We start from the raw sequence: 64094 nt of genomic DNA on the forward strand, positions 1-64094 counted from the left end.
AAGATTTTTTAAAATAATCATGTGCAAGTATTGCACAATCCAGGTGTGCAAAGCTCTTAGAGACTTACCCAGAAGACTCAGGGGGTTGAACACTTACAGTTGAAGTCAGAAGTTTACATACACTTAGGTTGGAGTCATTAAAACTTGTTTTTCAACCACTCCACTAATTCCTTCAAACTCAGTGCCTCTTTGCTTGACATCATGGGGAAATCAAAAGAAATCAGCCAAGACCTCAGAAAAAAAAATTGTAGACCTCCACAAGTCTGGTTCATCCTTGGGAGCAATTTCCAAATACCTGAAGGTACCACATTCATCTGTACAAACAATAGTACACAAGTATAAATACCATGGGACCACGCAGCCGTCATACCGCTCAGGAAGGAGCGTTCTGTCTCCTAGAGAGGAACGCACTTTGGTGCGAAAAGTGCAAATAAGTCCCAGAATAACAGCAAAGGACCTTGTGAAGATGCTGGAGGAAACAGGTACAAAAGTATCTATATCCACAGTAAAACGAGTCCTATATCGACATAACCTGAAAGGCCGCTCTGCAAGGAAGAAGCCACTGCTCCAAAACCGCCATTAAAAAGCCAGACTACGGTTTGCAACTGCACATGGGGACAAAGTTTGTACTTTTTGGAGAAATGTCCTCTGGTCTGATGATACAAAAATAGAACTGTTTGGCCATAATGACCATCATTATGTTTGGAGGAAAAGGGGGAGGCTTGCAAGCCGAAGAACACCATCCCAACCGTGAAGCACGGGGGTGGCAGCATCATGTTGTGGGGGTGCTTTGCTGCAGCAGGGACTGGTGCACTTCACAAAATAGATGACATCATGAGGCAGTAAAATTATGTGGATATATTGAAGCAACATCTCAAGACATCAGTCAGGAAGTTAAAGCTTGGTCGCAAATGGGTTTTTCAAATGGACAATGACCCAAAGCCTACTTCCAAAGTTGTGGCAAAATGGCTTAAGGACAACAAAGGCAAGGTATTGGAGTGGCCATCACAAAGCCCTGACCTCAATCCTATAGAAAATTTGAGGGCCGAACTGAAAAAGCGTGTGCAAGCAAGGAGGCCTACAAACCCGACTCAGTTACACCAGCTCTGTCAGAAGGAATGGGACAAAATTCACCCAACTTATTGTGGGAAGCTTATGAAAGCTTCCCCGAAACGTTTGACCCAAGTTAAACAATTTAAAGGCAATGCTACCAAATACTAATTGAGTGTATGTAAACTTCTGACCCACTGGGAATGTGATGAAAGAAATAAAAGCAGAAATAAATAATTCTCTCTACTATTATTCTGACATTTTACATTCTTAAAATAAAGTGGTTATCCTAACTGACCTAAGACATGGAATTTTTACTAGGATTAAATGTCAGGAATTGGGAAAAATTTTGTTTAAATATATTTGGCTAAGGTTTATGTAAACTTCCGACTTCAACTATATGTAATCAATATATATTAGTGTTTTATTTTTTATGAATTCTTTACAAATGTTTCACTTTGACATTAGAGAATATTTTCTGTAGATCATTGATAAGAAAATTACACTTAAATCCATTTTAATCCTACCTTGTAACACAACAAAACGTGGACAAAGTCAAGGAGTGTGAATACTTTCTGAAGGCACCGTATAAGTGCCTGTTGGTACAATAAAGATGATTAAAAAATGAACTATCTCTCAAAACTAACAAAATATGGAAGTTTTCACAAAACCAGACAATAGTGCCAAAACCTCACAAAGGGTTAAGGAAATACACAGCCCTAATTACAGTTTCCACAGACATTCCTTTATACTGAATAAAAAGCATGGCATCTTGAGTAATTTTTGTATTTTCTAGCAAATTATTTTCCAAACTGATTAGGATCACTTTATTCATCATTTGTACACAGGGTTCAACCATTTACCTTTCACTTTGTTCTAACTCTTCCGAAAGAAACACATACATATACTGAATTGAATGCAACAAACATGTCTCTGTCACTAGCAAACACATTCATGGGTGGTAATTCCAACAATAACTATCAGACACTCTGGGATATATGCAGATATTTACCTACATTAGCATATATCCCAGTGTGCCTTTAGAGTGAATGTTGGAAATACCACCCATGACTGTGTTTGTTAGGGATAGAGATTAATTGATTGCGTTCACTTGCATGTGTAGTTTCTATCTTCAAAAAGATTTCCCACCTCTTTACATTGTTGTGTTACAAAGTGGGATTAACATGTATTGATTTTAATTTTTGGTAATGAGCTCCACCAAATAGTCTGTAATGTCAACGTGGAATAAAAATTCAAATGTTAGTAAAAAATATATGTGAAACTAAAAACACTAATATATCTTGATTATGTAACTATTCAACCCCCGAGTCAATACATGTTAGAGTCACCTTTAACAGCGATTACAGCTGTGAGTCTTTCTAGGTAAATTATTTGCACATCTGGATTGTACAATATTTGCACGTTATAATTGTACAATTCTTCAAGCTCTGTCAAGTTGGTTGTTGATCATTGCTACAGAGACATTTTCAAGTCTTGCCATAGATTTTCAAGCCGATCTAAGTCAAAACTGTAACTAGGCCACTCAAGAACATTCAATATTGTCTCAGTGAGCAACTCCAGTGTACAGTATATTTGGCCTGGTGTTGAAGGTTATTGTCTGTTGGAAAGCAGACAACCAGGTTTTCCTCTAGGATTGTGCCTATGCTTAGCACTATTCTGTTTCTTTCATTCATAAAAAGAAGCTCCCTAGTCCTTGCCAATGACAAGCATACCCATAACATGATGCAGCCACCACCATGCTTGAAAGTATGAAGCGTGATATGTGTTGGATTTGCCCCAAACATAATGCTTTACATTGAGGACATAAAGTTAAATTCTTTGCCACATGTTTTGCAGTTTTACTTTAGCTCCTCATTGCAAACTGGATGCATGATTGGAATATTTGTATTCTGTACAGGCTTCCTTATTTACACTCTGTCAATTAGGTTAGTATTGTGCAGTAACTACAATGTTGTTGATCCATCCTCAGTTTTCTCCTATCACAGCTACTAAACTCTGTACTTGTTTTGAAGTGACCATTGGCCTCATGGTGAAATCCCTGAGTGGTTTCCTTCCTCTTCAGCAATTGAGTTAGGCAGAAAGCCTGTATCTTTGTAGTGATTGTGTGTATTGATACACCATCCAAAGTGTAATTAATAAAGTTACCATGCTCAAAGGGATATGCAATGTGTGCTTTTTTTATTTACAGATAATTGTATGTGTGGGGTACAGAGATGAGGTAGTCATTCAAAACTCATTTTAAACACTATTATTGCACACAGAGTGAGCCCATGCAATTTATGTGACTTGTTAAGCATATTTTTAATCCTGAACTTATTTAAGCTTGCCATAACAAGGGGCTTGAATATTGACTCAAAACATTTTAGCTTTTCATTTATTATTAATTTGTATAAAAAAAAGAAAAACATTATTCCACATTGACATTATGGGGTATGCGTGTAGGCCAGTGACACAAAATCTACATTTAATCTACTTTAAATTCACGGTGTAACACAACAAAATGTGGAAAAAGTCAAGGGGTGTGAATAGTTTCTGAAGGCACTGTATGTTAATCAGCCCTCTGACACCATTTAAAATGTATTTCTCCAAGGCTAAAAGTAAGCAATACAAAAGCGTCTGCTAAATGGCATTTGTTATGGAATTATAAATCAATACAGAATAATTTAATAAACAATACTTTGTGGAATTAGAATTATGCATCCATATAAAAGGCATCCTTAAGGGATAGTTCACCCAAATTACAAAATTTCATAGACTTCATAAAGATGCACTATGCAGAAATCGCTCTGCCATTTCCTGGTTGCAAAAATTCTAATAGTTTGCTTAATTTCAGTTTATGTGACAAAACAAGCAAGTATAGTGTAGAGAATCATTGTACCATCTAAACCGCTGTTAAAAATATTTTCCGTAACCAAAAATATTGTATTTTCAGATGTTTGAAGCTGGTGTACAAAACTGAAAGTGAAAGACGCAAAAAGGACACTTAAGAACGTGAAGCATAGAAATAGCACACATCTTTATTTTACCCCAATTTCATGGTATCCAATTGGTAGTTACAGTCTTGTCTCATCACTGCAACTCCCATACAGACTTGGGAGAGGCATGGGTCCTCTGAAACACAACCCAACCAAGCTGCACTGCTTCTTGACACAATGCCCACTTAACCTGGAAGCCAGCCGCATCAAGGTGTCAGAGGAAACACCATACACCTAGCAACCATGTCAGCATGCGCTGCGCCCAGCCCACCACAGGAGTCCCTAGTGCGCGATGGTACAAGGACATCCCTGCCGGCCAAACACTTCCCTAACCCAGTCTATGCTGGGCCAATTGTGTGCCACCACATGGGTATCCCAGTCACAGCCAGCTGTGACAGAGCCTGGACTCAAACCCAGAATCTCTAGTGGCACAGCTAGCACTGCGATGCCTTAGACCACTGCGCCACTCGGGAGTACCCCACATAGAACATATCTACCGTTTCTTAGACTTGCTTTCAATGACAATGACAGATCAATAACACACATTTCCATGTGAATTTGGTCAGGTCTGCCAAAAAGTTACATATTGCAGCTTTAAGGGTAAGGTAATTTTGGTGAACTATCACTTTAATTGGAACAAAATAACCTAAATGGAAATATATTGCATGTCAACTTCTCATAAGACAACATACAAAACATGCTGCATACAAAGTAATGTATATAATTATAATTATATGATTTAAAACTAAGTTTGCATTAAATTTCAATTCGAAATGCATTAACTCAGTAACTTTCACAATTGCACAATTATAATACAATTCAAGGATGGAATTCCATTCCAAGGATGCTTTTCTTTTCTAATTCAAATTGAATTCTAACACAGACAGTCTAAATTCCAATTCAATTCAAATTAAATTCCAAGGATGTATTTCTTCTTCAATTCCAATTCAATTAATATTCAGACTCTCTAAATTCCAATTCAATTCCAAAGGTGGTTCATGATCAATTCCAATTCAGACAGTCTACATTCCAATTCAAATCCAACTCCATTTCAGGGATAATTTTCTTTTACAATTCCTATTCAATTCTAATTATGTTTTTTGAAGATCGCTACAACTCCAATTCAACTCTCCAACTCCTGCTTGAATTCCAGAATGGATTTTGGAATTTGAAATTAATATGGAATTGACCCCAACCCTGATATCTACATTGTAAAGACTATGTAGACAACTAAAATATGGACCCACATATTCCATCTTGAAAAACTGGCACTTCAAAATAGTGTAATAATATGACAGTTACTTGCATGAAAACAACTCAAGATGTCAAACAGACCAGACTGATTTAAATTTGAGAGAAATGCAATCTATGTCAAAGTCTTCCAACATTCAGTCAAAAGAAATTCTGCCTACATCCTTCACCATACACATGAAAGTTCAAATACACCTGACCTTCTGAAATAGGTTTTCCCCCTGGTCACTCCTTCCCTTTCTCATTGGAAAGTATTGAGAGAGATATTTCACAAGTGATTTTGCTTCTCTCTCTGTAATAGTGTCTGCAATCATTGGTTGTCATCTCAGCAGGAATTTCAGCTGCCAGGGACTTTCTGAACACCAATAGGGAGAAATAACTACTCGACTGGCCTTCCTGGCGGAATTAGAGGCTAACCAAGTCCTTCTAGCCTGGCCCCTGAGTCATACATCAGCCTATATTTAGTTAATAGTCAACCCTAGTTGGAAAGATAAAACACACAAGAACTGGCACGAGCCAGAATGGCTCATAGGAGCAGATCTCCTGTTTCTGCATGAGGCAGCTTGATGTACAAGTACACCCCCTGGACAAGATGCTAGTCTATCGCAGAGCCTTACCCCAATCTCTCTTCTTAATTCTGAGTGCCAAGCAGAGACGCATCGGCTCCCATTTTATGACTCTGGTATGACTCGGCTGGAGATTGAACTCCCATCCTTCCAATCTCAGAGCAGACACTCTAACCACACTCTACCGTGGAAACGGTGTAATGGTGTGGGGAATGTTTACCTGGCACACGTTAGGTCCCTTGATACAAATTGAGCAACGTTTGAACGCCACACCTTGTAGAATCCATGCCTCGAAGAATTCAGGCTGTTCTGTAGGAAAAGGGGGGTCCGACCCAATACTAGGTGGGTGTACCTAATAAACTGGCCACTCTTTGCAATTCTGTCCTCTTTTAATCTGATATTAATACTATGTATCACTCAGGAAAACTTGACAACACAGACATACTCGTGTACGTAATCTGACATGTCTATGGAAAGTACATGATTTTCACATTGATGGTATCTGACATTTAGATAAAGACAGAAAAATGATTTGCTTAAGCCTGATGTAGAGAATATAACGAACATGATTGACATTGACAAATGAGGAGATGATCCTATTGTTAGTAGAGGTACTCTTTCGGTACTTACTGTGTACGCAAGCAGCATTGGAAGACAACGGTTAGTTATATAGTTTCTTCAGTGGATCAAGTGGATCCCAACAATAACAGAAATGGAACTCACCTTTGATACCTGTGTAATCCTTTTTCACGTATCGATAGAATAATAACAGGTTATAGGACGTCAATTATGTCTAGTTTTCTCTCTAATAACACTCAACAAACACCACAACTCATGAAGGGTTGGGTGTGTGGAGTTGGACTGTATCTGACTCAACAACTGTTACTTGAGTTTCCTGGTCTATGCGGAAGTTCAGGTCTAGACCTGTCAGTGCATTCCATCCAGAGCAGAGCAGAGCTGAACACTTTTACAACACTGAGCTCTGGGCAGTGCCAAAGTTCGCATATCCACTTGCTTAACTGTAAAGTAATGGTGAGTATGTACATTACTGATAGGCGTGATTTAGCATTAAAAGTTAGAGAATAGTCTCTTTTATTTTTCGTGTAGTGCAGATCTCAATTTGAAAACAGCGCGTGTCAATGAGAAACTTGAGGTTCATTCATGTTGATACTGGGAAAGGAGTGTCTGGAGAGGGGAATAGAAAGAGAGAAGGTAGAAGCATTGCAGCGATTGTTGAGGTGTTTAGGTTCAGAGATAATTTTCTCCTTTGAAAGTGATTAACAGATGAGTGGGTGTATGCTATGACACGTCAACCTTAGGGTTTATAATGGGGAGTTGCCTTTGGCTCAATTTGACCAGAATGCTATATTACATGGTGCCAACGGAGCCAAATGATGTAGAAAACATTTAAAGTAACTGTGCAGTGCTTCCAGATTTATTTTAAATATGACCTATAATTAATTACAATATGAGTAAAATACTTTACCTATTTAAAAATCGTATTTAAATATGCTGAAAAAGCAGATTTTCCTTGTCGCAATGGTGTGGGCATACCCCAACAAATATTGATGCGAGTAGACCGTTGTTTGGCCAGTTTAGCCAATGTGGCAGGATGACATCGTTCTCTATGAGGAAATAGCAAGCATTTTTTAAACCTCTTAAGGATCTGCCCCTTTTTTGTAAATTTTTGCCTAAAATTACATACTCAAATCTAACTGCCTGTAGCTCAGGCCCTGAAGCAAGGATATGCATATTCATGGTACCATTTGAAAGGAAACACTTTGAAGTTTGTGGAAATGTGAAAGGAATGTAGGAGAATAAAACACAATAGATCTGGTAAAAGATAACACAAAGAAAAAAACAGCTGTTCTTTTGTATCTTTTTGTACCATCATCTTTGAAATGCAAGAGAAAGGCCATAATGTATGATTCCAGCCCAGGTGCAATTTAGATTTTGGCCACTAGATGGCAGCAGTGTATGTGCAAAGTTGTAGATTGACCCAATAAACCATTGTATTTCTGTTCAAAATTTTGTATCAGCCCAAATGTGCCTAATTTGTTTATTAATAACTTTTCATGTTCAAAATTGTGCACTCTCCTTAAACAATAGCAAGGTATTCTTTCCCTGTAATAGCTACTGTAAATTGGACAGTGCAGTTAGATTAACAAGAATGTAAGCTTTCTGACAATACCAGATATGTCTATGTCCTGGGAAGTTTTCTTGTTACTTACAACCTCATGCTAATCACATTAGTCTACGTTAGCTCAACCGTCCCATGGAAGGGACACCGATCCCGAAACAGAAATAGATCTATGTTTGAGATATAAGTTTGAGTTTTTTAAAGTGTTTTTTTTAATCCAATTGATGCTTTAGCCACAAATACAAGTATAAGATGAGTCAACATTATTTGGCCACGAGTTAACAGACTATTCACTTTTAAAAGTGAGATTGTCATTGGACAGGTTTATTCTGAAAATGTTAATAAAAATGTGAATGAAAAATATGTTACTGAAAGGGAGCACAACAACTCATAACTCTGAAAGATGACTAAACATACTAATATACCAATAACTATTTTGTTTTCTAAAGCTGTTTGAATATTGGTGTATATATACAGGGTATTGTGGTGTGAGTTCAGATTTGTTCAGGGTAAAGTCAGGGACAGGGACTGTATAGCTAGTAAAGCAGACACACAGTGTAAGGGCTGTCTCTCTCCTCATCCTCGGACGAGGAGAGGAGAGAAGGATCATCAGACCAAAATGCAGCATTCGGGAAGTAAGCCATCCTTTTATTATTAACGACGATGGCAACACGAAACAAAACACTTTCAAATATACAAAACAAGAAAACGACGTTGACGAAACCTGAACATAAACTTACATAACTAAACGTAAACTCACGGACAGGAAACAGACGACATCAAAATAAACGAACAGCCAAACAGTCCCGTATGGTACATACATTCAACGACACAGGAGACAATCACCCACAAACAAACAGTGAGAACACCCTACCTAAATATGACTCTTAATCAGAGGAGAACGCAAAACACCTGCCTCTAATTAAGAGCCATACCAGGCAACCACAACCAACATAGAAACAGATAACATAGACTGCCCACCCAAAACACATGCCCTGACCTAAACACATACAAAAACAACATAAAACAGGTCAGGACCGTTACACACAGACATTTATATTTATCCAAATATATAATTGATGAAAGTTATATTAAGATCCGAAATATCTTTGTCAAGTGAACCTGGCCAAGAAGACAGAACACATTAGTTACAAAATAAAATCTTGACACATCATGACTTATGTGCCCGATATTATACAATCAGTGATCATAAAAGAGCAAAACTTCCTTTGAGCAACTGTAGTTAAAACCAAGATGGTTAGGATTCATTTCTGGCCAGTCACATTAAAATGCTATAAAATGATGAAAAACCTCATAGTCCATTTTCAACGTGAACTGGATTTAGGTTATTTCCCTTAAGGAGCCTAACTAAAAGGGAACTGACACCCATCTCCACCTTGGCAACCAACAGTGGAAAGAACTTCACTAAAAGTGGAAAAATAGCAGCAAGCTTCCCATATTTCCTGTCCATTATTCAGCCATTATTAGCACTGGAGCTGTAATGTTTGAACCTATTTTCTCTTGGGGGCCTTTGGTTCCAATGGGAAACACAGACCACCCTCTCTCTCTGTGGCGAGAGGCTGTCAACATGTTGTGTGGTTGAACTCCATGGGGGGAAACAGAATAGCTCTGAATGAGTCTAGAGCCTTTCATCAGATGTGATGTATTAAATAAACACTTGGGGAAAGCATGTGCTCCACCCACTCTTATTTCCTATCCCAGGGGTTGAAAAACAGATGGGAGCCATAGGCTGCCTTTGCTGCCCCTATTAACTCTATATGATCGAGTAAAGGCTAACACAGTCATATTTTAGAAAGCTCTATCAGGGCCAGCTCTAGCCTTTTGGGGGCCCAAAGCAAGATTTCCTGCAATTCTACCCATTTTGCTGACATGGCTAATTGATTGACAGTGTGACCGACGTAACAACAGAAAAATTGCTGATGCACAACCACAATACCGACTGCCAGTAAGTTGACAAAAGTTCCTAAAGAAAGTTTAAATAAAATTGTGGTCAGGGCCCCCCTAGCGGCCTGGGGCCCTAATCGACCTCTTATGTTACTTGTTCCTGAGCACTATCCAAATAAATTCACTGAATGAAAGATCACCATTGTTGAGTTAAGAAGCTATGTTTATTGTCCCTTTCCTTTCCTGTCCGTTCACCTTTCATTGACTGGATGGAGGTGGTCAGCGGAGAGGGTAAATATAAATTGTGTTGTCACCCTCGCCGGTATATGGTTTATGTCAGCTATCCATCAGATTTCAGCTCCATCCATAAACCCTATGACGAGGGAGCTATGTTTCTGCTATAGCATCCCCATACCATGTGTTTAAAAGCTGGAATCCATAGCTGTGAAACTGCCACTTCCTTTAACAATATCACAACAACAAAAATACTTTATAACAGTTTTTTTCTTCCATTGCACACAGGGGTGTCATGCACCCCAAAACTCTGAGGGGGCACAAAGTACGTGAGCATGGCGGGGGGGGATGGTCCAGAAGTTGGAGAATGTAGAATTTTTCAAACACATGAAACTGATATTTCCTGCAATCTACAGCCATAATCATTATGCTTAATTTCATGTAAAAAAAGATAAACTGAAAAAAGTACATCTAAGCATGCCTCTTAGATATATATTTCTGTACATAATGTTGAATGCTCATTTCCTTGAAACAAAAACAAGAATAAATGCCCCTGGGGCGGCCGGCGTTGTTTCACCTATTGCTTTAAGGCTCATTGGATCTATTTAAAAGCACTTGACAATAGCAAGCTTTCCGCACCATTCGCTCTGTTTATCTATAGCTGACTAATAGGAAGACGTTTGAGATCATGCTTCTGAGATATAGGAACATGAACAAACAACTTAACTTCTGACCATTGTCTGTGCAGCCTCAACAGCAAACTTAAACACACATTTAATGGAGGCAGCATTTGATACAGTGAAATGGCAGTTTGAATACAAAAATGGACTTTGACAAAGCTCTCTTTGACAAAGAGCAGTCTTGCCTCCAGTACAGGAAAGCGGTTGTGAAAATCCATACCAGGTTTCAAATAACTGCAAAAGGCCAGATGGGAAGGTGTGAGGGTTGTGGCGTACATGAAAGGTAAGGTAAGAGGGCATACTTTAAAACCATTATTATTGTCTCCAGAGTGTTATTTCTCTTAAGCTATGTGCTAGTCCACACCTCACATTGGCTTTCCAAGTAATACCCTTCCAAACCTAAGTGCTGTGTGATAATCGTAAAAGCAGTTTGAAAACCCTAAAACGTGCATTGAAATACAATAAAGTGTCTGTAAAAATGTAGTTCAACACAAAGACCCAGGTCTATGTTTTATCAAGTTATGCATACACAAATATATTTTCCAGGTGTGCAGTAGCGCCCTCTACTGCGAGGTAACATTAGCTTTCCTTCGGTCTCATATTAATTGCTACTGAACTTGGTGGGTGGAGTGAGGGTAGGCAATGCCACCAACCTTGAACCTTTCTTAAGACTGATAAGTCTGAACACTTAAAATGTTTAAAGGGGTACATTTATTAGGGAGCAGCAGGAGCAGAAGTTTAAAAGTGTCAGGGCAGAAACGTTGAGTTAAAGGGTTTTGATCACTTTGCTCTATTGACTGACTATTTTCTCCTTTCATCGTGTTTTGTTGCAAAACTCAGCAAAAAAAGAAACGTCCTCTCACTGTCAAGTGCATTTATTTTCAGCAAACTTAACATGTGTAAATATTTGTATGAACATAACAAGATTCAACAACTGAGACATAAACTGAACAAGTTCCACAGACATGTGACTAATAGAAATGGAATAATGTGTCCCTGAACGAAGGGGGGGGGGTCAAAATCAAAAACAGTCAGGATCTGGTGTGGCCACCAGCTGCATTAAGTACTGCAGTGCATCTCCTCCTCATGGACTACACCAGATTTGCCAGTTCTTACTGTGAGGTTTTACCCCACTCTTCCACCAAGGCACCTGCAAGTTCCCGGACATTTCTGGGGGGAATGGCCCTTGCCCTCACCCCCGATCCAACAGGTCCCAGGCGTGCTCAATGGGATTGAGATCCGGGCTCTTCGCTGGCCATGGCAGAACACTGACATTCCTGTCTTGCAGGAAATCACGCACAGAACGAGCAGTATGGCTGGTGGCATTGTCATGCTGGAGGGTCATGTCAGGATGAGCCTGCAGAAAGGGTACCACATGAGGGAGGAGGATGTCTTCCATGTAACGCACAGCATTGAGATTGCCTGCAATGACAACAAGCTCAGTCCGATGATGCTGTGACACACCGCCCCAGACCATGATGGACCCTCCACCTCCAAATCAATATATCAATGATGTCGCTCTTGCTGCGGGCGATTCCCTGATCCACCTCTACGCAGACGACACCATTCTGTATACTTCTGGCCCTTCCTTGGACACTGTGCTAACTAACCTCCAAACGAGCTTCAATGCCATACAACACTCCTTCCGTGGCCTCCAACTGCTCTTAAATGCTAGTAAAACCAAATGCATGCTTTTCAACCGTTCGCTGCCCGCACCCGCCAGCCTGACTAGCATCACCACCCTGGACGGTTCCGACCTAGAATATGTGGACAACTATAAATACCTAGGTGTCTGGCTAGACTGTAAACTCTCCTTCCAGACTCATATTAAACATCTCCAATCCAAAATCAAATCTAGAATCGGCTTTCTATTTCGCAACAAAGCCTCCTTCAGTCACGTCGCCAAACTTACCCTCGTAAAACTGACTATCCTACCGATCCTCGACTTCGGCGATGTCATCTACAAAATAGCTTCCAACACTCTACTCAGCAAACTGGATACAGTCTATCACAGTGCCATCCATTTTGTTACCAAATCACCTTATACCACCCACCACTGCGACCTGTATGCTCTAGTCGGCTGGCCCTCGCTACATATTCGTCGCCAGACCCACTGGCTCCAGGTCATCTATAAGTCTATGCTAGGTAAAGCTCCGCCTTATCTCAGTTCACTGGTCACGATAACAACACCCACCCGTAGCACACGTTCCAGCAGGTATATCTCACTGATCATCCCCAAAGCCAACACCTGATTTGGCCGCCTTTCCTTCCAGTTCTCTGCTGCCAGTGACTGGAACAAATTGCAAAAATCGCTGAAGTTGGAGACTTTTATTTCTCTCACAAACTTTGGACATCAACTATCTGAGCAGCTAACCGATCGCCGTATCTGTACATAGTCCATCTGTAAATAGCCCACCCAATCTACCTACCTCATCCCCAAACTCTTTTTATTTTATTTACTTTTCTGCTCTTTTGCACACCAGTATCTCTACTTGCACATCATCATCTGCTCATTTATCACTCCAGTGTTAATCTGCTAAATTGTAATTATTCGCTCCTATGGCCTATTTATTGCCTACCTCCTCATGCCTTTTGCACACACTGTATATAGACTTTCTTTTTTCTACTGTGTCATTGACTTGTTTATTGTGTTATTGGCTTGTTTATTGTTTACTCCATGTGTAACTCTGTGTTGTTGTCTGTGTCACACTGCTTTGCTTTATCTTGGCCAGGTCGCAGTTGCAAATGAGAACTTGTTCTCAACTAGCCTACCTGGTTAAATAAAGGTGAAATAAAAAAAATTAATAAATAAAAAATCGATTCCGCTTCATAGTACAGGCCTCGGTGTAACGCTCATTCCTTTGACGATAAATGCAAATCCAACCATCACCTCTGGTGAGACAAAACCGTGACTCGTTAGTGAAGAGCACTTTTTGCCAGTCCTGTCTGTTCCAGTGACGTTGTTGCCGGTGATGTCTGGTGAGGACCTGCCTTACAACAGGCCTACAAGCCCTCAGTCCAGCCTCTCTCAGCCTATTGCGGACAGTCTGAGCACTGATGGTACAACTTGGACAGTTGTTGTTGCCAGCGTGTCCCTGTAGGTATGATGTTCGGATGTACCGATCCTGTGCAGGTGTTGTTACACGTGGTCTGCCACTGCGAGGACGATCAACTGTCCGTCCTGTCTCCCTGTAGCACTGTCTTAGGCGTCTCACAGTACGGACATTGCAATTTATTGCCCTAGCCACATCTACAGACAGTCCTCATGCCTCCTTGCAGCATGCCTAAGGCACGTTCACACAGATGAGCAGGGACCCTGGGCATCTTTCTTTTGGTGTTTTTCAGAGTCAGTAGAAATGCCTATTTAGTGTCCTAAGTTTTCATAACTGTGTCCTTAATTGCCTACCGTCTGTAAGCTGTTAGTGTCGACCGTTCCACAGGTGCATGTTCATTAATTGTTTATGTTTCATTGAACAAGCTTGGGAAACAGTGTTTAACCCCTTTACAATGAAGATCTGTGAAGTTATTTGTATTTTTACAAATTATCTTTGAAAGACACGGTCCTGAAAAAGGGACTTTTTTTTTTTGCTGAGTTTATGTGGAAAATAGCTATGCTAACAAGATTTTAATGGCTCACTGAGCTTGACTGCTTCTGTGTCATTAGCAATCAAAAGAGCAAACAACACTCAAATAATAGATATTTACAGCTGTGTGTGCTGTATGTCATTATTTTAGTGCTCCCGAGTGGCACTAGTTAAATAAAGGTTATGTAAAAAAAATTGTTAGGCAGTACTACAAAATGTCTCAAATATTCACTCAAATCAGATATTAATGACTACATGATATGCAAGCCAGTCCCAAGAGTTGTAGTCTAGTCTAATTAACTAACGAGATTGGGAGAAAGTCCAATATTAACGTTTCACATTCCTGACTTTCACCAAAGGTCTCTTCAACAAAAGATAGACTACCCTAGTCACCTGGTGAGTTTGACGTGACAGACATTGGAAGGACAACAGCTGTCTCAACAATAAAGATGTCCAGAGCAAAAACCTACTGACACCTCGGACAACACTGTTGACGACAATGTCATCAGAGAGTCAATTCAGGACAAATGAGACATGCCAGTCAATAAAGGGTAAGCTGTTCTATAAATACTTTCAGCTTTTATGGAACTGTGCAATAAGATTTAGTAGCCTTGGCTATAAATTGATGTTGGTAAAGGCCCAGACATTTAATTTCCTCTTCGTTATATATTTGCATAATAGCTAGTACATTATTTTTAACAAAATCAATGTTGACAATAATATTTTATTGGCAAGTTGGCATTGGAAATATACGTTACACTGCAAAGGACACGCCATAAAAAGTGACATCAAAGGATGCTATTCACACTCAAACATGATGGTTCCTCAAAGGTTCTTTGGGAAGGGTGATGGTTCAATGTGGAACCATACTGACCCAAAAAACACTTTGAGCCCTTCAATGGTTCTTTGCAGTTAAAAAATTTGTGATCATTTAAATGTAGGGGCGGAGGTTCAATCGAATATTTTTGGGGCGTGTTTTTTTCACAGCTCTTTTTGTGGAACTGTGAGTGAGAGTGTCATTCCATTTTATCTACTCTCTTGAGGACGATTAATTAAGTCAGTAGTTCTCTAGTCTTTCCTCATGGACCACCCAGTCGTTCCAAAGCTAGCACACATGATTCAACTTGTTAAGAAACTAAGGTTAAGAAATTTGAACAATATGACTATTAAACCAGAAAAAAACACCCTGTATGGTTCTACAAAGAACCTTTGAGATTGAGAAAGTTTCTTTATAGAACCATTCTCCTTAAAGGTTCTATCAAGAACCATAAAAAAGGGTTCTATATAGCCCCAAAAATGGATGTAACCATAGCGGAACCCTTTTTTTGGTGCTTTAGAAAATACTTTTTAATGGTTCTTTATAGAACCTTACAAGTTCCATTTAGAACCTCTTCATGTTCCTAGAAGTAATGGTTCGGCCACACCCGCGGAACCTTTCCAGTTGAAAAGGTTCCTTGAGGAACACCTCTGAACAGGATCTTCGAAGAACCCCTGTGTAAAGGTTAAAACCAGAAACTTTTTGTGATGGGAGGGTTTCAATTGTGAAACTTTTAAATAATATATTGTACAGGTGGCAGCCTATCAGATTGGAGGCGTGGCTTTCAGATGGTTATTTCTGGTCAGCCGTTAGCGTAAATGTCATTCCTGTTCATCATCTTAAGTTTGTATACTGCAAATTAAAAAGTTCCTTCAATATTTATGCATAGTGCCCTCTCTGTTTATTAGCAATGCACGGTCACTAACTCTACCTACGTGTACAGTTGAAGTCAGAAGTTGAATATTAACAGTTTTCACCAAAACTGTCAAAATACTCATCAACAAATGAAGGAAGAACTAATGCAGACAAAATATCTGCACCACATTGTGAGAAAAAAACATATATACAGTTGAAGTCGGAAGTTTACATACACTTAGGTTGGAGTCATTAAAACTCGTTTTTTAACCCCTCCACAAATTTCTTGTGATCAAACTATAGTTTTGGCAAGTTGGTTAGGACATCTACTTTGTGCATGACACAAGTAATTTTTCCAACAATTGTTTACAGACAGATTATTTCACTTACAACTCACTGTATCACAATTCCAGTGGGTCAGAAGTTTACATACACTATGTTGTCTGCGCCTTTCAACAGCTTGGAAAATTCCAGAAAATGATGTCATGGCTCTAGAAGCTTCTGATAGTCTAATTGACATCATTTGAGTCAATTGGAGGTGTACCTGTGGATGTATTTCAAGGCCTACCTTCAAAATCAAAAGAAATGAGCCAAGATCTCAGAAAAAAACCCAGCACAAGTCTGGTTCATCCTTGGGAGCAATTTCCAAACGCCTGAAGGTACCACGTTCATCTGTACAAACAATAGTATGCAAGTATAAACACCATGACCATCACACCGCTCAGGAAGGAGACGCGTTCAGTGTCCTAGAGATGAACGTACTTTGGGGCGAAAAGGACCTTGTGAAGATGCTGGAGGAAACAGGTACAAAAGTATCTATATCCACAGTAAAACGAGTCCTATATTGACATAACCTGAAAGGCCGCTCAGCAAGGAAGAAGCCACTGCTCCAAGACCGCCATTAAAAAGCCAGACTACGGTTTGCAACTGCACATGGGGACAAAGATTGCACTTTTTTGAGAAACGTCCTCTGGTCTGATGATACAAAAATAGAACTGTTTGGCCATAATGACCACTGTTATGTTTGGAGGAAAAAGGGGGTGCCTTGCAAGCCGAAGAACACCATCCCAACCGTGAAGCACGGGGGTGGCAGCATCATGTTGTGGGGGTGCTTTGCTGCAGGAGGGACTGGTGTACTTCACAAAATAGATGGCATCATGAGGCAGTAAAATTATGTGGATATATTGAAGCAACATCTCAAGACATCAGTCAGGAGGTTAAAGCTTGGTCGCAAATAGGTCTTCCAAATGGACAATGACCCCAAGCATACTTCCAAAGTTGTGGCAAAATGGCTTAAGGACAAGAAAGTCAAGGTATTGGAGTGGCCATCACAAAGCCCTGACCTCAATCCTATTGAAAATTTGTGGGCAAAACTGAAAAAGCGTGTGCGAGCAAGGAGGCCTACAAACTTGACTCAGTTACACAAGCTCTGTCGGGAGGAATGGGCCAAAATTCACCCAACTTATTGTGGGAAGCTTGTGGAAGTCTACCTGAAACGTTTGACCCAAGTTAAACAATTTAAAGGCAATGCTACCAAATACTAATTGAGTGTATGTAAACTTCTGACCCACTGGGAATGTGATGAAAAAAAAGCTGAAATAAATCATTCTCTCTACTATTATTATGAAATTTCACATTCTTAAAATAAAGTGGTGATCCTAACTGACCTAAAACAGGGGATTTTTACTAGGATTAAGTGTCAGGAATTGTGAAAAAACTGAGTTTAAAAGTATTTGTATCACCACTTTTTAAGGTGTATGTTAACTTCCGACTTCAACTGTACATATTACCTCAATTACCTTGACGAACCGGTGCTCCCGCACATTGACTCTGTACCGGTACCCCTGGTATATAGCCTCGCAATTGTTATTTTACTGCTGCTGTTAAATTATTTGTTACTTTTATTTTATATTTTTTACTTATCTATTTTTTACTTAGGGGCTTATAAGTAAGCATTTCACTGTAATGTTGTATTCGGCGCATGTGATATCTGTTGTATTCGGCGCATGTGACAAATACCATTTGATTTGTTTCAAATGTATCAAGAAATAATCATATTTATATGCCTAGCAATCAACAAATGTACGTTGTTTAAAGCACAACAAGCCCCAGTCACAAAGGACAGCTCCAAAAAGCCCCCTATGGTGAACAACATGGGAACGAGAAGCTCGTAGAATCATGACTCTTTCAAGATTTCAGTCCATCGTTGGCCGATAGGGGGTCCTGTGTGTCCTTTGGATTACTGACTCAAATTAACAAAATGAGTCAAAAGATTAATTATTTTAACTGAACAAGACAAAAAAAAGCCTAAGTCCATTAAAAGAGCACTACGTCTCATTGGTAAACAATACAACTGAACAGATGAACAGCATTGATTTTTACTCTAACAGGTTGCCCAAAAAATATATATCTTAAAGCCACACCCCTACTAAGCCACGCCTCCACTCCAGGGTTCCTCCAAGAACCCATTGCTACATTGAACCATTAAAAGGTTCCTCAAAAACCCCTCAACTAACTAAAGGTGCAAATATGAACCATTGACTAGCAATGGTTCCTTGAGGATCTCCAGGTTTCCTCGAGTCACCACTAATTCTCTCTTAGGCTGATACAGAGAGACTCATCCATGCTTTTATTACAAGCAGGCTTGATTACTGTAATGCTCTCCTGTCTGGTTCCCCAAGAAAGCCATTGGTCAACTGCAAAACATACAGAATGCTGCAGCACGGGTACTGACCGAGACCAGAAGGAGAGCACATATTACACCGGTTTTAATGTCTCTCAACCGGCTGCCTGAGTTTTAGAATTCATTTAAAGATGCTTCTATTAGTTTTTAAATCAATCCACGATTGTGCACCCCAATACACATGCTTTTAAGTTATGTACCCAGTAGGTTCCTCTGGCACTGCACTTTTAACTATCCCAAAGCCTAGAACCAAGAGGCAAGGAGAGACAGCCTTTAGTTATTATGCCCCTGGAATAGCCTTCTAGAGAACCTGAGGGGGGCAGAAACTGTGGACATATTTCAAAGAGATCTTGAAACACACCTTTTAAGCTTAGTTTTTCCTTCATTCAGTTTGCGTTATTCTTTTGTTTTATATCCATTTATGTTTGTTGTGTAGTAAATATTTCAGTTTTTATTGTCAATGTTTTTTGTTGTTGTTTTTCTTTCTGTAAAGCACATTGCGTTGCATTCCATGTCTGAAATGTGCTATATAATGAAGCTGGATTTGATTTGATTTGAAGAGTGTAAAGTACCAGAAAGGATTCCGCTATTCTTACAAGCCCAATAACCCGTATATGGCACTATATAGAACCATTTGTTTTTAGTGTGTTCCGATAGGAAGGAAGAATAGGAAGGGGAAGGGTTAATTTGCGGCTGGGGAAACCAGATGCTAATTAAGTCTTTGGAATGTCACATACTAGCATTCTATTCCAGAAGCCTTCAGAGTGGGTCAGACATGAAGTGAGGGGAGCGACGCACGTTTCAAATTGTTTTCTTATCTTATTGACGACGTTCAAAAAGAGCATCCACACCAAATACCAGAGCCACAGGTAATGTTCCCTATTGTTTTGTCTGTTGGAGTTTACTTTGTCATATCTGGATTTCAGGTAGCCTACTTTAACTGTTATAGTTAAACAAGAAAATACATATGGGGGAAACCAGCCTAAACCAAATCTAATTTAATCAAATAAGCATATCTATCCAAAATGTGACATGTTTGCGCACTGGTGTCATAAGAGCGAAAAGATGCTGAAGTTGAAATCGTTTTCATTTTCTCCAGGTAGATAAACAAATGCAAAATGGCATTGTCCAGAACAGTGCTGTTGTTATTGGTGTACTCGTTATCACTACATGACACAGTAAGAGGTGTCGCAGAGATATGCCGGGGGACGCACTGCCACGGTGGCGAGACTGGGGATCCCAGACCCTGCGTCGGAGCCCACTGCCTGGGGGGTAGATCATCCAGACCACCGCGGCAATATAATCCAACAACACAGGGCAGATCGGGACAGACAGTCCACAGCCAGCATCATGTGTACCACAGCTCTCAGTCAAGAGGAGACACCACAGACACGTATGTTGTTCAACCACAGCGCGGTAGGCACAGTGACAGCGCTAGGGAAAGCGCAAGGATGCAAACGTATGAAGTTTTCGGTTCAGGATGTACTGGAGCGGATTGCGTTACTCCTCAGAAACAGCTCCAGGCTTTTAACGACACCAGAGACTGTAAAGGGATCGAATGTAAATTACCACTAAGGATACGGCCGAAGCCCCGTCCAAAGGATTGTGTGGGAGAAGGCTGTCTGGCTGATGATGCCGCAGCTTCCAGCCAGCCTTCCCCTGTCCATATGCCGGACAGAGCTGCTCAGTTTCTGGGAGAATTTCCAGAGTTTGGATATCCTGCATCTGAACTTGGCAGTGCGCCTTTGGGAGTGCAGCTCACATGTGACATTAAACCAGGTTAGTATATACCCACACATCAATTGTATATGAAATATATTATTATTAGTGTTATAATGCATTCAAATACTACACAGTAACGGAAAACTGTAAATTATATGGTCATTTTGTGTATTATAAACAGTCAAATACTCTGAAACATTTTACTGCACCATACTGTAAATTATGGTGCATTGTGGGAAAATATTGTGGTCATGGCAAAACATTGCTGTATTTTGTATGGTACTGTCATTCCACCCCACAGAATACAATACCATACCATATCTTTGGTGCACTAATAACCGTTTGACCACTAGTGGGTGCATGGTATTGTTATTTTTGGTTCATTATCATATTTTGAGGGTTGGGCTTGTAATAGGCTATATTTGTTGCACCCTCAAGTGAGAATGCTGTACTATGTGGTTATAGTGCCCCATCAATTTGGATGGGCAGCAAGTATTAAACCTTTACCATGTCCTTTTGGTCTGTTTTGTAGTGATGGGAGTACAAAGCTTCCTGAAGCATTAAGATTTTCCATCCAATTGTGTTGAAAATAAGTTCATTATTCAAGGCTGTGATCAACACAGTGTACACTAGTGGCACCTGCTGGTCAAAATAATTTAGAGCTGCCAAATTATTATAGATGATGTCCCATAGTGTGAGCGTAGCGTAGCCTTTGTCTTCTGCCAAATAAATACCAAACCAATCAGGTGGTTGTTCAGCAAAGCTTCAGACAACATTGATCACATGCTTCTGATAAAGTGATACAGCCATCGGCACACTGCTTCGCGATTTCAACGCATGCCTCGGAGCTCCAGCATTAAACGTAACATCACTACTGTTTTGCCCTGTAGTCGATGCCAGTTTGGAAGCCTTTGGTAAGACCTCTAGAAGTGCAAGTGATATAAATACCCAAATATTAATTAATATGCTGTAATACGTAAACACTTTACCTAGCAGCCAACATGCTTGCACCAATCCCTTAAAAAACCCTCTCTCAATGAATTTAATTCATCCATTCATTGACCTTTTTTTTACAGTATAATACAGTACATTTTATGGTATTGTACTTTGTGTAATTACACAGTACTTGCTTTGATGCCGTATTTATATTGCATTAGGTGTACTGTAATATGAAATACAGAATTTTACTTGCCACGAGCTGCCTGTAATCTACTGTCAAATCCACATAACACCTTTACAGTGTAGGCTATCTATTAAGAAAAACGTAATTGACAGATGAGGGAAGATACATAGTGTGTAAAGGGGTTCCAACTCGTGCCAGATTGAACTCCGTGGATGTGTGCGTAATTTGGAACCCCTTTACACAATGCATATGCAAAATAACCAAAGTAGTCTCATTCCAGAACAAGCGGTTTTGATAGCGATTTATTGTCCGGTAGGCTACATAGATTTTTGTTTAGAAATGACATGGCGAAATGGAAATCACATAATATTCCTTTAATTACTTTTAATTTATTTGGGATTCATTTAAACACGCAACATTAGGCATCATTGCTACCATCTTCTTGTGTTTGAGACCCAAGATGATGCATGCATTGACTGCAGTCCAATTGAACTAGAAAAATGTCTGGCAGTCAAGAAAACTTAGAATGCTTTGATGTCTATAAAAAGCCTGCCTAGGAAACTTCCATTACTTGATGTTGGACTTTTAGATTTTGTGCCAAAATAGTTTAACAAATGTTTTAAAAAGTATTTCATCTCAAAAAGTGATGTACTGTATTATCATAATTTAACTTAGTATTAACCACCATTTCAGTAATGATTTGCTGAACTGTTTTGAAGTCTAATCATCTTAGATTACAGGAGCACATTATTAGTACTTGATTCCAGTTTAATAGCTAGCTATACATAGTTCCACATCCTATCTCTGACTACTCCACACTTTTTAAACCCTGCCCTATTCCATCTCACAGGGGAGAACGAGGTGCCTTCAGAGGATGCCCTCATCTTACACCTCCAACTGGCTAAGGGGCAGGAGAAGCTGGTAGAGGCCCTTCAGGCTCAGCAGACGATCATCCGCGACCTGCAGCAAAAGCTAGCCGAACAGCAGGGGGCACTGTTGGCCCAGCAGCGGGAGATCCTGGAGCAGCAGCGGCGCATGTACGAGCAGATGGACGTGGTCAAGGCACAGTACGGCCTGCTCTCTGACACCGTCAAACAGGTGTCCTTCCAAGGCCTCCAAGGGGAGCTCCAGAGCTACTTCGAGAGCCACCTGGCAGGCCTCCAGAGCCAGGCTCGGAGCCACCTGCAGAAGTCCTATGCCGTTCGCAAGGACATGCACATGGATGTAGATGCTAAGTTGATGGATGTGGTCGGGGAAGCCCACCTTCCGCACCCCCTGCTGGGGTGTGGCGCCCCGTGTGGACCGGAGGATTACTGTGACTTCCAGAGGGAGCCGCCGCAGTGTGAGAAGTGTACCATGTGCCCACCTGGTTTCTTCCTGGTCTCCCAGTGCTCTCCCAATGCAGACAGAATATGCCAGGACAGAGACGAATGCCTTGAATTACCAAACCTATGTGAACAGGGAGTGAAGTGCCTCAACACTCCAGGTAAGGCTTACAACATTTCTAATTTGTAATTAGACATGATATCCATCCTGGTTCCAGAAGTCCTTTTACTGAATAGTCAACTAAGAGTATCAAGCAATTTGACACATGCTCATATTTCTGATCTCCTTCTCCCATCTCTTTGTCGTTGTTTGATGCTGAGCAGGAGGGTTCAGGTGCCTGGGCATGTCGGAAAGGGAGGCTGCTGCTGGAGTATGTGGCCATGACTACTTCTACAACCAGGAGCTTCCGGAGTGCCAGGCTTGTTCTGACTGCAATGGAGAACCCATTGCCATCCCCTGTACAGCCACCAGGGATTCTGTCTGTGGACCCTTCACAGACAACCTGATGTCCCAGTCCTGGGGCGCCACCGTGACCTTGCCCCCAGCCAGGGCCCCTGGCAGCCACATCTTCCCTGGCCTCCAGCTCAATGTCCAAAGCAAAGAAGCCAGCGACTTGCTATCCAACCATGCCGGCCGGCTATCCTTCCAGCAGCACGGCTTGATGTGGCTGGACCATAACTTTGCCCTAAAGCACAATTGCAGGAACTTCCTCCAGGTGGGCATGCGGCTCAACAGCAGTCAAGAGGAGGAGGGCCACGACCTCAGTGGGGTCCGCATTGAGCAGCCAGACGGGAAGTACTTCCAGGGAGTTAGCGTTAGTGGCAGCGCAGAGGTCGAGCCCAACCACATGCTGACACTGTTCCTGAAGAGTCCCAACCAGCATTGCAACCAGAGTAAGGACCTTCAAGTCTACGAACTCAACGGGCCTTCCTTCAGCATGCTCTGGCTGTCCCACGATACTGGAGCCGTGGCCATGACAGCACAGATGTCAATGTCGGCCCACTACCAGACCAACTACCGTCCAACCTTCCGCATCACCTCCGTCTCTGACCCTTACATGGTGGGGTTGACCCATGACAGCCGCGGGGTGCGCTTCACAGAGAGTGGCGTGGTGAAATTTGTCCTACAGCAAGCGCTGTACTCCATGGGCCACACCTGCATCCGAGAGGGCTTCTCTCTGGTGGCCTACGCCAACCGCAATGGGACCAACCAGGAATTGATGCAGGCATTCAAGTCTGGCGTCAACTACAGGGACACATCCATCACCCTTTCTGGGGCTGTCAGGGTGGATAGTGGGCACTCGCTTAGTTTCGAGATCCTATCCCCATCCCAGTGTAATATCCGCTACTTTGGAGACAGTACTGGGATCAGTATACTGAGCCTTATCTGGATCCCTTCAGCTGTCTCCTCTGCTCTGACTGCCACAGTGTCAAGGACAGGCCTTCCCTCTGGAGTCGTCCGCAACAAAGCCCTCCTCTTCCAGCAGGTCAGCCCAGAATCAGACCAAGTGCGCTTGGCCCGTTCTGGGGAACCCAACGCCCAAAAGAACTTTGTCTTCCGGGGGGATGGGACAGCTAACGTGGCCCTCAACCTGAAGCTGATCCATTCGTGTAACGTGGTGAAGCTCACCCTGCACCGGCAGGGGGGCAGCGGGGAGGGTGGACAGGCTACACCCGTGGCCCAGCAGATGTCTGGGCACATGCCCGAGGGCAGCGAGTGGGCCAACGTGGGCCTGAGGGCCTCCTTCCAGGTCCAGAACGGTACAGCCATCTATGTGACACTGGACTGCGTACGTGGTCGTGTTAACCAGATCACCCACAAGGGAGGCACTAACATATCCATCCTCTGGGTGGCGTTGTGATCCAAAAATAGGAACTTTTTTGTTGTTGACTCTGTCACATTTTGTCAACACGTTTTAGAAAAAAATACGGTTTCGCACAATTTCAAATTACAGAGCAAATTTGGAACCTCACTTAACTTCACAGGTGCTTCCAAGGTAGAGGAGATTTTTTGAAATGGAAGGTTGTGTTTTGTCTAATGTTAACATTTTTGTCATGTTAATGTTGTTTGTATCTTATGTCTGATACTTTGTTGATTCATTGATTATTTTTGGATGACAAGTACTGATTTTGCTCGAAGTACTTCGGCTGGTTGAGCAGTGACCAATTATTTTGTATGGAGTAAGCTGAATGATGTGTGTGTGTGTGTGTGTGTGTTTATAATGTTTGTTATGCTTTTTATTATGCTATATCTTATTCCATCAATTTCCTGCACATGAATATGAAATGTTGCCTTTCTATGCGTGTGTATTGCAGAGTATTTTGATAAAAGAGCATTTAAATATTTTTAAATGTATTATATTTAACTTTCACCAAGCGGTTATTTTTATTTCATATTTTCAATAACTTATTCTGAATTTTATGTCACTTAAAATAATAGTAGTGTAAAATTGGAAAAAATTTGTGTCGATATACTATTGGAAACAATACCTTACTTCATAACCAGAATTGTACTTCAATCTCTTTTGATAAAACAAACAAACAATCACAGTTGTGTCAATACTGTACTTCTAGGATACATGTATGTCAAACAATAGAATTATGTTACAAATATTTATGTGACCATGGAACTACAGTATAAGTGTAGTATACATTACATTTACTTATATAAATGGTGTAGGGAAAGTTTATCCTCAGATTATTATAATTTTTACATTTGATAGTTCACACAAATCAGGTTTTACGTAGCAACAATATGTTAACTGTTAACTACATAATGTATGTTATGCTTTAGCCTCAATACTCTTGGCCCTGTGGAAGTGCTGCCTATGCATAGCATTCTTAATTGCCTTTGTGCGTGTTCTGTCCCCCAAACAATTAGACACAATGAAGTGTTTCAGCGATTTGGCAGCGAAGCAAAGCGGTCGGTCACTGAAATACTTCGGCTTTATTTTCACTTCGCTATGCAATGCCTGGTGATTTGTTTAACTTCACATGTATTGTAGAACAACAATGAGTGTATTCTTTTTTTCAAAGCCAAATAAAATTCACAAATATTTTGTAAGATGTTGATTCTCCCTCTTGCTTTAAAAAAAATGGTATGTACCAAAAAGTGATGAAGAGGTCAGCATCTAGGTGGAATATTTGGGATGAGATGAGATTGATTGAGATGTCATTCATGTAGAAAATGTATGTCCTGATATAGAGGCTTTGGTAAAAATTTGAATGAATGCACACAGTCTCACCTCCACCATGTGACTGCATCACATGATATGAGCCTAATTCTTCAGTCTTTTCAACCATGACAGCTTTAAAACTGACTCCACCATCCTGACAACCATCATACATGAAATACCCAGTATTTTCCACAGTTTAAATAGAAAACTAAACAGTCAGACATTACTCATGTCATGGAGTCCCAAACATATTGAACCTATTTGAAATCAACTTTTTGAGCAAGGTGTCCAAATTGCAGAAAATAAATCATATAATTGTACTAATTATTGGTCTTGAATCATTTTAGAATTAATCTATCATATTTAACTCACAGGTAAACTATCCCTCTCCAAACATGACTAATAGTGGCTGAATCGGAACGAAAACTCATTGTGAGAAATAATAAAATGTTTCTGTCTGCAGTCTGAATTGAAAACAGGTGTTTGAGATGGAGCGCCGCTTCAGATTTCTCATGTTGTAGATCAAATGGGACCCGCAGTGCATGAGGGGAAATATCAAAGCCAGCAGAGAGACAGAGCTGTATGTGTGTGTGAGAAAGAGGGAGAGAGAGGGAAAATGAGAAGAGAGAAGATGTCTATGTGCATCTGCGTGTATGTGGGTGTTTATGTGTACGTGTACGTACGTTGTGCATGTGTCTAGAGCAAAACAATAGTGTGCATTATTAACCATGGACCGTTAAGACAGAAGTAGTAAAACTGAATTTTCACTTTTTAATGTGAACCATGTGTTTCTTTTACATTTCTCATACTTAACACTCAAATGTTTGACACAAATCACGTGTGTGTGACAGTCAGTTTTAATTCATAAAAAGACAGTCCAGTATCATTTAAAAGATGGACCGTTAAGGTGCTATGAAACCTGAATCACTGTAAACTTATCCAGTGGTGTTTGAGAGGCCTACAAAAGAGACATCATTCACCACCACAAAGCATATACTGTATATGCAGTTAGTTTATTTACCCTCTTATGGCTTATCCACTGATGTATATTAACCCTGGATTTCTGATGCTATGAATTTGCCAATGAGAGGCTTTGAAGGCATATCTTTTTTGTTCTTGCAGTGGGGACAGAAACATTAGTACTTTCACAAAATTATACTTTAAGGAAATGTTTTATATATATTTTTTAGCTCACATAATATAATTTAAAAGTACGCACGAAGGTAGGTGTCTGTAATAGAATAAATGTGGCAAAAACTAATGTAGATATTTATAATTGCATTTCTACAGCTTACAAAATATTTTTTACGAAGGTGGGGGAGTGTCAAGATGGAGGCCTTAAAAAGGACAAACCCAGAGCAGGAGTCTAATCAAAAGTGGATGTGAAAGCAAGTCATTCCTCTTGTCTGCAGTCAATGTAAGCCATGTGGGCTCTTTTCCTCTGAGGCCACAAGCCACCAAAAAAATACAATAGCTACAGGAGGTTAGCCTGACATGGATTGGCTGTCTGTATCTTCGTGTTGTATACTGTTAAATATGGTAGTTTCTTCTTTATTAAAAAAGAATTTAGGCCCAATGTTGATGTCTAACCCCAAAAATATTTTGAGAGGATGTGATGTCACACACAACATCATTACATAGCATCACTTTGAAAAGAGAGTAAAGTGGGAAAAACACATTTTGTGCATTTGTGATGACTCACTGTAAATAGAGTATATCCATAATCATTTACTCAAAACCAGCAGACATACTGTACTGGATGAGCATTATCCATTAGAAGAACAAGTTGAAAGTGTCTGTTTGGATTGGATGAGTGTTATGTACTGTTACAATGTTAATAGTGTATTTAGCTTTTTGTGAGGCTCTAAAACTCAGATGCTGCTTGTATTTCATCTAACAGCTTTGACATTTCTTGTTGGAGTAGTAGAGTGAAAGTAGTCATTTTCCATTATGCTAACGCACCTTCTTAAAAGACAGGGGCACTTTGCAACACTATCTCAGTTGGTTGCTACAGACCACATTCCATGGCTGGCTACTTTAATAATTACACCGCCCACTCTCTCTGCTAATAAGTAACTAATGGTTCACCAATTATAGCTAACAGCACTGGAATAGAACAGGGAGGGAGTGTGTGTGTGTGTGTGTGTGTGTGTGTGTGTGTGTGTGTGTGTGTGTGTGTGTGTGTGTGTGTGTGTGTGTGTGTGTGTGTGTGTGTGTGTGTGTGTGTGTGTGTGTGTGTGTGTGTGTGTGTGTGTGTGTGTGTGTGTGTGTATGGATGTGTATATGCGTGCGTGTGCATGAACTCCTCTGACCACTGGTTGCAGGGTCATGACCAGTTGATGAGAGGTTTCAGTCGACCGTTTTTGGTCACTGATTACTTCTCACTCTCCTTACCATCCTCTACAGTATTATAACCATATTATGTTTCTCTCTCCTCTAAAGCCCCGTTTAAACCTTGTGTGTCCTTTGTCCTGATCTTCTCCACATTCTGACTGTGCCCACAATTTTAGACAGGTCAGATCTTATTTTGTTAACAGACAGGATAAGAACAAGATCAGGACAATATCAGGACGCATGTTAGCGGCAGGTATAAACGGGGCTATAGATAATCTCTTCCTCTTTCATTCCTCTTCTCTCCATCTGTGCAAGTCCTCACTCTCTTTATCCCTCAGAGGGGTTAGTGATGCATGCTGGAATGAAGTAGCAGGTCACTAGCCACAAACACAGGCTGAAACGTACTGTTAACGGGCCCAAGCAAAAGCCTTTCAGTTCCAAAGGCTGCAAAATTCTGCCTGCCTGCCTGCCCCCTCTCTTCTACTCCCATTGGCTCACAGCATGCTGAAAGAGTAGCATTTGCTGCAGGGAAAGAATACCCTTTACTAGAACTATGAAATATGCCTTTTCTAGACACATTTTGGGCCAAGTTCATGTTCTTATCAGTCAAGGTTTGGGGCAGTTATTGGGGCAGCTAAAAATGTTAGGGCAGCTAAAATAATTATTACTTTCAATTCACAATATCTTCGTTGTATTGTAGATTATTGTAGATTAACTATAATGTTGTTGATCCATCCTCAGTTTTCTCCTATCACAGCCATTAAATTCTGTAACTATTTTAAAGTCACCATTGGCCTCATGGTGAAATCCCTGAGCGGTTTCCTTCATCTCCGGTTTCCTTCATCTCATCTTCATCAACTGAGTTAAGAAGGATGCCTATATCGCAGGCTATGGTCTATTTTTCTCCACTTCCTGTCTGACTGACGTGCCCAAAGTAAACTGCCTGTTACTCAGACCCAGAAGCCAGGATATGCATATAATTGGTACCATTGGATAGAAAACACTTTGCAGTTTGTAGAAATGTTAGAATGATGTATGAGACTATAACACAATTGATATGGTAGGAGAAAATTCAAAGAAAAACCAACCGGGAAATTATTTTTTTTGAGAGCCCATGCTCTTTCAATGGAAAGCTATGGGTCCTATGCAATTCGGACAATGCAGTTAGATTAACAAGAATCATTTTTATGATTATTTATTTGAATTTGCGCGCTCTCCAATTTTACTGGAAGTTGTCGACAGGTGTCCCGCTGACAGGACGCCTAGCCCTAAGAAGTTTTAAATTCTGTAACTATTTTAAAGTCACCATTGGCCTCATGGTGAAATCCCTGAGCGGTTTCCTTCATCTCAGGAAACTGAGTTAAGAAGGATGCCTGTATTGTCATAGTGACTGGATTCACCATCCAAAGTATAATTAATAACTTCACCATGCTCAAAGGGATTTTCATTGTCTTCTTTTTTTTAACCTATCTACCAATAGGTGCCCTTCTTTGTGAGGCATTGGAAAACCTCCCTGGTCTTTGAGGTTGAATCTTTGTTTGTAATTCACTGCTCGACTGATGGACTTTACAGATAATTGTATGTGTGGGGTACAGAGATGAGGTAGTCATTCAAAAATCCTGTTAAACACTATTATTGCACACAGAGTGTGTCCATGCAACTTATTATGTGACTTGTTAGGCACATTTTTACTCCCAAACTTATTTTAGGCTTGAAAGGGGTTATTGACTCAAGACATTTCAGCTATTCATTTTTAATTCATTTGTAAAACTTTAGAAAATACATAATTCCACTTTGACATTATGAGGTATTGTGTATAGGCCAGTGACAACAAATCTCAATTTAATCCATTTAAACTCAGGCTGTAACACAAGAAAATGTGGAACAAGTCAAGGGGAAGTGTATACTTTCTGAAGGCCCTGTAAATGTACAATACAATATGGTGTGTGTGTGTGAGATTGGTTACGGTGTGTGCGTGTGATTGCGGTTCCAAATCAGGGATAGTACCAAGTGCCGTCCCCATAGACATTTTTGTTGTATCAGTGTCGAAACAATCAACATCTTACTCAAAAGTTGTACTCTTATCATACAAAAGTGCACAATGGGATAATGCAAAAAGCTACACTACAGAACATAATTATTATTAGAACTTCTAAATGAATAGTTTCCTTGAAATATGATGTGTTTTATCCTATCAGTCTGTAACATTGCTCTCTCTATCAGGATGACTCCAGGATGCTGTTTCTTTGTGTGTCTAAAGAATGAAACAAAAATTGCAGAACTTATGTTGAAATGGATGTTCAAAATGACATTGTATAATTTGTTTCTTTATGTGTGTGTGTGTGTGTTTGCATGACCATGTGTATGAATGTCTGATACCACTAGCCGACATATAGGACTGTCGCTATGGACTACTGTATCTAGTAAATGTATTATTACTATAAAGAGTATAGCATATTAATGATGTGTTGACCACTCTTCCCTGGGCAGTGATATCATTGGTTAATGTTCACTGTGTATTTATATCAACATGGACCAATTATCTTTCTTTATGTTATAACTGTCCTCAAACAGTTCCTTCAAATGTCCTTAAATCATTTATGAGTATCTATACCGACTATATGTCTAAATATATGTATGTAATGGATCTCCATAAGATGTGTCTCTGTGTAGTCATGAAATATGCCTTTAGAATGTTGATTTGGGATTAAACTGCCTTCTACTACTCCATAAAGAGAAACAATGTCTGTATTTTCTTAATTATGAAGCTAATGTAGCGATTATATTTACAGTGTACGTACAAATGTTTCATTGTAAACATAGGCCTACAATTGTGTACCAGTAGTGGGTTTTTACAGTACCCAAAATCATTCGGTGACTTTATGAGACCGGGAAGAAAGAGCTCACCATGTTGGCGCACTCATAGAGAACCTGGTCATAAATCACTGAGAGCCACCAGGAAGATGATGTTTACGAAACTCTCAAAATGGTGGATCCACTTCCTCCTCTTTGACCTCCCACATCCACCATCCTGATCAAAACAACATAAAATAAATCTCATATCACACCCTTTTCCAAATATGGCACTACTTTTATAGCCTGGGTTACGTGACGTGGTACACAGCAAGGGAGAGCTGTGACACACTAGTCTGAACAGGAGTCCATTGTTACTGCAATATGGGCTGAGCTTTGATTGATTCTTTCCTGGGGGGAGACCTCAGATTGTTTGGATTTGAAAATCCAACCATTGTATTGGAAGGGGTTGGCACTCAGAGGCTGTGTGTGACAGTCCATGTGGGTGTTTGAGTGAGAAAGACATAGATGAGAGCCAGTCAGTAAAAAAACAAGAGCCCCCTTTATTATTGACACATCGTGCCTATAACATCCATCAGCCTTTCCAGATGGTGAAATCATGAAACACCAAGGAGATAAGATGCACGAACTGTCAGAAAAGCAAAATAACCTTTTTGCCCGTCAAGAACTGAACCCAGACAGCTGTCAGTACAGGGTCTGCTCCTTCAAGACCTGAACCCAGACAGCTGTCAGTACAGGGTCTGCTCCGTCAACACCTGAACCCAGACAGCTGTCAGTACAGGGTCTGCTCCTTCAAGACCTGAACCCAGACAGCTGTCAGTACAGGGTCTGCTCCATCAACACCTGAACCCAGACAGCTGTCAGTACAGGGTCTGCTCCTTCAAGACCTGAACCCAGACAGCCGTCAGTACAGTCAGCTCCGATCATTTCATCACTAGTAAATCAGATCAATTTCGAGTTTAGATGTTAGCGGTTATGCTAACCAGGTGTTAACAAGACTAAATTAGTCAACATTAGCTAGCTAGATGCTTGTAGTCTAGCTATTAGCATGCGTCTCTCTCATAGGTGGTGCGTGGGTTAAGTTTTGGGGAGGCTATTTCTTCACCATAAAAATGCATCTTTATAAATAAAGCATTGCATGCATCTATCATCGCATTTGCAGACTAATGTAAGCCTGTTAATCCTAACGTGATGGGTGGATTGGATAGTCATAATCCAGGCTATTATAGCTCAATCTAATCACTGTGCATGGCTGAGCTCAAAGTGGCATAGGCCTAGAGGCTATATCAGAGACATTTCTTCTCTTTCATTTGCACAGAAAAGAAATGTGGCCTTTGATAAACACATTTCATGCAATTCTATTACACGTTATATGGCTGGAGACATTAGCAGAATCTTTTTTAATATGACAACTCAAAGGGTAGCCTATTCTGCTGACACTGACAAACAGATCAATAAAAAAAACCTTGTCTTGAATGCAACCATCTAAGCGATGCCTTTGAAAAGGGGAGACACACATTGTACAATAAATGACATCCATCCAGCTTGGAGGACATTGTAAAAACAAATACAAAAATAAAAACTGGTTTCATAAGTGGAGGGAAAATGTATGGATATTACAGCATCGGGAAAAGGCCTCAATGGAATAGGACAATCGGATGTGTTGACTATTGGTTGTTCCAGCCCAACAATAGATTAAATATGCCACTAAAACCCCTGAATTAATTAAACACAAGCAAACAATCAAGAGCCCTGACGGTACAGTTGACCTGAAGAAGTGATATTCTAACATCAGGGGTGCTTTTCATTTGTTGATGTACTAATGTAGGTTCACCAGCTGACCTCTATCAGGACCCCCATGTTGACTGGATTCCCACTGTGAAGATGAGCAATGCTGCAGCAGAATCAGTTTCTACCTTTTCCAGATATGAAAAGGAGACATCCCTCAGGTAGACAAAATGGTTGTCATATGCTGTGAATCTGAATGATGATGTTGTGCCATTTGAGTAGAGAGCACCTATCCCCTTTGTCTTCATGACAAAAGTGCCCCATTGAACCGAATGAAGGGTGTATCAATAACTGCTGATCAAACAGAAGCATTTTCACAGTAATGTGGTTATGTACACATTAATATATGAAATGTAATTTGGAACAACATGCAAAAGACTATTGTTTATGATATTGTAAACATTCTGTACTTTAACAATAGGCTATATTGTTGTATGTGTGAAATGAAAAGTATTGTGTGTGTGTTTTATCTCTGCTTTGCCTTAACCCATTAAATAAAATGTATTTCTTATAGCCCAAATTATTTGTCTTTAATTTTACAATTTAAACACATTTAAAATTGTTGTAGTAGTCTTATGCAAACCATGTTCATTTATCACAGTGGCACAGTGCCACTCAGGCCTTGAACATTGGCATTGAACTTTGTAGTAGTAGTTGTGTGTATGCTAAGGATCTCACCATCTCCTGCTTCCAGATGGATTTGCACTAAACAATTTCATGTCAGCACAAGGAATGTACAAAATCTGGTATAATGATTAGCCTCATTTACATTGTCCAGGGCCGGCTCCAGGCATAAGCGGGACCCCGGCAGCTAGGGATCAGTTGGGGTCTCAACTGTTAGATTAGCAGAATACACAAGGTGTTTGAAAATGTGGTTGTGCATCAACAGTTTTTCTCTTGTTTTGTCAGTCACTGACAGTCACCAAATATTTTATTCTGATTATTCAGGGGGTGTTGCAGCAGAGATTGTGACTATGAGGTTGAAAAGTGGCGGAATTGCCCTTTACAACTGCAATAACTTCTGTCCACCCCATGGCAAAGTGTGTAGAACTGCAGAAAACTTGCCTTAAAACATTCTCCGTTCCCCATGGCAAAATGAGTAGAATTGAATGAAATGTGTTATAAAATGTACATGTTTTCTCTTTGTATAAACCTTTGCCATGGTTTATACATTTACTGTATATATTGTCCGTGACTTTTAAACTGTATTTTTGTTTACAACATTTGCTAACATAGGTACAAATATAAACCATGGTATACAAGGATGTTGGTCACCTCCCTGACCAATTCCCTTCTCCCCCAATTTCTCAGTTTGGCTGGACAGCCAGCTCCAGGAAAAGTCTTGATGGTTCTAAGAATTATGGAGGCAACTGTGTTCTTGCAGACCTTCAATACTGCAGAAATGTTTTGGTACCCTTCTCCCGATCTGTGCCTCGACACAATCCTGTCTCAACGCTCTACGGACAGTTCCTTCGACCTCATGGCTTGGTTTTTGCTCTGACATGCATTGTCAACTGTGGGACTTTATATAGACAGATGTGTGCCTTTTCCAAATCATGTCCAATCAATTTAATTTTCCACAGGTGGACCCTAATCAAGTTGTAGAAACAGCTCAAGGATGATCAATGGAAACAGGATGCACCTGAGCTGAATACTTATGTAAATAAGGTATTTCTGTTTTTTATTTTTAATACATTTACAAACATTTCGAAAAACCTGTTTTTTTTCTCGCTTTGTCATTATGGGATATTGAGTGTAGATTGCAGATGTTTTATTTAATCAATTTTAGATTAAGGCTGTAACATAATAAAATGTGGAAAAAGTCAAGGGGTCTGAATACTTTCGAATGCACTGTATATGGATCCTACAGCTATCCTATTTCTGACTGTTTAGGTATTACGGCTTGCATATCTGTCATATCTTCTTTTTGTTTTCATTCTCATAATTGTTTCTTCATTACCCACTCTTACTCGTCAAGTCGGCTAACTTAATTGTTATTATTATTATACCTAAAGACCCAAAATATGCTGGTTAAGAGGTCTCACATATAAGGCTGCCACTCGCCGTTATGCTAGCATGGAAGGGGGAAGGATTTCTGGTGGGCCTACTGGGTGGGGAGCGACCAATGGGTGGGTTTCCCTGTGGGTCCTGCTTTTTATTTTACATCTATGGGCTTATCAACACTAAAGATAACAATTACACCAAAAAAAACAATGGCAACACTAGCTATACTCGTAGGATTTGACAGCCCTTAATATTGCTATCAAGCGTTCCAACTGTCTTGCTATTCTAGCAAGAAACCATATCGATATAGCAATGCTCCAAGAAACACACCTGCTCCAAAAAGGACACACATAAAATAGAGAACCATTTGTACAAACTGGCTGCTTTTTCATGAGCCCCAAACAAAACTAAGGGTGTAATCATAATGATACATAAGAAACTCAATCACCATCCTTGGTAAAGGCGAAGACCAAGAAGGCAGAATCACTTTCCTTAATGGAAAGACAATTGCCTTTGTTAATGTGTATGCTCCAAATGTATATGATCCTACGTTTCTTTGAACAGCATATTTAGAATTAACTGACTTCCAACTGGTTATTGAGACAGATATGAATGTCCTTCTGGACATGCGGGACAAATCCAATAAGCCCAACAATCCACAGGCAACCAAGGCTCTCGAACATATACTCTCTGATTACAACCTCATCGATGCCTGGCGAGTAGCATAACCCTGAAGCAAAAGACTACACTTTCTATTCAAACAGGCAAAAAACGTTCTCCCAAATCGATTTCGTACTATTATCTACTCCTCTATTTTCTTTAATCAAGAAAATTGAAATATGAGCCGATCATGCATAATACTGCCAAATACACATTTCAGAATCCCCTTAAAGAGCCACAAGATGGTGCTTTAATATTTCCTCACTACAAAATCCTACTTTATGTGAACAATTTGAAACTGAATTGAATTAATTGATAATGATTAGCAAAAATTTTGTCAATGATGGGACGCCATCATTTCATGTTTTATTAAATGCCATTAAATGCCATTAAATGTTTTATTAAAAGCAATGCAACTGCATTTGCATCTGGGCTGAATAAATCACAATTAGATATCAGAATGGGAAAAGGTATTAACGATGTTAGAGCATTCTCAATAAACACTTTTTTGAGACCAGGTAGTCAAGACAGAACTAAACCTATTGATAAGACAGAGAGCAGAACTTGCCATCCATCGAATTAGACTCAGCCATTACTTCCATGGTAATCGACCCAGTCGACTACTGGCTAACACGCTTAGCAGTAATGATCAATTAGCAGTTATTGCAACTATTGAATCTGAATCAGGTGAATTACGATCAGAACCTAAATGAATCAACCAAAGATTCTCCCATTTCTATAAAGAATTGTACACATCTGATTGTAAATCCACACCAAGGCAGATCCCTTTTAAAAGATATATTAACTTGTTTTCTCTCAAGTGACGAAGCCGGCTTGCTGGGAGCCCAAATCTCTCTCCATGAACTCAAGGGCATTGGATAACATGAATAAAGACAAATCACCTGGTTGTGACGGAATTCCACCTGAGGTCTATTTAAAATGTGGGAACCAATTAGGTCCACTATTACTTGAAATTATTAACACAGCTGTTCACAAAGGTTAATTTGAAAGGGCTGTAAAAACTGCAGGTAGCCTAGTGGTTAGAGTGTTGGGCCAGTAACCGAAAAGTTTGCAGGATCGAATCCCTGAGCTGACAAGGTAAAAATCTGTCGTTCTGCTCCTGAACAAGGCAGTTAACCCACTGTTCCCGGTAGGCCGTCATTGTAAATAAGAATTTGTTCTTAACTGACTTGCCTAGTTAAATAAAGGTTAAATAAAAAAATACAGCACTAGTTGAGCTTTTATTTTAAAAAGATAAGGATGCCAACCAGTGCTCTCATTATCACCCCCTATATTTAATAAACACAGATATTAAACAATTTTCTTAAATTTTGTTGTCCTGTCTCAAAACTTACTTACCTAAATTGATACATCTGGACCAAAGCGGTTTGTTAAACTGTTATCCTCAGATAACCTCCGTCTATTACATATCGTACATACTTAATCAGAAACTAAAGCTCCTTGGGCAGTTCTATATCTAGATTTTACTATCTATGGAACCCCTGGCCCCAGGCAATTCGACAATCGAAAGAAATTACACCAATATCTCTAAATTCTACGGATCACGTCATCTCATTATACGCTGACGATATGTTACTTTATCGAAACAATGCATCACAATCCCTCCCAAAAGCTTTGAAGATCAAAGACAAATTCAGCTCCAAGTTATAAAATAAATCTAACCAAATCAGCCCTTCTGCCTCTCAAGACACCGACGGAGGACTCCATCTCTACTTATGGAATCCCAATTGTTTCCCATTTTAAATATTTGGGAATAGATTATTTCCTTCCTTCGATAAAACCATTGCCAGAAACTATAACAGAACACACAAATCAATTCAATCCGACCTCAGTATATGAACTAATGCCCCAGTTGCTTTAACCGGCAGAATATCTATTGTCAAAATGAATATATTGCCATGGCTGAATTTTTGTAGTTCAATGCTTCTCTTAACTGTGTTCGAATACCCATACTAACATACTGTATACAACATACTTAATGAGTATTTACTACATACTATTAGTTCATTGTAGTATACTATAAATTAACGGTATCGTTTCAGTTGAGCGTACTAGAGCTTTGCCTGTCTACCGGAAGTTGATGCTGTTGCTATGCAGCGTCTTGCTAGCTTGTTAGCATAACAAATGACTAGCTAAACATTTTACGATTTCGGGTGTGTTCGTAAATTCCTTCTGGAGTGCCAGAGTGCGCTCTGGTGGATCATCTTTCATAAATTCAGAGTGTTAACTGGCTAACGTTGGCTAGCTACTTCCAGACACAAATGAGAGAACACCTCACTCTGACAATTTGACACGCCCTAGCAAAGCTGGTTAGGCTGTTTTCATGTTATCCAGAGCATTGGTGACTGTAACTGTGCTGCTGGCAACAATTTAATTAGGGTTTTTTTGCACATGTTTACTGACACCGGCCATATTCAACCGGTGTTGAGCATTTGTAAATTCATCAGTTGTTCTGCGTGAGAGTGCTCTGACATCGGAGCAGATAGCCAGAATTAACAATGTCCATTGAAACGCACAACGACTACACCACTTAGCTAAGAATTATGTGAATAATCAAGTCAATAAACGTTGAGTAGGTAGTTAGATAGCAGATAGTTAATATACTGCCTGGCAAGTTCGAGTAGCCAACTAACGTTAGCTAAATATCTAACATACCGGTACATACTGCTGTAATGTTATGCGGTTCGTAAGGGTAGCGTTGCTGTCAGCCAACATAACGTGTAGTGTAACTTGTTTGAAAAGTCATTACTTTATTACATTGCTGAACATTTTCTTAACGTTTGTCATAATTAGTTAAAGCAATGAATTTGTATCTGCTCTCGTTGGATTTCGGCTACATATTTTCCGCCGTTTTCTTCAAATCTGAAAACGGTGTGAAGCCACGCCTATTTTCAGAAGAATTGCATTATGGGCCATAAAAGTATGGAAATAGTGTCCATTGAATGTATACTTCGTATTTTGGCGAATTTAGTACGACATCCGGGAACTTTTGGGCATACTAACTATATCCATACTATGCTTTGTCATTATGGGGTATTGTGTGTAGATTGAGGGGGGGACTATTTAAACAATTTTAGAATAAGGCTGTAACGTAACAAAATGTGGAAAATGTCAAGGGGTCTGAATATTTTCCGCATGCATTTTATATATAGAGTGTGCGACTCTATTTTTATAGCAGGCTAGAGAGCACGTGCCTATACCAGAGTGGGTTCACGAGCTACATAACGCAATTTCTTTTGTGGGAAAACCATCAGTAGAGTTGAAAATGCGATGGAAACCCATTTAACTTGTAGTTTTTATTCGGTACATGGGAATTTAGCAAAAGGTATTTTTATGTGCTCTACGTCATCACGCACATCCCTTTATCCCAAAAAAAGTCAATTTGATCTAAACACATCTCTGGTGGGAAAATTTGCATAATGTTTTTATGCAGATTTTAGAATATTTGTATTAAATCTGTTGACAATTGGTTGGAAACCTAGGTATTGAGGGAGATTCAGGCTCCCAGCAGGGCGGCTTCCTCTTCAAGCATGCCATGACAAGAAAATGTGTATATTTTGAATCAGGGAAGGATGGAGAACAATACACACATTCTTTTAGATTTTTTGGAAGATTAAAACCTAAATAAAAAATGTGTTGATTGTTCTCCATCCTCCCCCGATTCAGAATATACCATTTTCATGGCATGCTTAGTTCAATAGCTATTGATGAGAGAAAACCGAACATCTAGTATAAAACGAATTTTACCTCGGTGCTGAACTGAACAATATACCTACCTGCTCTCTAAAAAGTTGGTTAAACAATACTCACTGGAGAAATCATCCGAACGAGGGAAATTGCGCCCCTCTGTCTCAGTATGTGTAGCCATTGTATCTGATGTTGTCTTGACCAAAAGAGTATAACATGTTGCCAATGTAGCATTTCATTGACTGATGCCAGCAAGAATTTGGCATCCCTTGATACTATTTTTTTAAATAAAATAATTGGCCAATAAGCGTTGAGCTGGGCTCAACTTTTTTATTTTACCTTTATTTAACTAGGCTAGTCAGTTAAGAACAAATTCTTATTTTCAATGACAGCCTAGGAAAAATGTGTTAACAGCCTTGTTCAGGAGCAGAACGACAAATTTTTACCTTGTCAGCTCGGGGATTCGATCTTGCAACCTTTCGGTTACTAGTCCAAAGCTCTAACCACCTGAAGGGAGGCCAGTTTGGATTTGGCTTCAGACCAATCAAATCACATCCTAAGCAAAAACTCATTTTCAGGAAAAACATGTCTGTTTCTGGTCTGCTTGTGTTGATGTCCTGCACTAGCTAGCTTGCTAAATTGTCCCTTTCCTAAGCCATGGATGGGGATTTGTGGTTTTCACTTTCTCTGTACAGGCCAATGATTATGATCGAACCATAAATTAATATGTTGTGCCACTGGCATGAGATCATTGTTCAATATGTCCCCTGGTAGGCTCGTGTTAACTTGTTAGCTAGATAACTTTGCTGGTTCTGTGGTTCATTGTTGCCTATACAAGGAAGTTAGGCTAGTATTTTAGCTCGGTAGCCTTTGACAACAAAAATAAAAAAGTGTACTGTATGACCGAGCCATTGTCAGAACATTTTGCCAACAAGGAGGATGCCATTGGCGTTCAACAAGTCTACAAGTAGGGTGAGACAACATTTTTTGTTTTAAACAAACAGACAGAAATCCTGGTCAGCCACATAATATTGAGCAACATTGATTGAACGTAATTATTTTTGTCATCTTTAAGTTTGTTTTCAGTGTATTAAACTAAGCATATAGCCTTGTTGATATGGTGCTGGAATAGTGCTCCTGTTGTCTTTGTTCTGACTTGCAGTAACTTCGTAACTCTGTGGTTCTAAACAGTAGTTCTTTAGTAAACTGTTGAAAACATTAAGGCCCTTGACCATGCTGCAGGTTATATAATGTTTTGTTTCATGCAATATTTGCTTTGTGGACTTCACCTGACAAAAGTGTGTGTAGTTGAATTTATTCTGCCACTATGTGACTGTTGTATTTTTGTTGTCACTGCTTTATTGTATATCATGGTGGTGTACGAATGAATTGTTTATAAGTAAACAACGTAATCTGACTTCTTACTTGCTTGGCTTGCTCAGTGATTGTACCCACGCACATCTACTGGCTACAAATGTACTGCTATAAATGGACGCACGTGGCATTCTGGCGACTTTGACAAAAACAGTTTTATATCGGAATTGTCTGTTCACGCGCAAATCTAGCCACTCATTGGCTAGAATGTTCCCACCTGATCTCGCCTCCTCCCGCCTGCCTTATTCGGACATTTAATCGACTGACAACTGTCTTGTCAATATAATAGATACTCTTTGGTATAGCCTCTCCATTTCGGTCGTCACTAGTTAACAGCCACAAAGTCATAAACCCTGCCCTTTTCTACAATTTATCTTCTTAAACTCTGATTTGAAACCTAACCTTATCCTCAACCACACTAAGCTTATATCTAAAAAAATTCAATTAAGACTCCAATATTTGTTCATGAATTTGTACGATAAAGCCACAGACTTGTGTTATCCAGCGGGAGCCCCTCCCTTTCACTTCTAACCAAGTCAGTCGCATTTTAGTGACGTGTGAGAAACTTCCGTTGCTAGGTCTGCTGCGTGCACTTCCTACACACGTGTTGCAATTCAGAAGTTGTTGGAACACTGAAAAGGTATTTATTTATCTGTGTTTAACGTTACGGATTGATGTTGTAAAATCGTTTGGTTTTAAGGTCGAGGTGTCGGCTGCTGTTAGGAGGATGTGATTGTTGGAGGAACCGAAACAAATGATCAGAACCGGCATAGTTAGCCACAATAACATGTCTGGGAAACAAGCTAGCCAGGTAACGTTATCTAGCTAGCATGTTAGCCCGGCTACTGTTTGAACCAAATATATGATATCATTTATTGACTTCTCCTATTAATATCATTATTTACGTTAGTTTGTTGGCGTAACGTTAGATGGGAAGCCATCTCTCCCTGTTGCTTCACATAATTTAGTGAATTACGAGCACCTAGTCTGATTAATCAGGTTCTAATACATCATTATTTGGGATAGCTACACTGCAAAATCGTGTAAACGTTCTTTACAAGCCAGAATGTTGTTTACATTTACGTTTGCACTTACTCTACCGGTTGCCTGTGGTGTCTGGCCTTCACATGTAGGAAATTTGAGACAAAATAGCCACAGAAAAGTAACTTAATGTTTAACCCACTTTCTAGAGGCCGGTGCTGAAGAAGACATGTATATTACCTGGTACATGTGTAACATTATTGTTTTCGTCCCTCTCCTCGCCCCTACCTGGGCTCGAACCAGGGACGCTTAACACACAACTGACACCCTCGAAGCAACGTTACTTATCGCTCCACAAAAGCCTCGGCCCTTGCAGAGTATGAGAAACAACAACTTACAGGTCTCAGGAGTGACATCACCGATTGAAACGCTATTAGCGCGCACCCGATAACTAGCTATCCATTTCACACCGGTTACACATGTGCAAAACCATGTAAAAGCCTGCTGACTTCACGTAGTGTGCGTGTATTTCGGTCATGAGCAAATGTGTGCACATGTTGCATACATACAAACTGAAGTCAGCAGGTATTTAAATTGTTTTGCAGGTAAATGATAGTCCCACTAAACCCAAACCAGATGGGATGGTGTATTGCTGCAGAATGCTGTGGTAGCCATGCTGGTTAAGTGTGCCTCGAATTCAAAATAAATCACAAACCATGTCACCAGCAAAGCACCATCACACACCTCCATGCTTTACGGTGGGAAATACACACGCAGAGATCATCCGTTCACCCACACCGGCTTTCAAAGACATGTCGGTTGGAACCAAAAATCTTGCATTTGGACTCCAGACCAAAGGACAAATTTCTACCGGTCTAATGTCCATTGCTCGTGTTTCTTGGCCAAAGCAAGTCTCTTCTTATTGGTGTCCTTTAGTAATGGTTTCATTGTAGCAATTTGACCATGAAGGCCTGATAAACGCAGTCTCCTCTGAACAGTTGATGTTGAGATGTGTCTTACTTGATATCTGTGAAGTGTTTATTTGGGCTCCAATTTATGAGGCTGGTAACTCTACTGAACGTATTGTATGCAGCAGAGGTAACTCTGCTCCTCCATTCCTGTGGCAGTCCTCATGAGAGCCAGTTTCATCATAGCGCTTGATGGTTTTTGCGACTGCACATGAAGAAACATTCAAAGTTCTTGAAGTTCCGTATTGACTGACCTTCATGTCTTAAAGTAAGGATGGACTGTTTCTCCTTGCTTATTTGAGCTGTTCTTGCCATAATATGGACCTGGTCTTTTACCAAATAGGGCTATCTTCTGTATACCACCCCTACCATGTCACAACACAACTGATTGGCTCAAACACATTAATAAGGACAGAAATTATTTTAACAAGGCACGCCTGTTAATTGAAATGCATTTCAGGTGACTACCTCGTGAATCTGTTTGAGCGAATGCCAAGAGTGTGCAATGCTCTCAGGGCCAAAGGTGGCTATTTGAAGAATCTCAAATGTAAAATATATATTTTGACTTAACACTTTTTTTGCTTACTACATGATTCCATATGTGCTATTTCATAGTTTTGATGTCTTCACTATTATTCTACAATGTAGAACATACTACAAAATAAAGAGAAACCCTTGAATGAGTAGGTGTTCTAAAACGTTTGACCGGTAGTGTATGCGCTTCTGCCTGCGCCTCCTCTCTCCCTTGCGCTGGCCTGCCTGCTGTTTTCGAATGACTGGATGGGTTCAGTCTTCGGTCTGTTGTGTGTAGAATATCCTAGTTTAGGCCATTTATGGGACCGATGTTGCCGGGATACAGTACAGGGGGACGGACCTCGGCTGTGCTGATAGACATGAGTATGCAAGTTGATCCATGAGACACATTTGACAGAGGTACCGAAAGTAACAAATTCTAATACCGGACTGTTTTTCATGGTCTAGTATTGGGGGAAAAGTACAGAAGTTGTGGTATACCATGCAACTCTACAAGCTATTTGACATGCAATTCTTTTTTTAAAGACCAATGAGTTTGGTCTGTTTCGTGTGTTTTTTTATTTTTGCCATCGAAATGGTTCTGCTTGTATCGTCCCAGCCCTAGCTCCAACCCCTAATCCATCCCTGATCAGAAAGGATGTCCAGTGACGTGGAACGGCTGTTGATCCAGTTTCAGGATGAAGCGGGGGAGCCGCTGGGTTCTCCCTTTGATGTCCCGCTGGACATCACACCTGACAAGCTACAGCTGGTCTGCAATGCACTGCTACAGAAGGTACACACAACGCTCACACACAAGTATTGCCTTCAATCCCCACGGACAGCACCATGATCCACACTAAACTTCCATCTCTCTAACCCTGCCTCTTACTCCCCTCCCTCTACTCTGTCCTGGGCTGTTGTGATAGTTTATTTGGATCCCCATTAGATTTGACTAATACCTCTTCTCCGTATCGCTCCAGGAGGAGCCGGTACCATTGGCGTTCTTTGTGCGTGGCGAGGCGGAGGTGTTAGAGAGCCTGAGGGTGTGTGTGAAGGCCCTGGGGGCGGAGACTGAGACTGTTCTGCCCGTAGTGTACCAACCCCAGGCGGTGTTCAGGGTCAGGGCTGTTGCTCGCTGTACCTCCTCACTACAGGGACACACAGAGGCTGTCATCTCCGCCGCATTCAGCCCTACTGGGAAGTAAGTATATACACACACACACACACACACACACACAAAGACGGAGATATACACACACGCTGGGCTAGCTGTAATGTGTGTGTGTTCCTCAGGTACCTGGCCAGTGGTTCTGGAGACACTACAGTGAGGTTCTGGGACCTGACCACCGAGACACCACAACATACCTCCAGAGGTACACACACTAGTGTTGTTACGATACCAGAATTTTGACTTCGATACCAGGTTTAGTATGACGATACCCGATACCGAAAACGATACCACAGCAAAAAACGAAGTGTTTTAACCAGACTAACAAGCAGGTGCTCACCCAGTGGCACTTCACATTATAGTAAAGAAAACTGCTGTGAAGAGTAAGACAATATTCACAACATAATGACACAATTAGTCTTTATAGAATACAAATCTAATTTTATAAATTACAGTGCTTTCAGAAAGTATTCAGACCCCCTTGACTTTTTCCACATTTTGTTACGTTACAGCCTTATTCTAAAATTTGACCCCCCCCCCCATCAATCTACACACAATACCCCATAATGACAAAGCAAAAAAAGGTTTTTAGAAATTTTAGCTAATGTATAAAAATTCACTGAAATATTACATTTACATAAGTATTCAGACCCTTGACTCAGTACTTTGTTGAAGCACCTTTGTTAGCAAGTACAGCCTCAAGTCGTCTTGGGTATGGCGCTACAAGCTTGGCACACCTGTATTTGGGGAGTTTCTCCCATTCTCTGCAGATCCTCTAAAGCTCTGTCAGGTTGGATGGGGAGCGTCGCTGCACAGCAATTTTCAGGTCTCTCCAGAGATGTTCGATCGGGTTCAAGCCCGGGCTCTGGCTGGGTCACTCAAGGACATTCAGAGACTTGTCCCGAAGCCACTCCTGCGTTTTCTTTGCTGTGTGCTTAGGGTTGTTGTCCTGTTGGAAGGTGAACCTTCGCCCCAGTCTGAGGTCCTGAGCACTCTGGATCAGATTTTCATTAAGGATCTCTCTGTACTTTGCTCTGTTCATCTTTCCCTCGATCCTGATTAGTCTCCCAGTCCCTGCAGCTGAAAAACATCCCCAGAGCATGATGCTACCACCACTAGGCTTTACTGTAGGGATGGTGCCAGGTTTCCTCCAGACGTGACGCATGGCATTCAGGCCAAAGAGTTCAATCTTGGTTTCATCAGACCAGAGAATCTTGTTTCCCATGGTCAGAGTCCTTTAGGTGCCTTTTTGACAAACTCCAAGCGGGATGTCATGTGCATTTTACTGAGGAGTGGCTTCTGTTTCTTAGAGTTACCATAAAGGCCCTTTGGAGTGCTGCAGAGATGGTTGTCCTTATATGGAAGGTTCTCCCATCTCCACAGAGGAACTCTGGAACTCTGTCAGTGACCATCGGGTTCTTGGTCACCTCCCTGACCAAGGCCCTTCTCTCCCGATTGCTTAGTTTGCCCGGGCCGGCCAACACTAGGAGTCTTGGTGGTTCCAAACTTCTTCCATTTAAGAATGATGGAGGCCACTGTTCTTGGGGACCCACATCTGTGCCTCAACACAATCCTGTCTCGGTGCTCTATGGACTATTCCTCTGACCGCGTGGCTTGGTTTTTGCTCTGACATGCACTGTCAACGGTGGGACCCTTTTATATAGACAGGTGTGTGTGCCTTTCCAAATCATGTCCAATCAATTGAATTTACCACAGGTGGACTCCAGGTTGTAGAAACATCTCAAGGATGATCAATGGAATCAGGATGCACATGGGCTTCAAAGCAAATGGTCTGAATAGTTACAGTGGGGAGAACAAGTATTTGATACACTGCCGATTTTGCAGGTTTTCCTACTTACAAAGCATGTAGAGGTCTAATTTTTATCATAGGTACACTTCAACAGTGAGAGACGGAATCTAAAACAAAAATCCAGAAAATCACATTGTATGATTTTTAAGTAATTCATTTGCATACGTGGCTTATTATAGGTTACAAATCTGTTTCCTACTATAGGCAGTTGGCTGCCTAGTGATTGCAACATTAAACTCGCCGACGTGAATATGTTGGCTATGATGTTTCCAGGTCTTACTGAATTAGCAAGTTCAACTAAAATGCACCAGCTGCGCGTGATACACATCCTTATTCTAGTCTATTAATCCATTCAAAGTCTTTATCTGCCACGTTCCACTCTGCCATACCATACATGACACGGGTGGCATGTGTTGATCTTGCCTAGAACGGCAAAACTGGGCACACTCAAACTGTTTTATGTAAACGTTGACTGTCATGGTTTATCCAGAAGGTATTCACACCCCTTGACTTTTCCCATGTTTTGTTACAGCCTGAATTTAAAATTGATTCAATTCAGATTTTTATGGTCACTGGCCACACACAATACTCTGTCATGTCAGTGGAATTACTTTGTATGAAATGCTTACAAATGTAATTAAAAATGACAAGCTGAAATGTCTTGAGTCAATAAGTATTCAACCCCTTTGTAATGGCAAGCCTAAAGTTCAGGAGTAGAAATGTGCTTCACAAGTTGTATGGACTCACTCTTTGTGTAGTAATAGCGGTTTGCCTGATAAAAAAATAATTAAACCCACACGTGCAATTATCTGTAAGGTCCCTCAGTCGCGTAGTGAATTTCAAACAGATTCAACCACAAAGACCAGGGAGGTTTTCCAATGCCTTGCAAAAAAAGGCACCTACCTATTGGTAGATGGGTAAGAAAAAAAGATTAACTGAATATCCCTATGAGCATGGTGAAGTTATAATTTACACTTTGCATGGTGTATCGATACACCCAGTCACTACAAAGACACATGACGTTCTTTCTAACTCAGTTGCCGGAGAGGAAGGAAACGGCTCAGGGATTTCATCATGAGACAAGTGGTGACTTTAAAACTGACCGTTTAATGTTTGTGATGGGAGAATGCTGAGGATGGATCAACAACATTATAGTTCCTCCACAATCCTAAGCTAATTGAGAGTGGAAAGAAGTACAGACTAAAAAATATTCCAAACATGCATCCTGTTTGCAACAAGGCACTAGTGTAATGTGGCATAGCAATTCAGTTTTTGTCCTGAATACAAAGTGTTATGTTTGTGGCAAATCCAACGCAACACCTTACTGAGTACCACTCTCCATATTTTCAAGCATAGTGGTGGCTGCGTCATGTTATGGGTATGCTTATTATCGTTAAGGACTGGCGTTTTCAGGATAAAAAGAAATGGAATGGAGCTAAGCACGGGCAAAATCCTAGAGGAAACCTGGTTCAGTCTGCTTTCCACCAGACCACTGGGAGATGAATTCACCTTTCAGCAGGAGAGTAACCTACAACACAAAGCCAAATCTACACTGGAGTTGCTAACCAAGAAGACAGTGAATGTTCCTGCATTGCGGAGTTAAAGTTTTGTCTTAAATCTGCATGAAAATCTATGGCTAGACCTGAAAATGGTTGTCTAGAATTTTGAAGAGAATAATGGGCATATGTTGCACAATCCAGGTGGGGAAAGTGCTTAGACTTACCCAGAAAGAATTGCATCTGTAATCGCTGCGGAAGCTGCTTCTACAAAGTACTGACTCAGGGTTGTGAATACTTGTACAGTATATCATTTATTTTTTAATGAATACTCTGTAGGGTAATCGAATACTAACGTCCGTTCAAATATTTAAATATTCAAATAACGGGCCACCACACACACAGAGCAATGTGTAGAATTGATCGACCTGACCCTTGTGAACACTCACTGTCTCCTCCCCTCCTTTAGGCCACTCCCACTGGGTGCTGACTATTTCCTGGTCACCTGACGGAAGGAAGCTGGCCTCTGGCTGCAAGAACAGCCAGGTGAGACACACTTACACCAGGGTTGGGGTCAACTCCACAAATTAAGTTCAATTCAACTAATCTCGAGTTCGAATTATTCAAAAATACAATTCATAATTCATTATTCTAGATAAATGAAAGCTGTTTAATATGAACAGCATGAAATAATGACCAAATTACTCTATTCCACTCAGTATTATTCATTATTGTGTTATACAGGTTTTTCCCTAATTTGTTTGGCACAGTGTGGGAACAAAGCTCCACGCTCTAAAAATGATTACAATCGCTAAACCTTTTTTTGAGATTGGGCAACGCCTAAAACACTTTTGCTACACTTTTCGCATCTCCACCTTTCATGAAAGCAGAAATACTGAAAGTAGAGTGGAATTCCACTCTCAATAAAAATGCATGAGAGGTTTATTCGTTCAGGAGTTAAATTAACATTCAGTGTTGTATAATAACCCCTAGGTGTTAATAACCAGAGTTGAGTGTGATTGTCTTTTTACTTTACTGTGTAAAGTTAAACACTCAGACACTCAAAACCACGCCCATCATTATCATATTTCTCAGCATACTTTATTGCAGCTTGATATGTTTAAAATAAAATTAAAATAATTGTTTGTTTCAGTATCGGTGTTAGGGTAAAACTAGGATTCGCATATATCCCAGTGTGCCTTTAGAGTGAACACTGGAATTACCACTCATGACTGTTTGTTAGTGACAGACTGTCATTGCATTCACTTGCATGTCCAGCCTCTTATCAAGGGCTGCATAAATTAACATGCAATTCTAAGTTTATTCAAATACCAGAAGATGCATGATAACCTTCAGGGTGGTGTTTATTTCCCATTGAAATCCAACCAATCGGCGGATTTGCAGTATTTAGGATAGTTCATCACCCGTCTTTTGCATTCCGACTGATTGCAAGTTGACCAGACAACCTAAACCATATGAACTGGCTCCGCCATCTCAACAACGGGTGCAGTAAATCCAACCGCTGACGGACTGGAGTAGATTAAAAAATATATATATATAATTTGTATTTCTTTGTGCTGCATAATATAAAGAGCGGTCAATGTCCACCGACACAAAGACTTGTAAAAAATGGACCAGTCAAACATGTTAATCAGCCCCCAGACACCAGAATTGTTCGAGGTTAAAAGTAAGCAATGCAACATGTTGTAGTCCTCTAGCTCCGTTAGCAGAGCATGGCTCGTGTAACGGCAGTATATTGGGTTCCATATGACGTTGAAGAATGGTGCGTTGTGGGTAGTTTAGAAGATGTTCGCAAATATGTAAAAACCCCAGAACGTAATTGTTTGTAGTTATATTTAACCAGATTGTGACTACAACTGTCTTTGACCACACTGTTACTTCGGTGAGTAAAAACTCATTCTTCCTACCGTTTAAGGGATAGTTTACCCAAATTACAAAATGACAGTGCCGTAGTTCAGACTGCTTAAGGGTAAGGAAACCAATGTGTAATTCAGTTGAACTATCACTTTAATTGGACAAAAATAATCTAACTGGAAATATATCGCATGTCAATTCCTCATTAGAAAACATTAAAAATCATGTATATAATTATGATTTAAAACAAAGTTTACATTCCAAATGCATTAACTCCAGTAATTTGGAATTTGCACAATTAGAATACAATTCACGTTTTAAAATTCTAATTCGATTCCAAGGAAGGTTTTCTAATTCAATTCCCCAAATAGTATTTTAAGATTGCTGCAATTCCAATTAAATTCTAAGGGATTTCTCCACTTCTTGCTTCAACTCCAGAATTGAATTTCAAATGACATTGTAGTTGACACACACACTCACTGTTTCTCCTCCGATCTGTATCTGGGAACCAGTCTCAGGTGTGTGTGTTAACCAGTGTCTCTATCTGTGTAGATCTGTATATGGGACCCAGTGACAGGACAGCAGATGGGGAAGACCCTGGCAGGACACACCAAGTGGATCACATGGATCTCCTGGGAACCTCTACACCTGTAAGATTAGACTTCTATTTATCCTTTCATCTCCTCTTTTCTCCTTTCTCTCTAATATAACTATCTTGCGCGCTCTCTTCTCAGTAACCCAGAGTGCCGTTACCTGGCTAGCAGCAGTAAGGACGGGGCGGTGAGGGTTTGGGACGTTGTGTTGGGTCGCTGTGAGAGGATCCTGACGGGGCACACCCAGTCTGTTACCTGTGTGAAGTGGGGAGGAGACGGACTGCTATACACATCATCACAGGACAGGACCATTAAAGTCTGGAGGGCTAAAGACGTAAGTGTGTGTGTGAGACCCTGGTCAAAAGTAGTGCACTATATAGGGAATAAGGTACCATTTGGGAGGCAGACATTCTACTTCATCTGACCCCTCTCCTCTTCCCCCTCAGGGGGTCCAGTGCAGGACTCTTCAAGGCCATGCTCACTGGGTCAACACCCTGGCTCTCAGTACTGACTATGTGCTACGGACCGGCGCCTTTGAACCCGCTGACGCTACCATCAACCCCCAGGACCAGACTGGCACATGTACGTACACCTGTCCTCTGCCTCTCTCTCCTTCCTCTGTGCCTCTTGTCATTGCAATTTCCTGTATTACCAAATGAGGAGAGTTACAAACCACACACCAGTCAGAGTTATACTTAAACTTCATCTTTAATAATATGAGCTTTACAATAGCCCTTTGACTCTCAGATCAATTCATTGTCTATAATGAATTCTGAGCGTCCCTACAGAAGAATACAAAGATCTTTTATAGCCAAGATACACCTCTCTCAACTTACATGACGAACCACAGATCTTAGGAACAGTTCACAAAGAAATACTTTTACTTGAGAGAGGAGTATCCCATAGCCAGATAGCATTCGCTTTAAATTATCGTTCAGTTTGGTCTCTAAGACGAGGTTCTAATCTCGTTCCTGGTACTTCATAGTACAAAAACACCAACTCATCCAATGGCATATATCAATTGTCAACTCTAGATACTCCCATCTCAAGTAAACCCCCTCTTCTCCCCACTCCTGGACAAGCTCACTGAGGGGAGTGACTTGCGCACAGACATTGTAGAGACAAGTAATTGGTTCCCCCTTAATCACGCCATCCCTTCACATGGTTTAACAGATACATTCACATATGAAGACAATGTTCCATCCTGTCCTCTTCCCTTTCTGATATTCTGCATAGCACCAGAGACATGTACAAGACAAGCCTGACATCTCCCCTCTCTGGGCCCCAAATGACTGAGCCCCAGCTTAGAAAAAAGTGCAACTGCCAACACTATAGTCCAAAAGGATACATTCTAGTGACAAGTATCTCACATAAGCATATTATGTAAATAAAACATCTTATTTATCTATGTTACCCAACTAATTCTGATTCATCCGCCACACTCTCACTCCTTCCTCTGTGCCTCTTTCTTTTCTCTTTCTGACTCTACATACGTACACCTCTGCCTAACTCTCGGAGTAGTGATATTAAACCTAGTTTTGACACCTCTGTTCTCTCCACAGTTGAGGAGCTCAAAGAGAAAGCCTTGCAGAGATACAACAAAGTCAGGGTGAGTGTCTCCTGTCTCTGCTGTGTATTTAGTATTTATTAATATCCCCATTTAGCTGCTGCCAAGGGGGTCCTGGGGTCCACTGAACCTCTGAGCCTTTGTGTAGGGTGAGGCCCCGGAGCGTCTTGTGTCGGGCTCTGATGACTTCACCTTGTTCCTCTGGAACCCAGCAGAGGATAAGAAGCCTCTGGCGAGACTGACCGGTCACAGTGCTCTGGTCAACGAGGTCTTGTTCTCCCCCGACACACGCCTCCTTGCCTCTGCTTCCTTCGACAAGTCCATCAAGATCTGGGACGGACGCACCGGAAAGTATGTATAGTAGTGGTGGAACTGCACTGGGTAGTATGTAATAAGGATGGGGGAATTCTAATCCATAATGCATGCCATTTAGCAGACGCTTTTATCCAAAGCGACTTGGAAATGCATGCATACATTTTTTTGGCACCAGCGGGAATTGAGCCGACAAGCCTTGGAGCTGCCAGCACCATGTTCTATCGACTGAGCCACTGTGCTTGCATAATGACAGTCCAGATCTCGGTTCTATTCTGATTCATACTGAACATTTGAATCACTAAGCACCAGCTCTTTTTACAGAGAATAGAAACATTGATACAATACCTGACGTAAACACTGTCTCTGTATGTAGTAGTTCTGCTTTCCACCGGGTGGGACTCTAACCGTGTGTGTGTGTGTGTGTAGGTACCTACAGTCCCTGCGTGGTCATGTAGGAGCAGTGTACCAGGTGGCGTGGTCAGCAGACAGTAGACTGATGGTCAGTGGGTCCAGTGACTCCACTCTGAAGGTCTGGGACATCAAGACTGGCAAACTACACACTGATCTACCTGGACACGCAGATGAGGTGAGAGGGAGGGATAGTGTTTTCCACAAATGGAGCTCTAAAATAAACAGAAGAGATGCTCAATTAAGTTCTGGGTCCACACGTGTTGTTTGATCACTTCTCTTAACATCTGTTAAATGAGTGAAAGAATTTCAACAAGTGTTTGCAACTCTGTGAATTGCCGTATGTTATTTATTCCAAAAAATAACTTGTTTGACAACTGACCCACAATTTCTTTTTAAAGAATCTTGTAAGAGTCTAACTTCCACAGGCTTCAGTAGACCAGTGGAGGCTGGTGACTTGAAAAATTGGGGAGGATGGGAGACCCACGGAATAGGCGCGTAATGCATGGAGACGTCAAAGTGCGTTTCAAAAATCGTCAGACTATTTTAACCTAAAGCGTTTAATAAAGACATTTATAGTACCATATTATGGGGAATGGGAACGAGAGGGCTACTGAGTGTTGGAAAGGGATCACAGCAGTGATTGAATGATGGTATGAGGCATGAGTTGAGGTGTTCAGAGGCTTGACCAGTGCAGGATGGGATTTGACTGGCGAGACCAACAATAACACTACACAGTTAGACAAAAGAGCTAAGAATGAGTTAGTCCAAGCAAGGAGTACAATCATTGATGTGTAATAATGGGATTGACTACATACAGGAATGAGAGAACATTTATAGGGGTATTCACAGTGCTTGGAAGGGAAACATTCAATGTGCCAGTGGATGAGCGGGCACATGAGACGTGGCTTCAGTTCATGTCAGGAGAAAGTTGACAACGGTAGTGAAGTGGAGTAGTCATCACCTCTTAATCAGGGAACAGGAGGGGACTTGGCTGTAAATACAAATAGCAGAGACTTTCCATTACAGCTGCGTCATCGTAGGTTTGGATGACGAGTTTCTCTGTGAACATTAACATCTAAAAATTCATTAAGTCAAACAGACTGCGGATCTCGCCCACTTGGCACATCAAAGTAGCCTTAGAAACGTTCCTGAATAAAGCCCTGATCATACACATACCTGACGATAACTGACAACTGCAAGCAGACTGGTGGCACCATAGATCCCAGAGCGGTGGGGCAATTTTTACCCCCTGGAGTTTTTCCTTATCTGTTAACCTAACTAGGGAAACTCTGGACTCTAAGGTATGAAAGTGACTAATCAGTTAAAACATTTTTACATGGGCTATGATGGGACCAGTTTTTCCTAATCAGGTCACATGATTTTTTTTAACTCTTGGGGAAAAACTCCTGGCCCTGGGGGGATGAAAACCCTGTCAAACTGCAGCTACCTTATATTTGTTCATATAAATTAGATTTAGATTAGGAGGGGGATTTCCTCTTCCCAGACACATAGACAACAACTGATAGACAATAGAATTTACAGGGCTGAGTTTACTTTATGCATGTTTGCATCATGCAGGCCTATGCAACTGTAGGCCTTATAAAACAATTTACTCAATTCCATCACTATGTTGATTCATTAATTCCAGTTAATCATTATGGATTAAAAACCTTTAGGCAGCCTAGCCAGCCTAATTTTGAATATAAACAAAATTTGATCACATTCACATCTCCTGATACAAAAATGGACAATAAATACATAACGTTACCAATTAGTTACCCTGACCAGATGGACAGGGTACACAGGCTATGTGCAGCTGCTCTTATTAGTAGCCTACAGTTGATCAGACTGAAAAATAGTCTTGTTTTCATCCCATACAGCATGTCAGATTTCTAATGTTCTAATGTTTAGGTGTAGTTTAGGCTGCTGTAACATTTATATCATGAGTTTTTGCTTGTCTGTCTGGAGTGATTGTGTTATCATCATTGCTAAATAAATACCGGAGGAAAGTGGAAAGCCTACTTGGGCGCATGTGAAAAACTGCACTGCGTCAAACTCTTTAATCTTTTAATGGATGACGCAATGGAAGCTGTTAAGTCATTCGGAATTGTTTGACATCCCAGAAAAGACAGTCTAAAGTTCGATATGTTCAGCAAGTAAAGCATCGTAACGTGCAATTACCTCTGCAAGCTCCTTGTAGTTGCCCTTGTCGGTGGAACTTTCCATCTCGTCGTGTCCTCTAAAAGCAAATTCTTGCATGTGCAAAAAACGCCGGCAAGGCCAGCAATACAGGCAGCTTGATGAAAGGCTCCCTGTTAACCAGCTATACTTATGATACCAGTTGATATTGAACGCCCTCAACTTTCCATCCTTCTTCATGAAACTGATCTCAGGCAGAGGTCGACCCTCACTTTTAATTCGCACCTTTTCTGTGTATCCCAGAGAATGAAAGGGGTTCTTCAAAAAAAAAGTCCACAACATTTCGACAGCGTTGGCTATTCTATCATTCTGGCACAGAAAACTGCACACTCGTGCTGGTACAGTAGCTGGCTAGCTACTGAAGTTATTAGCATGGCAAATTTAAATAAATTGTATTAACTTTACACAAAAATAAAGATCTGAAAACAATTTATAATATACCTAATTTGAATTGAATAATATACAAAAAAAACTACCTTTTCACTCTTAATCTCTATCCAACAATGTCACAACTTCTCAATGCATAGAAACCCCATAACACTCTGTGGCACAATCCCAATACAACTCAATAGGTTAATTCTCTGATCCTAATTCAACAATTGGATGGACAACATGTCAGTTCATACTGCAAAAGCTTTGATTGGTTGGAGGACGTCCTCTGGAAGTGGTCACAACAACAGATGAGTGATCACTTCTTCCTCTCTGACAAGCGGTTTCAACTCGCTTATTTGCATTTGAGGTTTGTTCCAACAATCGGTCATATGTTCACCGAAACACACAAAAACATTATTTTACTGTAATAGGAGAGACCTTAACCTTTTCTAACAATACCCTTTTTATGTCTCAACTCCTCAAATTGTGCACAGAGCAGACACTACTAAAACGGGAGTATCAATGAACAGTGATTCTGGAAAATGTATGCTCAGCATTACAGTACCACGTACCAAAGACTTATACTAGCTATCTAGTCTGTTTTTATAAATGTACAATAAGCATAAAACACAATTATATAAGGAATTGTCAACTCGTTCTCATTCTGAGAAATAAGGTAGGTCACTTGATTTAACATCTGAGCGAGGCAACAGTAAACTGTCGTCCCCCACGAATGATGCAGAGCCCCACCTGGGCCAATCAGTGTAATTGTGTATATGCCAGATCTCTATGGCAAGACGCATCGTTCACCCAAGTTGTCACAAACGGGCCAGTGGTGTCAGATATTGTGTGTGGCTAACGTACTTACGGATGGAGACCAATCCACAGTCCCCTCCCCGATTTTCATCGTGGAGGACAACAAAGTGGACAGGCTAGCATGCTGTTCAAACAGTTGGAGACGGACAGAAGGGTTTTTTCACAACAGTTCAACTGTCAATTGTTAGCTTGCAAATAGATCCAAGTTGGCTAAACTTGAAATATAAAGATGAGCTGGCGGCTCACTAGCACGTGGTCTTGTGCTTGAGAGATTGTTATTGAGACCTACTTTTCTGTGCCTGCTACAAGAAGGTAGTCATTAGTGAATGTGCATTATGCATGGTTCTGGTTAAATTTGTCACAAAGGGTATTTTCATTGACACACTTGGTAACCCAGATCAGGGATTATTGCAAAAAAGTAGGATGAACTATTTTGATATAATAATAATAATTAAATTATTAGTAGGTCTTATGGTTGTGGAAGGCTTATATTTAGCCTAGGTGTAATTTCACAAGCCCTGGATTCATTAGATTATTGCTGACTGTTTGAAATGCAGTGTATTTTACCTTTTTTAATTGTACAACTACGCTTATTTAGAGAACTTTTTAAAAGTGGATATATACAGTATCAGTCAAGTGTGGACAACTACACCTAAGGTTTTTTCTTTATTTTACTGTTTTCTACGTTGTAGAATAATAGTGAAGGTATAAACTATGAAATAACACATGGTATCATGTAGTAACAATTTTTTTATTTACAAATCAGAATATATTGTATATTTGAGATTCTTCAAAGTAGCCACCCTTTGCCATGATGACAGCTTCTGTGTGAATCGCCTACAAGTAATAAATAAATACATTTTTTTAAATATATATTTTTTTGGTGTGTTGGTAATATCGCCTAGCCCTTAAGAGTGAGGACTTGTGAAGAGCAGAATCAATACCTTTTGCAAAGTTATGTGAGAGTGTGTAAAATAGGGGTGTGAAGGTTTAAAATAAATTTGAATCCTTGATGTTAAAAAGGGGAAAGAACGAACCAATTTCAGTATTTAAAATGTTTTATCACAGTGCATTTATCACAAAACTACCATTTAACAGATCCCAATCATCATCATAATGAAGGGGAAAATTCAACAAATATACTTGGTGGGCAGGCTTTTGTTAAACATGAAACAAAGTAGACACCTAGACTAATAAATTTATGCAATTTTCCTTAAAATGTTTTTTGGGTTCATATTTCATTCTGTAACCTGTCTAGGTTTAGGGGGGTTGTAACCTATTCTAAATGGCACACTATAGCAGTTAGCAAAAAAAAACACAAAATAGACGAGACTCATTTATTCCAAATCTGCAGCTTATGGTTGGAACACTACTTTAATCAACCAGTCCATTTTATATTTTGATTTTAAAGTGTTGTGATTTGGCAAGGAATGTAGCTTTGCTACAGTTTTGTTTGTGTATCCCATCAGTTAGATATGTTTTTATAGGCAATCATTTCTGTAAGCCTAATGGGATCTTGGGTGCGGGGGAGAGTGGTCAGATCAAAATAGAGTGAGACCCGTAACTGAGGGAAAGAGTTGTGATCACTTGCTAGGTTATTTTTTTGTTGAGTCGCGTATGCACATAACAAATTTAAAGGAACAACAGTCGACGTGAATGTCAACTTCGGGACAGAATTCAACCTATTGTGTGACTGCGTTAGAACTTCATTGCTCCCTAGTCGGCATACCACGCAATAGGATTTGACTGGGAATTCTGTTAAGTGTTATTGTTTTAAAAACCAATAAATTGCATTTTTAAACGGCACAAGACAGGGATGTCCCCTCTCCCCCCTCCTGTTTGCACTGGCAAATGAACCACTTACAGAAAGAATTAGACAGGACCCAAAGGTAACAGGTATTGGTAAACATGAATATAAACAACTTTTTTGCAGATTTCCTGTTATACCTGACCAATATTGAAAACACAATGCCCCCTTGGCTAAAAAAAAATCATAATACTTGAAAATCTAAGGATATAAAATGTATGAAATAATGGCGGTAAGAAAAATAACTCACACTATCTCTTCAGAATGGCATGGCTCCCAAAGTTATAGTTTATTTTTGGTAATAACAATTACCCCACCGAGTAGATTCTTTAAAAAAGTATTCTCGGTCATAAGACTTTATATGGGCAAATAAAATGTGTAGAATAAAAAGGAAGTTCTTTTTAAATTTTACACTTCCTAATTCTGAGGGTGGTTTTAACCTTCCAGAGTTGGAATTGTATCAACTTGCTACCCAAGGCTTTTACTTGTGACATATAGTTAAATGAAACAATGGGTACATATTGAAGATGCACATGTTTGTCACTCTCTCACTCACAGGTGTTTGCCGTGGACTGGAGTCCTGATGGACAGAGAGTAGTCAGTGGAGGAAAAGACAAGTGTCTCAGAATGTAAGTCCCTCTCACACAGTCACTACCTCACACGCTCTCTCTCGTGGTCAGTAGAGTAACCGCTCTATTTCCTGTATCTTAACAGATGGAGGAGGTAGCCACACCAATCATGTGCCTTACTAGCCCCTGTCTCCACCAATCAGGAAGCAAGGATGACGGACAGAAGGCGGGGCCAGTTGTCTGAGACTTCCTGGTCCTACATTGGAACATAATGCCCTGCTTTACCTGTCGACAACAACCACACTTACTGAGGATTGCCGATCAAATTGATGTAGGAGGGGGAGAGTGATGAGAAATGGGAGAGGAGGATATAACCAGAGGCATGGAAGTAGAGGTGGGAGTAGTGGAGGGAGCCTGAGGCTAGTAAGGTACAATATCTAATAGGTGTGTGTTGACGTCTATACCTGAGCCCTAGCTGGCAGGTACACAGCAAGGGGACTGTAGGAATAAAGTCTTAATACAGGTTGTTGGAACACTTGGTGTCTTCTATTAATGCAGCCTCTCGCTCAAGGTTAATATAGTAAAGTAAAACTAATCAGGAATAAAGTATTTAGTCAATAAAAAAAAATATATATAACAAACCCGTTTTGAAAAATGAAAACTATATTTGACTCCAACTACCTAAAAATAAAAGCCATCATGAATGATCAGTTTTAGTTTTTTTCCGTAATGTTCTGCATAAATGTAATTGGGTTTAAGGTTTTGGGGGGGTTCAAGCTACTGAATCTGGAGGGTAAATGCTGCCAGAAGATGGTGATATTTCAAATAGGCCTAGCTTGTGTATCACTAGCTAACAGGAAATAATTGCTAGGTAGTACATCTAAATGTACTACTACAGTTGAAAAGTATTAGATTGGTGTTAACATGTGCAACAGGGTTTCCTTCTATATCTTTGGCACCAGTCACATTTATAATTTAAACATATAACCTATGACCATCACCTTTTGTATTACTGCCCCCCAGTGGCAAGAAGTTAACCCCCCCTTCTCCTCCTAGCCTCCCACGCATGCTTTCTATCCCTAACACTAAATCTAAAACCGAAACGAAATAGCAATTTACAAACGAAATAGCAATTTTTCTATACAACTCAAACTATAATAGCCTCCCTCGTCCTGGCTGCTTCTGACCTGCTGGTTCTCTCTTGACTAATAAAGCCTACTTTCCTGACACATACTCTCTCTGCTCTAATCCTCTGTGGTCAGTCAACTGCAAGGCTGAAGGGCGAAGTCCTGCCCTGCTGCTTCCCTCTACATTAGTGACAGGATCATTAGCTGCTCTGTTCTTTGACTGACTGGTCCTCTATACCTAGCCTAATGGCTCTATTTTTTAAGTTATCTGCTGTGTCTTATCTAGTCACTGTCTGAAGGACTACTCCCTCTGTATTCTACTATGTAAACCAAGATCATAGTGCTTCATTATTAAACACAGTAGATATCGCAGGTTCTGAGTACTGTCTTTTTGTGGAAGTCAGTTTGTGCCTTAGTTTATAGAATCAGAGAGGACTATAATGTACTCTTTCACAGAATAGTCTCTGTGATTGGTTGACCCGACTTCAAGAACAGACTCTAATTAGGTGACCACATGCTTATTTTGATGCCTTGTTAAATCTCTTACCAGTTTTGGACTAAAGCAGGGATTCATTCCAAGGCACCTTGTAGAGAAGCACATTGCTCTTGGTAATTTACCCTTGAGATGACATCTGCAGCATTTACCGTGAATGTGATCTCTTCAAACGTCAGGAACATTGCCTTTTAAAAGGTGCATTGTCGACATAGTCATAGGTGCCTGAGCAAACGGAGCAGCTGCACATGTTTCTGCACCCCCACTTTTATTTGACCCTCGTGGAATTTGTCATTTTCAATGATTGTTTTGAGTTAGTCTGTATTAAAATACACTGAACCAAAATATAAAAGCAACAATTTCTAATATTTTACAGAGTTACAGTTCATATATGGAAATAAGTCAATTCAAATAAATAAATTGGGCCCTAGTCTATGGATTACACATGACTGGGAATACAGATATGCATCTTGTTGGCCACAGATACCTTAAAAAAAAGTAGGGGCATGGATCAGAAAATCAGTCAGATCATCCTTGATGTTTCTACAACTTGGAATCCATCTGTGATAAATTCAATTGATTGGACATGATTTATAAAGGCACACACCTGTCTGTAAGTTCCCACAGTTGACAATGCAGGTCTGAGAAAAAACCAAGCCATGAGGTCGAAGGAATTGTCCGTAGAGCTCCGAGACATGATTGTGTCCAGGCACAGATCTGAGGAAGGCTACCAAAAAAATTCTGCCTCATTGAAGGTTCGAGAACATATTGACCTCCATTATTAAATGGAAAATGTTTGGAACCACCAAAAGGAAGGTGACCAAGAACCTGATGGTCACTCTGACCGACCTCTAAAGTTCCTCTGTGCAGATGGGGGAACCTTCCAGAAGGACAAGCATCTCTGCAGCACTCCACCAATCAGGCATGGTCGTGGCAGCGTCATGCTGTGGGAATGTTTTCCAGCGGCAGGGACTGGGAGACTAGTCAGGATCAAAGTAAAGATGAACAGAGCAAAGAACAGAGATCATTGGTGAAAACCTGCTCAGGGCCTTAAACTGGGGCGAAGTTTCATCTTCCAAAAGGACAACGACCCTAAGCACACAGCCAAGACAACGCAGGAGTGGCTTCGGGACAGGTCTGAATGTCCTTGAGTGGCCCCGCCCGAGCCTGGACATGAACCAGATCGAACATCCCCAGGAGAGACCTGAAAATAGCTGTGCAGCAATATTCCCCATCCAACCTAACAGAGCTTGAGAGGATCTGCAGAGAAGAATGTGAGAAACTCTCCAAATACAGGTGTGCCAAGCTTGTAGCGTCATATCTAAGAAGACTTGATGCTGTAATCGCTGTCAAAGGTGCTTCAACAAAGTACTGAGTAAAAGGTCTGAATACTTAGGTAAATGTGATTTCAATTTATACAAAAAAAATGTGCAAACATTTCTAAAAACCTTTTTTGTTTTGTCATTATGTGGTATTGTGTGTAGATTGAGGGGGGGAAACAATTTGAGCGATTTTAGAATAAGGCTGTCACATAACAAAATGTGGAAAAAGTTGAGAGGTCTGAATACTTTCCAAAGGCACTATATATCTCCCACCAAATTAGTGCACTAGGCTTTTATTACTCCATTATGAGCTGAGGAAAATACTCCTCAGCACCCCCTTTCAATTTCTCTTATCCTAAAAGGCATGATTCGCAAGGTAGGCTACAGAATGATTGTTCAAAATGTGTGATTTTTTTTGTAGTTTTTTTTTAAAGAACCAAAACACAATCACGTTATGTATGCAGACTGCTGTTCTTTCGTTTCTATTAATCAAACTAGGCCTACACAATAACAAAATATGCAAGCAGTAGCCTAAATGTGTAGCTCACAAAAAGTTATTGTATGAAGTAGTAGGAAAATTGTCTATGGGATGTCCCATAGACGGCAGACATCCATAGGTCGATAGGCCCAGCTAGCTAGTGTGGAATACAGCATCATGTGTTGGTCTATGGTAATACTCAGTATCATGGATACAAGCTGACTTCTACAGACTTTGAGTAGACACAGTTGCTCAGTCATACTCTTCAAAAGCCATTACCAAGACAGCTGGGTCACTATGTTGTATAGAAGTTGTATAAACATTCTAAGTGCTCAGCCTGGCCTCCGTAGACGTAACATAAATGTATATCTGTGACACTCAAATTAGAATGATGTTTTATGCTTGGTATGGTTACGTAAAGGATAATTGCACTTCCTGATTTGGCCTCATTTGGAAAATTGCTCATTAAGAAATGCTAGCAGCCATTACCGATGCCAAGCGAGAGTTGCCTTGGGGGTGTGGTTTGATGTGGGTGTGTTATGTTCGCATATCGTACCATGGCAGGTACTGTTGTCCAGAGTAACTGTAGCCACATCCTCAAAATAATACGAATTAATCTTTAAGATAATAAAATAAATATCTAATTTTGATTTTTTTTAGTAGACGAAGAGATCTTAGTCACGCAATTTTACATCTAGCTAAGGTGTTTGGTGCTGTTTTTATTTAAGTAAAAAAATGTGCAGGGAAAAACTAGTCAGTGCACTGCATACAGTCTTGAGACAAGTCTGGCTGCGTGCTCAGCACTGATTTCTGAGAACAAAAACATGTCTAACTTTATCTGCAAGCTGTCAAACTATCATAAATATAAGACAAGCGACACTGGCAGTATTTCAAAGCGAATCATGTTACAAAGCAGGTCTCGGCAGACACACGATGCGCACAAATTGGTTTTGTAATATTTACAAGCTGTAGTTGGGATACAAGTGCACTCTGATCATCTCAATTCTCATTTTGCATGAAAAAAGTGCCACTCGAGTGATCCCTATCAGCAATCTAGTCATTCCCCATGCTCCCCCTCTCTTCTGTCCTCCACCTGCCCCCTGCTTTTAGTTGTCAGACTTCCAGACATTGTTGAGTAGTTTGACCACCTCTTCATAGATGACAAACACGACAGACACATCCTGCCCAGCCTCGGCACCGTACCCTTATAGAACCTAGCCACGCACAAAAGGTGATTGGGTTAGACAATGGCCACATCCATGCGACCGAGTGGAGGAAGAGCAAGAGAGTGTTACTCACGACTGTGGTCCTTCGTTCTTGAAGATCTGGACGGCACAGTCCATCGTGCTGCTGTACCGGTGGGCCTCCAACCCCTACGTTAGGCTTCGGTGGTATATCAGTTTTGTTTTTTTTATTCATAAATTCAATTGAGCCAGTCACACGGTATGATTGTTTTATAAAAAGCACACTGAACAAACATGACGATCCACTGTTGAGCAGCACTAGAGGTGATCAAGTTACACTTGAAATTCACAACTACTGTTTGCCTGCTAAATATTGTGTAACTATTAGTTACTATCCAAATACATTGTCTCCAGCTCAGGGCTCCAGCTATGCATTAGGTTTGCTAACGTTAGGTGGCTAGCTTGCATTATCAAGCCTCTTCTGTATCACACACACCGGTAAATCCTACAAATTCCTAAACACACACACAGTGCTTCGCTCTGTCCCTGTGTGTGTCAATTTTATTGGTCACGTGTTTAGCAGCTGTTATTGCGGGTGTAGCGAAATGCTTGTGTTTCTAGCGCTGACAGTGTAGTAATATCTAACAATTTCACAACATATACCCAATACACACAAATCTAAGGAATGGAATTAAGAATATATAAATATATGGACGAGCAATGTATTTAGGCAGAAGCCTCTCTGGGCTAGTGATGGCTATTTAACAGTCTGATGGCCTTGAGACTGAAAAACAGCTTCTGTCACAGCTTTGATGCACCTGTACTGACTGCCTTCTGAATGATAGCGGGGTGAACAGGCAGTGGCTCGGGTGGTTGTTGTCCTTGATGATCTTTTTGGCCTTCCTGTGACATCGGGTGCTTTAGTTGTCCTGGAAGGCAGGTAGTTTGCCCGCAGTGATGCATTGGGCAGGCCGCACCACCCTCTGGAGAGCCCTGCGGTTGCGGGCGGTGCAGTAGCCGTACCAGGTGGTGATACAGCCCGACAGGATGCTCTCAATTGTGCATCTGTAAAATTTGTCATGGTTTTAGACCTTCTTCACCACACTGTCTGTGTACCATTTGAGTTTGTCCGTGATGTGTATGCCGAGGAACTTGAAGTTTTCCACCTTCTCCACTGCGATCCCGACGTTGTAGATAGGGGGTGCACACTCTGCTGTTTCCTGAAGTCCACGATCATCTCC

General features: G+C 40.6%; 3 protein-coding genes across 4 annotated transcripts in view; 2 read left to right on the forward strand and 1 right to left on the reverse strand.

The window, feature by feature from the left end:
• Positions 1–6729, reverse strand: part of apbb1ip (amyloid beta (A4) precursor protein-binding, family B, member 1 interacting protein) — a 30722-nt gene extending 23993 nt beyond the window's left edge. The window contains exon 1 of the mRNA XM_071331158.1: positions 6587–6729. The gene's annotated coding sequence lies outside the window, so the exon portion shown is untranslated. The remainder of the gene's footprint in view (positions 1–6586) is intronic.
• Positions 6730–14629: 7900 nt separating this feature from the next.
• On the forward strand, positions 14630–25995 carry nell3 (NELL (neural EGFL like) family member 3). Its single transcript, XM_071328786.1, has 5 exons — positions 14630–14957; positions 19515–19630; positions 19861–20540; positions 22457–23092; positions 23256–25995. Exons 3-5 carry the CDS (start codon positions 19880–19882, stop codon positions 24791–24793), a joined length of 2835 nt encoding a protein of 944 aa, XP_071184887.1. The 5' UTR covers positions 14630–14957; positions 19515–19630; positions 19861–19879; the 3' UTR covers positions 24794–25995.
• Positions 25996–41289: 15294 nt separating this feature from the next.
• On the forward strand, positions 41290–59748 carry nle1 (notchless homolog 1 (Drosophila)). 2 transcript variants are annotated; one of them, XM_071328787.1, is made up of 13 exons: positions 41290–41429; positions 43871–44044; positions 44232–44452; positions 44545–44624; positions 48195–48271; positions 50153–50250; positions 50335–50527; positions 50640–50775; positions 51756–51802; positions 51909–52111; positions 52502–52661; positions 58239–58309; positions 58395–59748. In XM_071328787.1, exons 2-13 carry the CDS (start codon positions 43910–43912, stop codon positions 58405–58407), a joined length of 1434 nt encoding a protein of 477 aa, XP_071184888.1. In that variant the 5' UTR covers positions 41290–41429; positions 43871–43909; the 3' UTR covers positions 58408–59748. The 2 variants fall into 2 exon arrangements, with proteins under 2 accessions (XP_071184888.1, XP_071184889.1); XM_071328788.1 differs by lacking the exon at positions 41290–41429 and adding an exon at positions 41479–41600.
• The last annotated feature ends 4346 nt before the right edge of the window (positions 59749–64094 follow it).

The sequence above is a fragment of the Salvelinus alpinus genome, chromosome 10, assembly GCF_045679555.1.
Source record: "Salvelinus alpinus chromosome 10, SLU_Salpinus.1, whole genome shotgun sequence".
Taxonomy (NCBI): domain Eukaryota; kingdom Metazoa; phylum Chordata; class Actinopteri; order Salmoniformes; family Salmonidae; genus Salvelinus; species Salvelinus alpinus.

Excerpts from the sequence above, each read along its gene's own strand:
- nell3 (XM_071328786.1), top strand. The coding sequence starts at position 19,880 with ATGGCATTGTCCAGAACAGTGCTGTTGTTATTGGTGTACTCGTTATCA. Across the intron at positions 20,541-22,456 it reads CACATGTGACATTAAACCAG|GGGAGAACGAGGTGCCTTCA; the intron begins GTTAGTATATAC and ends TCCATCTCACAG. Across the intron at positions 23,093-23,255 it reads GAAGTGCCTCAACACTCCAG|GAGGGTTCAGGTGCCTGGGC; the intron begins GTAAGGCTTACA and ends GATGCTGAGCAG.
- nle1 (XM_071328787.1), top strand. The coding sequence starts at position 43,910 with ATGTCCAGTGACGTGGAACGGCTGTTGATCCAGTTTCAGGATGAAGCG. Across the intron at positions 44,625-48,194 it reads ACCACAACATACCTCCAGAG|GCCACTCCCACTGGGTGCTG; the intron begins GTACACACACTA and ends CCCCTCCTTTAG. Across the intron at positions 50,251-50,334 it reads TCCTGGGAACCTCTACACCT|TAACCCAGAGTGCCGTTACC; the intron begins GTAAGATTAGAC and ends CTCTCTTCTCAG.